At 45.1% G+C, this 71,767-nt stretch overlaps 1 protein-coding gene and 1 long non-coding RNA gene across 2 annotated transcripts; one reads left to right on the top strand and one right to left on the bottom strand.

Moving 5' to 3' along the window:
* Positions 1 to 14,953: 14,953 nt before the first annotated feature.
* LOC143660284 (uncharacterized) lies at positions 14,954 to 19,528 on the top strand. The gene is made up of 3 exons (XR_013163915.1): positions 14,954 to 15,738; positions 18,147 to 18,274; positions 19,327 to 19,528. It is a non-coding gene; the product is annotated as an uncharacterized LOC143660284 (long non-coding RNA).
* Positions 19,529 to 32,803: 13,275 nt separating this feature from the next.
* Positions 32,804 to 56,994, bottom strand: C16H16orf78 (chromosome 16 C16orf78 homolog). Its single transcript, XM_077132356.1, has 5 exons — positions 56,703 to 56,994; positions 55,955 to 56,053; positions 55,231 to 55,360; positions 41,808 to 42,057; positions 32,804 to 33,104 (listed from the first exon to the last, which is right to left on the bottom strand). Exons 1-5 carry the CDS (start codon positions 56,850 to 56,852, stop codon positions 32,957 to 32,959), a joined length of 777 nt encoding a protein of 258 aa, XP_076988471.1. The 5' UTR covers positions 56,853 to 56,994; the 3' UTR covers positions 32,804 to 32,956.
* Positions 56,995 to 71,767: the final 14,773 nt, after the last annotated feature.

Here is a 71,767-nt window from a genome sequence, read left to right as displayed (position 1 = left end):
TGTCACCAAACAGGGTGGGCTCTGCTGGAGAACATGCGGCCATTGATGGAGGGCTCGGGGGAATGGGAGGCGCTGGGCACGGGGTCAAGACGACCAGCACTGGGGATGGGTGGCTGCACGACCTCAGCAAATTGTGTGACGGCTCTGTACCTCAGTCTCCTCATCTGTAAAATGGGATGGTTCCTAGTTCTCCCCACACAGGGCTGTTCTAAGGACTAAATGAGTTCATCTTTGTATGATACTTAGAATAGAGCTGCATAACTGCTTAACACAATAAAGAGCACTGATGTGGATGCCAGGAAATTGGCACTAACTTGCCATTCCCAAGTGCCAGTCTCACTCTGGCGAGTGGGTGAGGTGCCAGCCCCATCGAGCGGCCTGGAATTCCCCGGCTTTCCACTCCACGGGAGGAGCAAAACAATCAGAAAGATCTCTGAAATGTGCTCCCTGCTCAGGGAAAACAGTGAGTCCCCATTTGGGGAGGAGAGGAGAATAATTTTGCCAGGGCTGGTGGGAATGCGTGATAAGCCGGGATACAAAGTCAGGACGTTGAGTGGAAATGTGAAATTACGCATCGAGGCCTGGAAACCCACACCCCCCACAGATTCTGCTCTTTTGGAAGATGGCACCTCTCCTAGCACAAAGGCAGTAGCCGAAGGGACTGAAAGGAAAGGTTTCCTGGGGTGCAAGAAAATATGAGAGTGTTAGCAGGAGGTGAGAGGGGGCACTGGGAGGAAGAGAGAGAGAGAGAGAAAGAGAGAGAGATTGAGTGGACACCTGGGAGAGAAGTAGAGACTGGGACAGAGAAAGGGAAACAGTGATCACAAGGGACACAGAAAGTGAGAGCTGCTGAGAAACAGCTTCGCTGAGAGAGACAGAGACAGATAAACAGAAAGTAACTGGGGAATAAAAGAGGAGGAAAGAAAATTAGAGACAGAGACAGGTCGGAGAGAGAAGGCCAAGGGTGATAAGCCCCAATCGATCCATTTGCTTCCTACCATTTGTCTGAAATAAAGCACATGCCGTCTTCCAAGGTGTATTTGGAAAAAGTTCCCTTTTTTTTTTTAAGGCTGCTGCTTCCAGCATCCCACACCCCAGCATGCGTGTGCACAAGTGTGCGCACACACACACACATACACACACACGGGATCATTTTTCCGCTGGGTTTAATGTTCTCTTTTTTCCCTTCTGTATTTGAGTCTGGAGATCTTGTGTAAAGTTTTCATTTTAAGTTTGATTACAACCGACAAGAACATCGGTCCTGGATTCTTCCGTTTGCCTCTGGTTTGAGATTTCATCTCTGAGACTGCCCTCCTCGGCTGGGGCACGGTGGTGCTGGTTCAGCTTCTGCTGCCCATGTGCCCTTCCATTTCCAATTCCTGGAATCATGGCAGCAGATGGAGCCCAAGGCTGGTCCCATGGGCAGTCCAGGACCTGGAGTGTCACAGCGAGGCCTGGCCAGGTAAGGTCCAGTTGAGACTGTACTATCCATGAACTCAAGGCTTGGACTTAACCCTTTTCTCCAGTTTTCTTGAGATGGAGTCCCCTTTCTTAGAAGATCTGGGGGAAATCAGGTCACAGTGGCGATTGCCAGCATGGCTGAGTCCTCGCTGCCTGCTCAGTGCTCTGTGTACCCCACTTCCCTTGTCCTCACCGCAGGCCCATGAAGTGGGTGCTGTTACTATTTCAGGGCTATAGAGGCAGAGAGTGAGGCTCAGACCTGGGGTCACTGGCCCAAAGCACCATGCTCTGATTCTAAACTCTGCACTCCTACCCAGGTTGGTTGTGATAACTTTCGTCTCCATTGTGGGTTTCTCTTCTCTTTGAGTTCTGCAGAAAGACTTGGGAGCTCCAGAGTCACCAAATGGACAGCATAGTCTCCATGTCTTCCTTGTTCTGACTGCAGGTTGTTTTTTAAAAACGTGCTTTTTCAAAGTAGGTCAGGATGCTCTGTCCATTGGAAAGATGGGGAGACTGAGGTCAGCCTCCAAGTAGAAGGAAAATGTTGAGAAAGAGCTTCTATGTCTATGTCTAAACCTCTGGGAGGGCCCTAGTCCTGTGTGATGGCCTTTCTGTGCTGCAGGAATCTTCCCTGCCCCAAAACATTTCTTTTAAAAGGAATGTGTGTCTAAGAATCTCAGCTGGGACACGCTGAGGCTGGACCTTGGCCCCCAGGCCAGCCACAGGCTTCCATAGTGGTGGCGGTGTCTGGTGTCTGTGTTTGGGCTGAACTTGAACCATTTCCTCTTCCTTGTGGACTATGGGCTCCATAGGAACAGGAGCCATGTCTGTCTCGGGGCTTTGCACGCGTTGGCCTCTGTGGGCACATCCCCTCCCCACCCCCAGGCCTTGCCTAGTTCACTCCCATTCATCTTTCCCATTGCAGATGATGACACTGTGTCCCGAAAGAGGAGCCCTAATATACACTGGGCCCCTGGAATAAGTTTCCCTATCATCCTCTTCTTTTCTTTTACACTCTTCTAAGCTTTAAATTACACATGTGTATGATTGTTTGTTTAGAATTTGGTCCTCCTGCAAAAGTATAGCTCCACGAGGTTGGAGTGCATGGGTGTGTCCTCATCACGGAAACTTCTGCTTGGGCCTGCCACAGGGGATGCTCAGAAACTAGAGACCCTCCTCCAGAACTGAGCCGCCGATGAGTGGAGCTGAGTGGCATAGAGGTGGGGAAGTACCAATGGGGAACCATGTCCCATGGGGACAGTGAGTGCAGGAGCACCGGCAGTTCAGGAAGACACTGCAACAGATTTCTGGATGTGGCACCATTTTTAAGGGAGAAGATAAAGATATTTGGTGTATTAACTGTAACCATTCGATCCGCCATCTTTTCTGTCTTATCCCTAGAGCTCATTCTGGGACCATGCTCAACCCCTGTCTAGCTCCAGGTTGTTCACCTTTGAACAGCCTCCTGGTGAAAGACACCCTCCAATCCTATGACTCCGATCATGAAATCCAGCTTTTCACCATGCTTGCAAGGCCTTCCATGATCCAACCCTGTCCCCAACCCCTCAACCCCCATCTGTAGCCCTCTCACCACTTCACCCTAGCCTTCCTTACGAGCCTGCTTTCTGCTCCTCATATGCACAGTTTGTTCTGGTCTCAGGACCTCTGCATTGCTGCTTTTCTGTCCTGGGCCTTTGCTTGGCCACTCCTTCTTCTTCTTGCAGTCTCAGCTCACGTATTACCTCCTCAAAAGGTTCTCTGACCCTCAAAGTAGAGTAGCCATCTCACCCAGCACACACAGTCCTGTCGCCCTGCTTATTGCCCATACACTTGCTCCTGGCTGGTGCTGCTGTCCATCCCTTAGGAGAATGGAAACCCCCTTCCGGCAGGGTTCTCCATGCTGCTGCAGCACCAGCAGGACCTGGAATATACCTTGCACATATTAGATGCTCCAAAAACATGTGTAGGATAAGAATAAGTGAATGGATGACAAATAAGATCTCATTCTAAAGTGGCCAGGTAGGATATTGGAGTGGGCTTTGCCTCAGGCAGGTAGGATGAACTCCCAGGGGAATCTCATCACCACCTGCTTCTGGCATCCTAAGGGTCCCCCGTCTTTCTCTTGGTACCCCTTTTCAAACTTCTCTTGTCTGGATCCCCTGTAAGAGGTGAGTCCCCAAGAGAAGGAGGTCAGGGCTGGGACTGATTTAACCCCAAGACCCCAGTGTCCTTATGGTCAGGCGCAGAGCAGATGGAAGTCTGCAGTGTGGGTCAGGCCACCAAGCTAGTTGGTGACATTTTCCCGAGAAGAGCACTTTGGGGACCCACTGCTCAGCAGCCTGTTCATAGGCCTCTTACTGGGGGAACTGATGTGACCTGCTCAGAGTAAGCTCCTTTGTAAGGGTCCTGGAGCCCCAAATGGGCAGTGGGCCTGGGCTTGCGAAGACCTCAACAGTGAGACTTCCAGTCACTCTAAACACGCACTCCATGGAGGGAACAACCTGCGGATTACAATGCAATTCCTGCCTCTGAGGAACAGTTAAAAAATAAAGCGACAAAAGTGAAATAGACAGAAGCATGAGTTTGCAGAAGAAAGGACTGGAAGTATAGACACCTACGTGCTCACAGTGTTTTCCTTGGGTAAGAAGTGATTTTTTGTTAGTTTTGTTTTGCTTATCTACATATTATAAAGTTGTGTTAGTTTCTTGGCTTTCTTCTTGTTTTAATAACAGCATGGCTTGTGGTACAGGATATGTGTGCCCCCTGCTAACAGATTGGGCAAACCAAGTTGGGCTGTGAACCATGAGTTCAGAGGAGAGGGGAGTCAGAGGGTGGCAAGCTGGGAAGGCTTCGAGGAGGAGGTGGACTTCAGCTGGGCTTTGAAGGAGAAGGATTTGCATAGAGTGGAGGATGAAGAAGCAAGATGGAGCCAAGCCAAGCCATGGAGAATGACTATACCCGGGACAGCAGAGTCTCCCACTAAATGTGAGCTACTCTGAGAAAGAACATGGTTTTATTGGACATTGAATCCTTCATGCAAGGCACAGAGTAGGGCTGATAAAATATCTTGCACAGACGAATGAAAAATCACAACAAATACAGCTGATTTCAGTTGAACAGCTGGTTAGCACCAGGTCACGACTCAGATCAATGGATTCAGCCATCTCCTGACCCAGTTTGGGAGTAAAGGAGAGGTCTATGCATTGGGGGCTGGCACTGGACAGTGCACACACCTGGCTTTGACAGAACTGATTGGATCCTTTGGCATCCAGCCCGGGTTGAACCCCTAATGCTAAAACAATCATTTCGGCTAGGAAAGATAAAGAAATGGCCAAGTCAATTTACAGTGCCATGTAGACTGAATAACTAGTTCATGGGTCCCTCTTTTTGCCTTTTGACTGGCTGTCTAAGGTTAATGGGACAGGGATGCAAAATCCTCCCCAGGACAGGGTTGCAAATATCAGAAACAACTGGTCTTAGATATAGAGACTAAAAAAGAAAGCAGTTGATCAAGAGTATAAAATGCAGCCAGCCAAGATAGCTGGGGTGATGAAGACTGAAAAACCTCTTCCGGTTTGACAATCAGCAGGTCTCTACTGTCCTCCTTGCGAGCGGGCTGGGTGGAGCACTGTCCCTACCACAGTGGGGACAGGGGAGCAGCAAGGCAAAGACAGCAAGTGTCAGCTGCTCTTTGGAGAAGTTTGCAATGTGGAAAAGGAGAGGTCAGGTGGGGCAGCAGCTGGGAAGCAATGCTGAGCAGAGAAAGGAATTTCAATGACTCTCTTCCGCCTTCTGTGTTTTCTCCAAAAGCAGATGGCAAAAATGATCACAAAATATTCACCATCCTATATCCATGCCTGTCCAAAGTGCCTTATAGTTCTTTCCGTCAAGAGGTAGAGACTTCTTCCATTTCTTGAATCCAGACTGGTCTTGTGACTTACTTTCAGTGTTCAGTGAGCCAGTATCAGATATGACACAGGTCCTCAGAAAGTGATTCCACATTGGGCTTGCCCCCTCACTGATCCTGGAACCCCAAGACTGGCTGCAAACAAGCCTGGACTAACCTGCTGGAGGAAGAAAGGCCTATGGTCTGGTTACCCCTTCCACACTCCCCTTTGCCCCTGCTGACAGCCAGCCATGTCCCTTAAGAAGAGCTGGCTGCAGTCCTGCCACTGACCGCTGATATGAGGGGGACCCAGCCACAACCAGGAGACCTGCCTACCTGAGACCAGCCCAAAGTGCCAACCCAGAGAAGCATAAGCTAAATAAACGATATGTGCTGGTTTGAAGTTATTAATTATAGCTTCAAACCAGCACACATGGTTTTTTTTATGTACACCAGAAAAGCGATGTTCTTCTAATCCCATCTTGTGGGGGCAGACCTATTGTTGGGTGAGACTTCTTAATTAGCGTGTTTCCAAGGAGATGTGACCCTGCCCATTCAAGGTGGGTCTTAAACCTTGCCTGGAGCCCTTTATAAGAGAGAGCTGAGAACCGACACAGAGGACAGAGAGATGTAACCAAGAGACACAGATGTTTGGAGATGCTAAATGAAGAGAAGAAACCCAGTGTCTATGCTGAAGAAGCTAAGTGAAGACGACTTACAGATTCTTAGAGAGAAAGCCACTAGAAATGGGAGCTAAGAGAGCCATTTGAAACCAGAAGGCGGGAGAGAAGGGCAGCAGACGCTGCCATACATCTTCCCATGTGACAGAGAAACCCCAGATGCCATCGGCCTTTCTTTGGAGTTAAGGTATCTTTCTCTGGATGCTTTAGTTTGGACATTTTTATGCCCTCAGGATTGAAAACTTATAACTTAATAAATCATCTTTATAAAATCCAATCCATTTCTGGTATAGTGCATTGCAGCAGCTTTAGCAAACAAACATGGTGGTTGCTTTAAGACATGAAGTTTTTGAAAAAGCTAGGTGATACACTTGGATGTAATTTAGATGTTTAGAGATGAACAGATTATCTATGGTTTGTCCTAGAGGCTTGAGTTCCTGAGACGTTCCTCTGGGGGTGTTTATGATCATAACTGCTTTAGAAAAGGAACTGTGTCTTGTTTATTTCTGTTTCTTCAACCCCCGACACAGGGTGCAGCATGCAGTAGGTGCTTAGTAAGTGTTTGTTGAAAGGCTGAGTGAATGAATTCCATTGACAAAAAACTACCAGAGCTTTCAGCTGAGCTTTGGGAGTTGGGTAGGGGTAATGCCTGGTGTGGGGCTCCACTGGTCACCCCCAACATCTCCAACCGCATATTTAACTTCTGTTACCACCTCTCTGTGAGGGGTCCAAGCTGGCATGCTGTCACGTTGAAGAGACGATGGACATGAATATTTCATCTTCTCTTCTTGTCAACATCTGCGATACTGCTTTCCACAAATCAATTTTCCTTGAGGGCTCTGTCCAGGGCAAGGCATGCCTTTCTGTAGTTAGTCTTTGATTTGGTCTCTGGCCCACCTTTATGAACAGCCTGACTCTCAATGACCCTTCAGAGCGTGGACATTTCTGACGGTAAGCAGGCAGCTTCCTGTCTTGGGCGACTTCTCATCAACTTCGGCGCTTTTACATTAAAATAATCATTTTTACTGGGATGGCTGGGGCTGAACATTAGCTGTTAATTGCACCCATCTTTTCGCCCTCTTCTTGGAGATTGGTTCTGGGCTTACTTAGCACATGCATGCCAGGGTCTCTAAGAGCAGAAAGCGGGGCTCTCCTAACTGGAGCAGAGAGCCAATTGATGCATTTCTCTTGTTAAATTTACTGGCTTTATTGAAAGGTCTTCGGGGAGCTGCTTGCTCATTAAATACACCAAATACAAAATCTCTCTTAATACAGTATTATCTTGGTAATATAGAAGACCTCCCCAACGTGAGCTCGGAGAGATGGAATTGTCAAAGCCTTTAGGAAGCCACGTTGGCAGAGGTGGCGATGCCCCCCGTGAGCTGCCAGTTTGCATTTCTGCAATTTGGGGTGTCTTACTCTGTCTAGTCCTATATAGCCCATGCTGTACCCCCATATTGCTTCACCCTATTATTAAGGTCCAGGCCAAAGTGTGGCAGAAAGAATGACAGCTCCCAGAGCTGTAGAAAATTTAATGTCAGATTTATCTCTTCAATGACTTTTAGAATTGAGTGGTGGGAATGATTTAGAAACACAAAATCCTTTAGCTAGATGTGAGTTCTGGTCTCATAGAGTGGCAGGAGCATTAATTTGGGGTGTGAGAGGGGAAGGGGACAGTGACTGGTTCTTCCCACCCAGACGCTTCCAGGTCCAGCCTTAGAGAGGACGGCGGCTGTGCTCCCAGAGTTAGACCCTGGCCACGCTTGCCGCGGCGGGGTGGTGCTTGGGTGCGTCCCCGGGGTGGAGCAGTGCAAGGAGCACTGTGTGAGGGACCCTGAGACCCGGCCACGGCCCCCAACAGGCCCTTCCCTGATGTGAGATGTTGACCCAGTCATTTCACAAGTTCTGACCATCAGTTCTTTGTGAGCAAAATACGGTTAACAATGCCTTTCCCTCTTTACAAGTTTGGTTTGCAAAAATAAAAAAAAGTTGCATCACTTTCCTAAAAGGATATGGGTCAGCTATCAGCACAGGAAGACTCGGATAATTTTAACAGAACAGAAATAGAAGGGAAAGCCCAGAGTGAAGGGGAGGAAAGGAAGCCTGCACATGCTTCGTCAGGGGAAGAGCAGCTAGCACCTTGGGCTGTCATGAGAAAGACAGGGAAATGCTGGCCTAACCAGGGTGACGGGGCTTCTTTGTTGCCAGGGTAGGCACGTTTGCCTGCCCAATTTCAGCTCCTTTCGGGCTTCCTCCTTCCTTCCCAAACCCAAGCTTGTTAGGTTCTCGTGCCACCTGTGGAGGGGGCTGCTGATGGTGTGAGCCACTGTGTATGACTCATTCCCAGGCAGGTGGGGTGAGCAGGTGTCCTAAGATGGCCAACAATCTTGGGGTTGATCCTCGGTTGCTCTCCTCCCTTCACCCCCAACATTCTGCTCGTCCACATGCCCTGTAGGATTTGGTGGTGAGGACAAACGGGTTTGAAATGGCTTCTAAGGGGAGTGCAGTCCATTGGGGGTGAGATGGGGGGTTGTATGAGCCAGGGTTCTCCAGGGAAGAGAACTGGCAGGATATATTTATATATATGTAGGTAAATGTTGCATGCAGTTTAGCATAGGAACAACCATGGGGATTGGCAAGTCCGGATTCCATAGCGCAGGCTGCAAGTTGGGTACTCTGATGATGTTTCGATGTATTCCCCCAGGAGAAGCTGGCTGGCTGAAGTGGAGAGCGAAATTCTCCTTTCTGACTGCTGGAATCAACAGTTCTCTCTTTAGGCTGTCAATGGATTTGGTTAGACTTCTCTCATCGCTGAAGGCAATCTCTGATGGTCATAGATGTAATCAGCCATCGATGGAATAAAAAACGAATGATGTACATCCATGAAATACCCTCAACAGTAACAATCAGGCCAGTGCTTGTCTGACCAAACAACTGGACACCACAACCTGTCTCAGTTGACACATGAACTCAACCGCCTCAGCGGACATCACCTTGCTGTTCCTGATTGCTGGCTGCCTCCCTGAAAGGAGACTAGACAGCTCTGGGCACTGGGACTTGGCCTGTGGTTGGCAGTGCCCCACCCTGGAGGAGGGTTACGCTTCCACGTCCCATCCAGAACGTGCTTTGCCGACGGAGAGCGGGCGGAAACGAGGGGAACAGAAGTGTGAGGGCCTTTGCGTGGTTCCACATCGCTGTGAGATGGGTGTGTCCATGGTGAAGTGCTTCAACCTGGTTCCCAAAAGGAAGCTGACACATAGAATGGAGTCACAGATGATACAGAACAGGAACACGAAGTAAATCCTTGTTGTTATAAGTCAGTGGGATTTGGGGGTGGTTTTTTGTCTCAGCATAACCTAGCAAAAGCTGACCAATACACATTGAGGCCAGAATTTCATGATGCAAACAGATTTAAATAAAAACGTGTGACACTGTAGCTCTGTTCCAAGTGCTCTGAATGGAAGGTCCCTGAGGCTGAGACCAGGGGTCAATGGGCAGTGATGGACTGAAGCTGGGACAGGAGCTGGGGAGTAAGGAGTACAGGGAAGAGTGTCCCAGGCAGAGGGAACAGCATATGCCGAGGCCCTCAGTTGGAAAGGATCAGGGTGCATTTTAGGAATAGGAAGCAGATGGAGTGGGAGTGGGGTGTGGAATGAAGCAGGAGGGGAAGGCAGGGGCTATGGGCCCTGCTGAGGATCTGAGTCTTTATCTTAAGAGCAAGGACAGTGGTGAAGAGCTGGGAGTAGAATTGGGGTGTGATGAGATGCCAAGTTTTTAAAAGCTCACTAAAGCTGCAGAGTGGAGAATGGGCTCAGGGTGGGGCTAGGAATTAGAGGCAGAACAGAAGCGGGAGGCCAGATGGGAGGTGCAGGAAGGTCTAGGGGAGAGTTTCGGGGCTCGGGCTCTGCTGGGTCTCAGTCTCAGCACTGAGCGCTGTTCGCCCTGAGCAGTGAGTTGGGGCTGCGGGAGAGCTTTCAGGTTGGCCTTGAGGGATGCTTTGAGAACACTGCCGGCAGGCCTGATAACATCTGCCCTGTAAGAGCCCTGCCGGGGAGAAACCCAGATGCGTCAACTCCTTCTCCCCACGTGGACCTCACCTCCCTTGTGAGTCTTCTCCTCCCCCAGCTGACCCTCCCCATCATGCCCCCTGGCCACACTAATTGCTATTTTCCGGACCTCGACATTGATGTCTTTCAAAACCGTAGCATCCCGGATTAACGCAGCCTTTCTGGCGGTCAAAAGGCCAACGGTGTTCCCTCACCATCATCAGTCTTTGTGCCTATGGCAAACCCAGTGATGAAAAGCTTCCTCGAGTTCATGGAACGTTAGGAAGAAAACCCCGGTTGCATATGCACCCCCATGGCCAGGCCAGTCTTGCCCCTGCCTTGCAGGCGCCCCTCGGGGTAGGCCCACTCAGTGGCCAGTCCTAGCCATTGCCAATAGTGCTGATGGGAGGCAGCAGCCTGGGCTCCGGTCTTCTCTCTGCTGCTGAATTGCTGTGTGGCTCGAATGTCCTCCTAAGCCCTCCGAGTCTCTGTCTTCTCCCCGAGTCGAGTGGACTCCCTGTCCACACCCTCCCACCTGCCTCCCAAGATTATCAGGAGCCCACGGAGTGCAGCAGTTACAGTGCGTGCCTGACTCCCCCACATCCTTGCTGTATGACCACTTGGAACCTCGGTTTCTCATCTATGAAATGGACTTATGATGCACATTCCTTGAAGGCTGTTGTGTAAACTAGGAACACCCTTGAATGTCTAGAAGGCATCTGAAATGTAACCTGTCCCAAATGAAACTCTTGAAATGCCTACTCTGCCTCCATCTCAGACCTTCTCCGTTCAAAACCTTCCAGTGGTTTCCAATCCTGCTTAGCTCCTCCTCATCACAGCTTATAAGACCTCCCATGATGGTGTCCTCTCTCCTCTCCTATGACCTTCCCTCCTCCCCATCATATGTCCTTTCCTTCAGCCACATGTTCCTGGAGCTCACTAAACTCATTCCTGCACAGGGTCTTTGCACCTGCTGTGCCTTCTGCCTAGAGCACTTTCCGTGAGTGTGGCTTACACTGAGCCCCTTCTCAGCAATTAGAGCTGGGTTCAGTCCTCTCAGACAAATCTACTCAGTACGGCTCCCTCCTCTCTCTGCCCCGTACCCTTCTTCATTTGTCTTAATGCTCTTTCTTGCTCTCTGAAATGGCAGCATTTATTTATTTACTTGGATGTGCTCTTCCTCCCAGGGCTAGATGCTGTCTCTTGCTTCCTGATGTGCCAGGTGCCTGCCACTGGGCCTTGCACACAGTGTCTGAAAACATCTGTGGACATGAAAAGGCATTTTGGAGAGAATCAAGAAGAATTGAGCAAGAAGTGGGTATCAGATGATAATAAGAAAATGCTGCTGGTTTGATTGAGTGTGATAGACGTGCTGGGGTTTGGTGAGAAATAAAGAGGCCTTAACTGCCAGATACATGCTGAAGTATTTATGGTTACATACTTGTTTGGGATTTACTTTTAAAGCAAACTGCAGTTTACAAAAAAGTGGGGTGAGGGTGGAAGGACATGAACCAAGGATACCCCAATGTTGTTCAGTGTTGAAGTTAGGAAAATGGGTCCATTTGAGTTAATTATATTATTCTCCAACATTTCCATGATGGAGAGTTAAGACACACATGGGTTGAACGATGAGTGAATGAATGAGCCTAGCATCAATTCCCACTTACTAATGTTGGTTCTTAATGTTATCATTGACCATAGAAGAAGCTGCAAGGGACACTGGAACATGCTGGCCTTGAGGAGGGGTCATTGATCATGCTACTCTAGATATTCTTGAAAAGCCACCATTTGACATCCACTGTTCCCTTGAGGGCCTGGCAGGGCAGGGATGACCATACCACGTACCTGCCACCTGCTGACCCACCCACTGGAAGGAGTGGGTGCGCCCTGCTGCTTGTGAGCGTAGAAAGCTCAAGAAAAGGGTGTTTGCCTGGCTAGTGAGAGCTGCTGCCCACCCTACCCCCAAGAGGCACTGTGGCTATCAGTGGCATGGGGGTGGCGGGCTCCAGGCGCTACTGCACTGAATGGGCCCTGTCCTGGGCAGGGGGTGGTCTTGGAGGAACATGTTCCTGCAGTGCCCAGTGATGGGGGTCTGGGGGTTACTGCAACCCCGGGTGTTGCCTGCCCACCGAGAATGTCTGCTGCTATTGGGGATTGAATCCCAATACCCTAAAGACATGTTCAATAGCCTGAGACTAGGTGTGAACCTGTTTGTAAATAGGACCTTTGAAGATAATTTTAGCTAATATGAGCCCAAACTGAATTAGGGTGGGCCTTCATCCAATACGGTTGAAGCCCTCGTAAGCAGAGGAAACTTGGATGTAGTTAGTAGAAGCCAGAGAAGGAGAGAGAGAGATTGCCATGAGATGGAGACCGAATGACAGGGTCTCCATCTGGCAAGCCGATGCCAGTACATTACAGACTCTGGGAGAAAGCCTGGCCCTGCCAACACTTTGATTTTGGACTTCCAGCCTCCACACTGTGAGCCAATACATTCCTGCTGTTAAGCCAGCCAGTGTGTGGTGTTTGTCATGGCAGCCTGGGCAAACTAAGACAAGCATCCTGGGTGAGTGTGCATTTTGCTTGCTCAGACGGGCAGAGGGAGCTCCCACAGGCTCACAGTGGGCACAGAGGTAGCAAGGAGAGAGGACTGGGCACAGGTTTCCTGCCGCTCGGAGCCTTAGTCCATGTTGCACAACTCCAGAGGGCAGGGGTCATGATGCAATGGACGCTTCTACAGGGTAACTGGGGATGGCCAGCTGCTGCACTGCCCCCTTAACTCAGAGTACCCTCCTCGTTGTAGCAGGAGGAAATGATGGGTGCAATCCGGGTTTGGAGACCAACAGCTCAGGGTTGGGATGCCAGTTCTGCCACCTGTTAGCTCTGCAACCCAGGGCAAGACACTTTACTCTGTTTCCTAGCCTGGAAACTGGGACTAAAGACCAGAGCTAAGGTCCACTCAATAGGGTATCGTGTGGATTAAGTGAGGTCATCTCTGTGCAAGGCTGAGCTTGGTGCTGGCCCATCCTTGGAGACTCAACAGTTCTTTGGCTATTATTCCTTATTGCTGGCTCCAAGTGGGCCTTTCATGATATTTGTTAAAGGATCAGATTTGTTTGGCCTGTAGAGCTCTGTCCCCCTAGAGCCACAGAGAGCTGGTTTCTACTGCAAGACTTAGGGTGCTATTACCAGGAGATGCAGAGGCCACCATTCCCAGCTGGCATGCCCATCCAGCCTGCCTGGCTATGGGCTGCCCTTGGCATGAGGGCCAGCAGTGGGTCTGCTGAGAGACCCAAGAGAGATATTCTTTTGTAACAGAACTATGTTTTGAGGGCTTCATCTATGCCAGGCACTGAGCTAAGCATTTTACATGCTTGACCTTATTTAATTCTCTTGACAACGCTATAAACTAGGTATTTTTATTATCCCCATTTTCAAAATGGGGAAACTGAGGTTACTGGAAATTAAATACCTATTTCCTGGTAGAACTGGAATATGCCTCAGTGTCTGAGCTATCAGCCATTGGGTTCTCTAGCTCCTGGACTAAGTTATAGGGAGACTCTGAGCTACAAGGGCTTGGGAGGGTCAAAGCCTGAAAGCTGTGAGCTCCAGCCCCTGCCCCAACCTGTGCCCTCAGGAGCTTGGAGGAGGATCGTTTGAGATGGATAAAAAGGAAGTCCTGCCTAACCCTTTGAGGAATAATGTTCCTCAAGTTGCAGTGGCTGAAAGCACAAACTGGTTTGGGGTTAAACACCGGGTGATGTATCTCCCTGGTCCCCTCCTAAGAGAAGTCAGATGTGGTTAGGCTGGGTGGCATCCCAGGAGGATCACTAGACCAGGAGGTCAGCTGAGCTTCCAGTTCTACTCTAAAAAGCTTCCATTGCTTTGGCCAGTGATTAGTCCAGCCTTGTCCTCCAAGCCAACCCAATCAAGGGGAGGTTACTTGACCAGGAAGTGGCCTTCAGTCTTCTTTCTGCTGGGCCTGAAGCTGGAAGGAGGTAAATTTGGAGCAGCTCCTGCCAATTTGCCATCTTGAGGGGAGAAACTGTCAGGTAAAACAGGCCATAAAAGGAAGGAGTAGGAAAAGATAAGTTGGGTCCCAATGATACCATTAAGCTTCTATCAAGCTGTGTCTGAAGGCAGACCTGAAGTGGACTTATCTTTTAACAAGAACTATCAGGAGTACCCTTTTGGCTTAGCTACTTGGGGTTATGTTTTTTGGTCACTTGCAAGCAAAGAAGTGCTCACTACAACAACATATCCAACCCTTGAAAAGTTGCAAACCCATTTTCAGCGGCCATGGGGAGCCCCTGAAAGTTTCTGAGCTGAGACGTGGCCCGTGCTGAGCATCATTCCAGACAATCTGCAGAGGTGCTTTTGGTTTGAAGCCTGCTTCTCAGAGATGCACTCACTCAGGCCTGGCTTTGCTGTTCCATTTCTGCCTGTCACCTTCTTTTGTTGCGGAGGGAGACCCTCTGAGACCCACCCCTGCACTGGCTTCATTCCCATGCTCCTCGGGGAGAGAAAGAACTTCACATCCGGGAGAGAAAGAACTTCACATCAGGGAGAGAAAGAACTTCACATCCGGGAGAGAAAGAACTTCACATCAGGGAGAGAAAGAACTTCACATCCGGGAGAGAAAGAACTTCACATCCAAGTGGCAGTGGCCCTTCCCTTCCTCAGTGGCTTGCAAAGGCAAGAAACCTCATTTAGCCACCTGCACGTCCCTTTCACGGTCTCTTGTCATTATGGAAATGCTTTGATGGGGGGCCAGGCCTGGGGGAGATGCACTCCACCATCATAATTAACTTGTTAGAGACAATGGTGCCCAGCCAGGACCCCTGCGTGCTTGGTGGAGGAGTGAGTGCGGATGATAGCTCAGGCCCGGGTGGGGGGATCTGAGCATGAGCCAGGCCTGGGCCTCTGGGGCACAGTCCATCTGAACAGGGCCCCACCTCAACTGTCCTAGTGTGAAGCATGGGCCTGGCCGCTCCACACCTGTCTCAAAAGTCAGTTGGGTCCCTTCACTGTGGCTTACTTAGGAGGAGGCAGCTTCATTGCTATGGACCATTGTCAGCTCAGCTCACTTTTTGAGCCTTCTGCCTGCACAGTAAAATGGGGTTGCTAATGCTGTGGACCAGACGAGAATGCCTGTGAAAGGGGCCGCAGCACGCCAGGCCTCCATGGGCCCGCCAATCTCATCCTTATTAATGAGTGAGCGTCCACCCCAAGGAGCCCTAGAAGAACTGTGTGCAAATCCTGCCCCCGCTGGGTCCCCATCCCTGGAAAAAGCTCCGCCAAATGGGAGGGCATGGAGCTGTGCAGCCTCCTTGGGCTCCCTGCTTTCGCTGGGCTGCCCCACTGGCCACCAGGAGAGTGCTGCCCCAACCCTGCCCCTCTCAGATCCTAGAACCATGGACTCAGCTCAGTCTTAGGACTTTAGCCCCAGAAGGGGTCTCTGGGGTCACCCGGCTCCCCCTGCCTCATCCCTGCCAGAGCTAAGCTCCTGAGTCACTTCTTCTTGCCTTGGAACACGCAGATTGGAGCATCTATGATTCTGGAACATTTGGGCATGTCGGGGACTGGGGTTTAGTCTTCTGGCCACTTCAGAAGCCCTGCCATACCTCTCTCTTCCATTGCCACCTCCCCCAGAAGGCATCTGAGGGTGAGTTAAGCCCTGTCCGCCCATAGGTTCCCTGTAGGTTCTGCCCTTTGTCTGTTTCTGTCTCTGTGTCTCTCTCCCCTCAACAGAAACATGTTGGAATGCTGGCTCTAAGATATAGCACTCAAGTGGGGGGGGTGTCCGGAGGCCCTGACCCACATGAACGTGGGCTGCTCGTGTGTATGGCTTTCTCGGGCACCTTGTAGGGAGGGAAGGGTAGTGGGCAGGGAAGGATGTGGCTGCTCTCTTCTCTCTGGCCTTAAAAGCATCAAATAAGTTCCCGTCACATACTGCTCTCCCTTGTCCTCCTGCCTTGTATCCCTGTTTCCAGCCTTGTTTCTTTCTCCAGGCCAGCCCTGGGGAGCTTCAAAAAGTGCTGAATTCATCCTATCACTCCTCTGTTGATAGCTACATCTCTAAATCCTTGTCCAGCCCTTAGGTCCCACCTAGTCTGCTCTCCCTCTCCTGCCCTGTGTCGTACCCCTCTAAACCCCAGGGCCTTTGCACGTGCCATTCTCTCTGCCTGCAGCACATTTCTGCTCTCTCCAAATGTTCTTCCAGTTGCTCAGGCTGAAGGTCTTGCCCTCTGAGACCTGCCTGGCTCCCCCAATCCCAGTCTGAGTCCAGGGCCTCTTTGGCCACTGCAGCACACCCTGTGGAATTGCCTCCCCAGGATGTGATTCTGTTGAGATGTCTGCTGCTATTGTTCCCCTGTGTGCCCCCCCCCCCCCCCGCTTGCTCTACTGTGTGTCCCAGAAGTGGGTCTGTGCAGTTCTCTCTTGCATCCCTGGCTCCTACCCCAGAACTTGTGTGGCAGGGCCTCCCCCAGCGCCGGTAGGCTGCTGGGGAGCTCAGGGAGAACCCCAAGGGCAGGCCGGGACCGGGAGGTGGGGGGAGGGTCCATCGGACACACCGTGGCAGCCGAATAATGAACTCCCCACTTAGACCCCTAATGAGGCTTAATCTGGGCCTGCGGGTCAGGAGGCTGCCCGTGGAGGCCTTTCACACCCGGCCCAGACCCGCTCCCCCACCGTCCCCCGCCCAGGCCCGGGTTGCCCTCCACGGCCCCAGGTAGGCCCAGGCCGGCTGCAGGAGAGGCTGGAGGCGCGGGGAAGCCAGCGGGAGAAGGCGCGGGGCGAGCAGCGGCCTGGGTCTTCAAGGAGACGCACCAATCGGCGGGGCCCCGGAAAGCCTTCAGGTTTCCTGACGTTAAGACTTAATTGCCTTATGGACATGGAAAAAATGGAGGCGCTTCTCCAGGGAGCGGCCCCTCTCCTGCTCGCGCTCCCCCACCCCCAACCGGATAATGACAGAGCCGGTGACTGATTAAAGGGGGAGGCAGACCCCCCCTCCCCCGGGGGCCAACGACAGGTTCCGCCTGCCCGGAAAGCATGGCCCTCGCCGATTCCACCCCCCTCCCCCCGACTTCACAGAGGTGATTTTTAATTGCGTTTTCCCAGGTGTAGAAAGAGAGTTAAGATGAGGAGGGGCGGGCAGGGGAATTTCTCTTTCAGCCCCTCCTGCCGGCATCCTCCTTCTTACTGGGGCGCGCTTATCCTTCGGGGCTGGAACGCTCCGTCAGCGCGCGGACAAGGTGAGCGCGAAGAAGCAAAGCTGAAGCAAAGAAGTTGGGTCTCTGCCCGGGCCTGCTCCTACCCTCGTCTGCCCTCCCCCCGGCCGCCTCACTGGCCATCTCGGGGGCCCGCTGTCACCCCCACTTCAGAGCCTGCATCTTAGGCAGCCCTCCCCACCGTGGCAAACTCAAATCGTAGATCTTTGCACGGTTTGTTCCTTCTGTTCCCTGCCAAGGTTGCTCTCTGCCGTCTTATTTTCACACTCCAAAATTATTTATATGTGTATTTATCAACCAACAGTCCCGCTCACTGGCATGCAAGCTTCCTGCAGCCGCTTCGCTTACTGGGGGTTCCCTGGTGCCTAGCGCAGTGCCTGGCACATACATATTGGTGGAGAAATCGAATGGACCGTCCCGGAATTGACCTGCAAATGCTCTCCGGGCCTCGCCTTGCCTGGAACGGGCCTCTCCGAGGATTTTGCCGTTGACAATGGTGCCTTCTTGAAGTCACCTCCATTTCCAAGCTGGCCCGGTGGGGCCAGGATAACGAAGCGGTTTTAACATAAATAATTTGCTTCTGAGGTGTAAGATATGGGGAATATTTTTAGAAGGCCTGCCCTCCTAGGGGACGTAAATCACTTATGAAAACGGGATTTTTCAAAGTGGCCTTCAAGAGAAAAGGGAGCAGTGTGTGATGGCCAAAATGGAATTCTATGAATTAGTGCGACTCATTATTCTGGCCGGCGCCACACATACGTGCACACACTCTCACTTGCTCGCTCACTTTTCCTCCTGCCTTCCATTTCATGGTCTTAACTCGACTCTGAAATAAAACCAGGCAGCCCTCCTCCCCCGGGCCTCAGCGGCGGCCTGTCTGATTGGATGCCTCCCACAGCCCAAAGACCAGAGCTTCAAGGAGGAAGCAGCCGGGGACACGCTGAGTCCTCGCTTCTTAAAGTGCGAGCCGTAAGTTACCTTGAAATGTTTTTTTTTTTTTTTACAAAAGTATTTTAGGTTCAACAGACACTTGGGTTCCAGCTAACAACTCATTTAAGGAGAAAGTGGGGGGAAGCCGTTCAGATCAAGGCTTCTTTGACAACGTGAACCTCCTTACTTTGAATCCTTACAACGTCGATAGCATGAAAGGTATCGTAGCCACGCAGATGGGCAAGCGCACAGGTGAGAAAGGACAGATGTGAGCTACAGTGGAGACCCAGGGATCTTGGGGATGGGCTTTGTCTGGCCAATAATAAAGAATAGATATTGGAGGGGGGTTAGGAGACCCAGAAAACCAAGACACAAAAACCACTTTTGTGGCCATTGTGTTTCCACTGAAGTCTTGATCTAGGGAAGACGTGCTGTTTGGAGGACTAATAAGGCAACCAGCTCCTTTGATGAGGCACATTCTGAAAACCAAGGTCTACAGGAGTCATCCATGACGGACTCCCTGGGGTCTTTCTCCCCTTGTCTACAAAATCCTCCAACGAGACATGAATGTGTTTCCCGCCTATCATCCCTGAACCCCCAGAAAACCAACTCGGGGCTCCCTGTCTTGAAGATCCCTAGTGGCTTCCCACTTTCCACATGCTCAAATTCAAACTCCCAGTTTAACAACCAACGCCCACCACAAACTGGCTCCAGTGTTTCTTTTCTCCCCAGCCTCTATGCCTACCCAAGACCTCTACTCCCACCAGACTGATTTCTTCTCTTACCGCTCTTTAGTCTTCCCTGCTCCATGGAAGTTCCCTTTCTCAGAATATTCTCCCTTTCATTTGTCCAGGGTCTACTCATCCTGACAGACCTGACACCAGCCCTACCTCGAAACTAGCCCATTGTTATGAAACCCCATCTGTGAATTTCCACACGTTGATACTATGTGTGCTCAACCGATCTCAATGAGTGCCTGTCCACTCTCCCCAAAGGACTAGCAGCTCCCTAGGGGCAAGGTTCATTGGTACCCAGCTTATATAGGACTAAGAGACTGGGCACAGTAAAAAAGCCTTGGTCTCTTCCAACAGTGAGAAGTGGACAAGCTGCATGCTGGAGGGTTCAGAACATGTGGATATACCACCTTCTCCAGGGACTTTCCATCTCTGAGTTGGGGGAGACAAGACTCAAGAGGAAGTGCCACCATATTATTATTGCCCTCTGCCAACCATCCTACAACCTGGAGGGCCAGTCGTCCCTAGAGCAAGGCAAAACTTTCAGGTTCTCAATGTTGTCCTGACCCTTTCTTTTCTATAATAGTTCATCTATTGAATAATTAACTGTTCAGCGGCCCACTATGTGCTGGATACTGCGGATTTGGTGGAGAATAAGCCATACGCAGTCCTCACCCTCTTGGGGTTTGCAAATGGTGAATTAAGAGCCACAGAAATGACTGATTACAATCATGAGAATCTGGGGAAGGTTAGTGCAGGCTGCTATAAAAGTGTTTAGACAGACATAACATTTGCTTCTCTAGCATGTTGTCTTACATCTGGTGGGGTTGGACTGGGGCTGATATGCTCCAGGGCAGTGGGGAGCCCTGAGCTGTCTTGTTGGAATATTTGACAGGACGTTGAGTATAGGGGAGGTGATGGAAGGATTCAGTTCCCACTATGGTCCAAGGCGAGGTTGGTGCTCTCAGTGCAAGTGGGGAGAAATCTCCAGGCCTAGAATTCCATATGAACTTGTTATGAATGGTGAAGGAATCCAAGGAGAAATCAGCTGCCCCATCAACTCAGGGCATAGCCAGAGATGTCCCAACATCATCTGAGGCAAGTGCCTTTCCCTCTTTAAATTAAGGGGCTCATTTTCAATAAGCACTCAAGTCCTGTGTCAAGGGTCCTTCAAGACCTTCTAACATATCTGCTTCACTTGATCACCCTCATGGGAACCAGTCACTCCTTCAATCATTCTGTTTCACTTCCTTGATTTTTCTATTCAAGAAATCAGTGAGCTGCCTTTTATCATGGCTGCTTCTTCAAGTGTCCATCTACTCTACCTCACAGTGGATTCCTGGGGAATGAGAAGGATACTGTAGTATAGGTATCTGACATGCATGCCAACACTTTCTGATCCACACCCATAGCAGACGTTATTAATCGACCCAGGCACTCATGTGGCTGTACTGGGACATGGTTTGAAAGTACCTCCTCTGAAGGGTCTTCCTTGATTGCTCTCTAAACTAGGTCACCCCTCCAATTGATTTCTCTTGCTAAAACTGTTTTTTTTTCTATAACATTCTTTACACTTTGTTATTATGCATCTATTAAAACTTACTTTAAGGCCTGTTTCCCAAACTAACCTGTAAGCTCCATGATGCAGGTCATATCTGTTTCTACTTATCACAGAATCCCTAGGACTGAGGGAGCCTAGTTTTTCTCGCATAGGAAGAGCTCAATAAATATTTGCAGTGAGTTGACCGAATCCTTGAGTAAATGAATGATTTCAGGCCAGGCCTCCTTGTCAAAATCCTTAGTTTGAATCCTGGCTCTGCAAGTTCCTAAATCTATGAGCTTGGGCAAGACCCACACCTTTTCAGGCCTCAGTTTAGACTTCTGTAAAATGAGGATGATGCTACTCACTTTGCAGGGTTGCAGTGCGCCTTTGACCTTTTGCAGTAAGTGAGAGCGTTTTGTAAAACCAGCCGCGAATGCTGTGATAGCTGTGACTCAGGTGTGGCTTCTCTCCTTTCCTGCCCCAGCTCTGGGGGTTGCGAGCAATCCAAGACGAAGCACAGCAGAAGCAGGGATTGCGCTCTACTCTCTGCCCAGGGGTTTCAGAGGCTCTGCAGCAAAGCCTGACCCTCTGGATCTGTCCGCTCTTGTCTGGACCCTGGGGGGTGACCTCCACAGCTCTTGGGGCCCCGTGTGGGAGGAGGCGCCGTGCTCCCAGGCAGGCATGGGCTTTGCCAGCGGGAGGCGTAGATGCGACTCTGGCCTCTGACCATCAGGGATGGTGCCGGTGGCGTCGCTGTGGGCATCTCATCTCAGTTGCCTCCCGCCTCCTTCTCCTCCTCTGTCCTACCACAGGGAGGAGGCAGAAGGGCCCTGCATGCGTCCCTTGGGGATCTCAAGTCCCCCCAGAGCCTGCTTCTCAGCAGCTCGCCCACTCTGGCCAGCGAAGCCTGCCTAATGCGCCCTGGGGGAGACCGGTGCTTAGGCAAAGCAGCTTGCTCTGGCCCTGCTGACGCTGGCATCCCAGTGGCCCAGAGCTGGTGGGACTCTGGGCACAGTGGGGAGTAGGGAAGGGGTTGGCATGGAGGTGGCCACATGGGGTGATCGGGTCCTGACTGGCTGTCAACAATCCCAGAAAGGGGGTATGGGTAGGGGGCAGGGGGCTGGCAGGGACCTTGAGGACCCTCCCTTGGCTCTCAGCTGGGGCTGGAGGGGAGGGCCCAGCCGGAACCTGGCCTTTCTGTTGGAAGGGCAGGGCCATGACTTGTTCTCGCAGGAGTCAGTTAGTGGGGAATGTGGGTCATTCCAACACAGAAACCAAGCCACTCTCCCCCGGCAGCCTGTGGCCTCAAGTACTGCGGGCAGGAAGCAAAGATGAAGCCCTTTTCTAGCCTGGCACTGCTTCCTGCCTCCCTGCCTTTGCCAGGTGTGAACTTCCATTTACTCTCAGACTCCAACTCAAATGGCACCACCTCTGAGACACTTCCTGTGACTCCTCCAGGCAAGGTTGGTTGTGCCCTCCTCTGGGTTCCTGCCCACCTTGGTCCTTTGTCTGTTACTCTGTGAGTCCTCAGCTGAACGATATGTGTATCTGCTTCCGCTAGACCCTGTTGAACAACTGGTGCTCCTGCCTGCCCTCCCGCCGTGTCCGCTTCTTCCTTTAATGGCCCCTGCGGCAGCCAGTCTCCAGGCTAGCCCTGTGGTCTTGGAGCCCTGGGGCTCACACCCTTGGGTTGTCCGCCCCACACAGAGCAGGGCTGACCCGTGCCATCCACAGAGTGTTGCAGATGTGAGGGGGTGACTTCCGAGGGGAAGGACGCTAAAGCTTCTGCTGTGCTTCGTCTAAGATTGCTCGCTCTGAGGGAGCACAATGCTGTGTCAGGGGGCCACACAATGGCTCAGGTGGTGAGGAATTGGGGCCTCCCTCAATAGCCAGCCCAGCTTGCTGCCGTGTGAGGGAGCAGCCTTGAAGGAGGTCCTCCAGCCCCGGTCGAGCCTGAAGACGACCGCAGCCTTCCTTGGCTTGCCTCTTGACTGCAACCTCAGGAGAAGTCCCCAAGCCAGACCCACCCAGCCATGCTGCTCCCAAATTCCCAACCCACAGAAACTATGTGAGATAATAAATGTCTGATGTCGCACTGGAGTCATCTCTCATGCGTGTGGCCCTGTTAGGACTGTCACTCAGGGTGTGTGGGGCCCTGATCCAGGAGAGGACACTCAGATGCTCTCCCTGGAGCTTGGCTGGTATCTTGAAGGACACTAGACCAGGAAGAGGTTGGCTGATTCTGGAAGCTACTTGACATTAAATATATGCACACATGCACATGTACACACACACACATATACATGCATACATATACATACACATATATACATACATTTATACACACACATACATGCATACATATACATACGTATATATATATACATACATTTATACACACACACACATTTTCTTTTTCCTTTTGCCAAAGCTAGTGACAGTTGGATGTTGCTGGCAACCAAAAATCTGCATTGCACCCCTGTCTTTCCAGCACCCTCAACAATCACATCCCTTATGCAAGGGCCACCGTTTGCCTGGAGCAGTGCAACATATTCTGTAGGTATTCAACCACTACGCATTGCGCGAGCAAAAATCTAGAAATGTGAGAGATGTCAGGGCTCTTTATTGGGATTTTAATTTGTGTTTCGTTTGTGCTCTTAGAGAAGAATTTCAAATCCTGAGAGTTCATTATGCTTGCGGCTCTGAACGTTCCCCTCCCTTAGCCACTTTCCCAAAGGACTGTGGCTTTGTGTGCCCCTTGCCACAGGGGTTTCTGCAGCAAAGCTGGGGACAGAGGGTGTGTGCAGACAACTGCCTGCCTTGGTCTGGAAGCCTGAGCTCTTTGAGGTGCATATTGGGGGGAAGGACAAGCAGAAGTTGTGTGGGAGAAAGGGTGAAGCAGCAGGGCCAGGTGGGTGGGTCTTAGTGATGGGTGGTGGTGCCCTGGAGGAGAAAGAACACCCTCTGAGCCAGCGAGGTGCGGACTCAGCAAAGATGCGCCTCTTTCACGGACTTTTTGGATGTTGTGAGCCGTGGCCTCCAGCGACTCAGTGTCACCCATGTCACTTGGTGTCAGGTGCCGGGAATCCCATTGGGGCCCCACACACCCCTGGGGGACGTCCCAGGGCCTTGGGGTGCCGAGTGGGAGCCCACTAATGACTGCTATTACATTTCCCACCAGGGTGCTCTAGTTGGGTTTATAGTAATTTGACTGAGAAAAATGTGACATTTCATTTACACTGAAGGTCCAAAGCTATTGGAATGTATGCTCCATGGTCGCCGGAATTTTTGTTCTTGGTCTGTTTTGTTCATTATCACATTACAGAGCCTAACAAAGGGGCTGGCACATAGTGGGCACCCCACAAATATTAGTGAGTAAGTGCCCACCAAATGTCAGACTCTTTAGAAACTTCCTTTCGAGTCTACTCTCACGGCAGCCCAGGAGCTTGGTATTCTCACCCACCTTTTATTTCCCCCTTTCCGTCCCTCCCTCTTCCCTCCCCCTGCTTCCCTCCCCACTCTTCCCTCCCCCCCTCTTCCCTCCCCCTGCTTTCCTACCCCCTTCCTTCTCTCCCCCCATTGCCCCGTCCCCCATTCCCTTCCTTCCATCCTTTCTAATCCCACTCCTATTCTGAAGTGTTCTTCCACGGTCTGGTGGGAGGTGTATTGTTTGTAAGTGTGCTTTTAGTTTGCATGAGGGGTAGTGTGTTATATCTCACCCTTCCCCCCTCTTTCACACTCGCGGTGTTCTGCCACCTCCTTCCCCGGCATGGACGGCCTCCAGCACCCAGCCAGCCCTGGGATGTTTGAAGGGTGAGATGGACGTCCTCAAGTACGTCCTGTGACAGGGCTGTGGAATTGCTAGTAGCCGCGATGTCTGTGTGCGACAGTCCACGCTGCCCCCAGCGAGGCCTGAAGCCGCCTTCCTTTCTGTATCTGGGCCGACACTACCATTTCAATCTTTCTCATGTTTTCCAGTATAATGGGTACAAAATGATAACCTCATTGTAGTTTTAAATTGCATTTCTTGCCCCTATTTGGCCGAAGAATGGGAGCTGGGAGAACTGGCACGCCCCGGGGCTCTCAGCTGGTTTGTGGGTAGCTGGGATCGCGCCCACCCACTCTGGGCTCAGGCTGGAGGCTGCGGGGGGTCCAGCTGCCGCTCAGACGGGGCGGACGGCTCTGACCGCAGCGTGGTCGCACCTGGGCTGGTAGCCCCTGAGCCATCTTCCGCTGGGATCGCGCGCCACCTGGTGGCGCTGCGCGGGAACTAGCGGTGGTGGGGGGAAGGGACGGGCAGGGACGCACTATTTTTCCCTGCCTGCTCAGGCCCCCGTGGACCCCCATGGACCCAATCCCCGTCACTTCACTTCCAAGGCTTCTATTGTTTCCTTGTTAATAAATGAACCCAAAACTTTGTTATAAAACATTTGGTAAGCTTCTTTTTAAATATATTTTTTATTAACGTATGCTGCAGCTCATGAAAGGACACGAATCTTAAGGGAACAGCTCGGTGCAATTTCACAAAGTGAAGCCCCTTGAGGAACCAGCACGCAGATGCTTCCAGGTACCCCCTCCCAGCTCTGTACCACCGTCCCTCCGAGGGAACACACTGTTGTGACTTCTAACAGTAAGGATGTGGTTTGTTCTCATTTGTATCTTGCTACCTTGATGCATTCTTGTTTGTAGGATTCTTCCATAGTTTGTTCATTCTCATTTTTATGTAATATTACATCATATACACAATCATTTATCTTTTCTACTGTTGATAGATGCTTGGGTTGATTCCAGTTTGTGCCTCTATTGAATCAATCAACCATATTCATGGCAGCACATGCGTTTGGGTACACATTTGCATCCATTTCTGTTAAATCTCACTGGGGGCTCATTTGTCCACAGCATGTGGGAATGGAAATCCTGGGTCATAGAGTAGGTGTATATTCAACTTAACAGATATTGCCAAATAGTTTTCCAGAGGGGTTGCACCAATTCCCAGTCCCACCACCAACTTTCATGAGAGTTCCGGTTGCTCCGGGTTTTCCCAACACTTGGCATCGTCACTCTTTGTAGTTATTCTGGTGGGTGTATTGTGGTGTCCGCTTACATTTCTTGAAGACTAATGGAATCCGTGTGTTGTTAACTTGGCTAACCTCTTTTGTGAAATGGCTATATGTGACTTTTGCCCACTTTTCTGTTATCTCCCTTTTTCTGAGTGAAGTGAAAAATATACTCTGGATATAGGTCCTTTGGTGGATATATCGCAAATATCTTTTTCTACTAGGGCCTCTTGACTTCTTGCTCTCTTAGTGGTGTCTTTTGATGAACAGAGGTTCTCAGTTTTAATGTGATGCAATTTATTAATCTGCTGTTTCATGATTTGGGCTTTTTGTCTTCTGTTTAAGACATTTTTGCCTACCCCAAGGTCACAGAGATGGTCTTCTCTATTTCTGCTAAAGGCTTTTAACAATCTGCATCCATCTGGAATTGATTTTTGCGTATGGCAAGAGGCAGAGGGTCAATATTTTTTCCATATGGGTATTTAATTGACCAACCTGATTTATTGAAAAGATCGTCTTTTCCCCACTGCACCTTTGTCATAAAGCAGGGGGATGTACATGTGTGGCTCTGTTTCTGGTACATGTGTTAGTCTGTTTCTGTATCTGGTGATAACTCTTTTTAAAAATACAACATAATTGTACTATTCACCAGGTAATTTTAGAGTTTATAAAATACTAGTTTAATGTGCACAGCAGGTGGTGCTGTCTGGCAGTGGACTCTGGCTCCAGGTTGGCTGATGGACGCTCCTTCCTCTATGCTATCTGTGAATCTCTGGGCTCACTGGGGGCTCATTTGTCCACAGCATCAGAAGGCTGAATCAGAGCTCCTGTCCACATGTGAAAGCTCTCTGGATCTCCAGTGAGTGCCCCATGTAGCCTGAGCAGCTGGGAGCAGGGCAGCCTCTATTTTTCTTTTTTTTTCATTTTTCCAATCTATGCTGAGCCCCAGGGAAGCCTACAGCCCAGCTCTGCAGGCACATATGAGGTCTGAAAGCACTAAACTTCTGTCCTTTGAGGATGCGGCATTCAGCTCAGTGGGGCTGGGCCTGGGCCTCTTGCTAAAATTACTTTTGCAAGGGGGTTGCATATTGATGGGCAAGTCCAGAAACCAGGGCCTCCAGGCAGAGGAGAGAACCTCCCCCAGAGGCTCTGCCTCTCTGTACCAGCAGAGGGGTACTGGGAAAGGATTTGCCTGCTTGGACCATCAGCCTGGGGTGCAAGCTCTGGCAGTTTCACCTGGCAGAGAAGCTCTGTGGACAGCAGGGTGGGCTGGGTCAAGGGAGGCTCCAGTACTGTGGGTTCCTGAATCAACTCTGCCATGGACTCAGGGTGAGCATGGCAACTCTCTGCCCCTTTGGGCCTCTGACTCAGGATTGGTGTTCCCCATCTCTGGGCTTGCCTGTCTAGTCTGTCCTTCACGGAGTCACTTTTCTCACCGGAACAGCATCAAGGATGCCAACAGCTTCTCTCATCTGCCCAGTTCAGAATGGAATTCATGGCTGCTGCCTCCTGCTCTTTTGCTCTTCCCACCTCATTTTACGGTACCTTAAACACTCAGCCATTTAGTCCAAAACCCAAGGGTCATTCTTGAGTCATCTCCTTTTTGTTCATGTCCAGCCCAGTGACAGATTTTGTTGGCTCTTCCTGCAGTATATATTCCTACTTGCTTGCACCATTATCTCCCTATTTTAAGGCTTGGACATCTTTCTTGAACTACACAATAACCTCTTGTTGTAGGTGGGTTGCAAAATTGGCCATCATCCCTCATTCATCCCTGCATCCAGGCCCTTTGCAATTGACCTTGAGGTTCCTTCCTTCTGTTTCTCTCTCCACCCTTGAATCTGAGCTGTCCTTGGGATTTGCTTTGACTACCGTAAGAGGAGAATGAGGTAGCGTGCCACTTCAAAACCAAGGCCTGAAGAGGGCTGTTCTAGTTTGCTAGCTGCTGGAATGCAATATAACAGAAATGGAATGGCTTTTAAAAAGAGGAATTTAATAAGTTGCAAGTTTACAGTTCTAAGGCCGAGATAATGTCCCAGTTACAACAAGTCTATAGAAATGTCCAATCAAAGGTATCCAGGCAAAGATACCTTGGTTCAAGAAGGCTGCTGAAGTTCAGGGTCTCTCTCTCATCCGAGAAGGCACCTGGTGAACACAGTCATGGTTTCTCTCTTGGCTGGAAGGGCACATCGCGAGCAAGGCATCATCTGCTAGCTTTCTCTCCTGGCTTCCTGTTTCATGAAGCTCCCTGGGAGGTGTTTTCCTTCTTCATCTCCAAAGGTCACTGGCTTGTGGGCTCTCATGGCTATGTCATTCTTCTCTGGCTCTCTCTGAATCACTCTCATTCTCCAAAATGTTTCCTCCTTTATAGGACTCCAGAAACTTCTCAAGATCCACCCAAATGGGTGGAGACATGTCATCATCTAATCCAGTCTAACAGCCACTCTTGATTAAATCACATCTCCAGGGAGATGATCTGATTACAGTTTCAAACCTGCAGTATTGAATAGGGATTATTATACCTTTATGAAATGGGATTTTGATTAAAACATGGCTTTTCTAGGGGCCATACATCCTTTCAAACAAGCACAAGGGCCTTGCATACTTCTTTCTCATGGAACCCTGCCACATGAGTACAAGCCTAGGATAGCCTGGTGCAGGATGATATGCACAGCTCAGAGACCAGGCATCCTAGTCATGGCTCTCCTAGACCAGCTAACCCAGCAGCTGACCACAAACATGTGGGCCTGGCCTGGATCAACTGAGTCTGGCCCAGATAGAACTATTCAGCTGACCTGTGGACTCATGAGAAATAAGGTTTCCAGCTGTGCTCTAGGGTAATTTGTAACATAGCCATGGCTAACTGATACACCTCCTTAGCTGGTCTCCAGGCTTCCCCGTCCCCTCTGTGGCAGATTGAATTATGTAGCCCAGTTTACGCATGTTCTTAATTTTAATTCACATTCCTGTGGGTGTGAACCTTCTGAAGGACCTGCTGAAGATGTTAATTGTAGTTAAGGTGTGGCCCAACCCGAATGGGGGTGGGTCTTAATCTAATTTATGAGAGTCCTTAAAAAAAAAATCACAGAAATGAGAAAGGAGAGGACATTACCATGTGATTGGAAGCACAGACACAAGCCGAGGGACTCTAAGCATTGTTGGCAGCCAGCTCGTCTTCAGGGAAGAAGCCTTGTTCCACTTTTGATTTTGGATTCTTCTAACCTCAAAACTGTAAGCCAATAAATTTCCATTGTTTAAGCCAAAACCAGTCTGTAGACATTTGTGATAGCGGCTCAGGCAAACTAAGACTCCTTCTCACCTCACCATTTTTCTCCTCTCAGAAGCCAGAGTGATTTCTCCTCTACTTATCACCCTCTGGTGGTTTCCTGTTGTAATTAGTATAAACTCCACATTCCACATGGCAGCTTACAAGGCCTGGCCCCCTGCCTCTGCTAACCACGTTGAATTTATTCTCAGTCCTGCGAACATACCTGTGCTTTTGCTATTGACTGCGGGGCAGGGTCTCCCACCCCGGGGGATGGCTGCCTCCCTGCCTCAGTGTCAGCTCATACATCTCAGAGAAACCTGTGTTACCACCCCAGCTGAAGTCATCCTTCTCTCCCCTCTGCCTAGTCACATTTATTTCATCCCACCCCGTTTTGTTTTCTGTGCTTTGTCATTCGCTGGAATTCTATTTGCGGAGGTACTGTCTCCCCCAATTAAAAGTTCCATGAAAGTAAGAATAGGGTCAGTTTTGTTCCTTGCCATATGTCTAGTAGCTATAACAGTTCCTGGCACATGGTATGTGCTCAATAAATATTTTTAAAATGAATAAATAACCCAAACGGGAAAAAAGTAACTTTTGTGGCATAGTGTACAAATCCTCTGTGCACGCCGTCTCTTGATGTTGCCCTCCCTGCCAGTACTCCATCTAGTCAGACTGAACAGGCTCCCAGAATGCCATGTGGTCCCACATGTCCCCTCTGCCTGCCTGCATTCTCCTACAGAAGTCCTGGCGATTCCTATTCATCCCTAAAAAGTTTTCTGTTGGAAGTCTCTTCTTTGGAAAAGCCTCTGTCTGTCTGTCTCTCTCTTTCCCACTCCCAGCCCGAGGCAGGGGTCCTCCTCCCCCAGTGCCTCCATGGAAATTGATTTCCCATCAAAGTCCCCGTTAGGCTGTGTTTTGACTAACTGGACACTCCTGTCTTTGGGCCTGTAAGCCCCATGCAGGTAGGACCAGGTCTTTTTCACTGTAGGATGTGGCACTTGCTGGGAGCTCAATAGATATGCTATAGGTGAGGGAATGGATAAAAGAATGCTCCAAAGCTAATGGACTTGTAGATCCACTCTCTCCCCGACTGCCCATGGTTCTAAACCTTTGAAAGCTCAGGGATAAGGTGGGCCAAGGGAAGATTTGGAGGAGTTGGAGGCAAGTTGCAGGGAATATAGTGGAGTATTGGGACCACACACGTCCTTCTGCTATCCGTCACCCTGAATTCTCCACCAGGCGAAGAGAGCTCCGAATTCAATGCCAGGATACCAGTATGTCCCGGGGCTCCTCTGTGATGTCTGAAGGGCTCTGCTTCCCTCTCCCTGAACACTTTTATGCACACAGGGCTTCTAGTGAGTCATGGAGGAATAGTTGACACATGATTCCGGTCCTGCAGAAAAAGATCCACAGGTCTTGGTGGACCACAAAGAGAATACTGTAAGCAATCAAGTACTGTGGGTGGGGAGAGAGAAAATGAATGAATAAAATCTATATCTTTTCATGAAATCAGTTATTGTTACAAAAAAGGAATTCCATCTTATTGGTCATCAGCCCCAAGCCTTTTTATAAAGGCTGGACTGGATGCATTCTTGGCCATCGCCTTTTAAAAATGAATGTGATAAAGTTGGAGACAAAAATCCAAATGAATTTTATGACAAAACTATGTGAAAAAAACTCAAGTCTGAAGATGAAAAAGTTAAATGGGCACTGTCATGACATGGCTATTGTTAATATATTTGACATTTAACTTTTGGGGACAATTTTATTGATTTAATGTGTTCCTCATTGTTCTAGTTTGCTAGCTGTTGGAATGCAATACACCAGAGACAGATTGGCTTTCAATAAAAGGGGATTTATTTAGTTAATGTATAGTTCTTCAGAGGAAAGGCAGCTAACTTTCAACTGAGGTTCTTTTTTATGTGGAAAGGCACAGGGCAATCTCTGCTGGCCTTTTCTCCAGGCCTCTAGGTTCCAACAACTTTCCCTGGGATGATTCCTTACTGCATCTCCAAAGGCCTGGGCTGAGCTGCAAGTGCTGAGATGAGGTATGCTGAGCTGCTTGGGCTATGCTACATTGACCTCTCTCATTTAAGCACCAGCCAATTAAATCAAACATCATTCATTGCAGCAGGCACGCCTCCTAGCCGAGTACAGATGTAATCAGCAACAGATGAGGTTCATGTACCATTGGCTCATGTCAGGCAGCAACAGAACTAGCCAAGTTGACACCTGAACCAAGTTGGCACCTGAACCTAACTACCACCTCCACCTCTCTGAAAATGAATAGTACTAAAAATAAGAAGGCTGACTTCTCCCTTTCCAAAGTAGCTTGAATAAGAGGAAAGAGCTGAAATTGCAGCAAGAGAGAGGTAGATTAGACATGCAGAAAGACTTCTTGAAGGTAAGGACACTTAAAACAGGGTGGAGGTTGGCACTAAATCATCCTGCCTGTGTATCGTATAGGCTTTATAGATGACTTTAGGTTGCCTATTTTGATTTTGAATGAGGTGATGTTGATAAAGCCCCTAACACTTGGCAATGTTGAGAAAATATGCTTCCTTCTCCTTTCTGAAGAGCCAACTCACCCCAAAGATCAGGTATTTACTGAAGAGAGGGGGTATCACTTCGTTTGCAACCGGCTTCTTGGGAGGAACCCAGGGAAACTCTGTTGTTGACCTAATAGTGCTTATGTCAACACTGCAGGGGCTACTGGGCTCTGGCTCATGTTTCTCTGATCTTCTGCCCCTCCCAGTGGCCCTTCCATTGTAATTGCACATTTATAGTCAGCTGGGGATGGAGCTGGTTTGGGGCTTGGCGCCTCAAGGTCATACTCTGACCCTGTGGAGAAAGACTTTACCTCTATGGGGTCACTCTAGAGCCCCGAGGTAGGGCATCGCCATTTAAAATGTATCTGGAGGGAAAATCCCTTCCATTTTAGTATATGGGAGGCAGAATGTTTTAAGCTGGCCAGCTGGGCCCACCTAGGACAATGGTTGCCCTGGCTCTTGGGAGCTCAGAGACCCTTGGACTTGGGATTTATCATGAGGACACTTAGATTTGGTATCAGCAGCTTTGCAACTGGGTTTGACTCAACATTGAAGTGCCTACTTTTGAGGATCCTATCTGGGAAAGCAGACACCGAGAAGTCTTCTCCTTGTCCACCCCAGGGATGGAGGAAACAGCTCACATTTTTATCTTAGGTGTCAGTGACTGCGCTTTGTGTTCCACATGCAAGCTCTGATTTCCTTTTGCAGCACCCCTGCTCAGCAGGGACTGTTATTAGTCACATTTTACAGATTTGGAAATGAAGGCACGGAAGCAGTACAATATAATTTGCCTAACTCTACAAGGCTAATAAGTAGGGAAGTTGGGATTCAAACTTACTTGAAATACTCTCAGGGACTTAGGCTCGAATTTGCAACCTCAGTGAGTAGTTGTAGTATGATATGGAGACGATGGCTCTGAACAGTCCTGCAGAATGTGCTGGCGTCTCGGTTATGCAAGAAGGCAGCATGGGAGACTAAGATGCACACACTGGCTTAGTGGTGCCATTTCTTGTCTGGGAGACTCTGCGAAAGTCCCTTGCCTTCTGTGGCTTCTTTTATTCAAGGGAATAATGAGTCCTGGACTCACTGATATGAAGGCATCTACCAGATCCCCCTTGAACACCTCCGCTCCCTACTCACAGGAGGAATAGCTACACACAAAGCAAAGGCCTGCACAGGGGATGTGCCAGATCTGCAGGGTGGGTGGGGGTGTTCTCAACTCTTTGACCTTCCTCTAAGGGACGCCAGAGTCCTTACGTTCCTTCTGGCCACCCTGAGTCCCTCTTCTCTCACTCTTTCTATGAGACCCTATCCATTAGTGTCTTCTTCGGGCTCAGATGGGGAGATAAGCAGCAGTTTCTCCTAAGTTGGTTCTAACTTGGATGGCGATGACAAACTCAACATCAGCACCATGATCTATGTAGTCAAGGCTTGTTTTCTGATTGCTAGTGTCCTAAAAGGGAGGCACTAAATCAAGAAGGACCAGGAGTAGTGCCAGAAAATGGTGCCTGGTAGGTCATGGGGCCAGTGACAGATGGAGCCTGAAGGGAGACAATGGGAAAGGAGCAATTTAGAGGGCTATGCTGGGGCTCCGGGTGAACACCTTCTTAGCATCTATCTCTCCTTCAACCATGTGGGGGTGGATGTCCACGTTCATTCCTGCATCCTTGCACAGCTTCAGCAGGGTCCGAATGTTGTTCTTGGACAGCCTCAGATATCTGTGCAAGAGAAGGCCCAAGTCAGTTGAAGGTGGGGTCACTGCAGGCTCTGGTTTCATTGAAAAGAGCTTAGATTTTTAGCAGCAGCCAATTTGGAGCCTCCAAAAGGGACTGCTTCCCCAGACATTTCTGGAGCTGACAGAGGGAACTTATGAAACAGTGGACCTCTTACAGAGTTGATGGCAGTTCAGATGGGTATAACTCTTTTGGAAATCAACTTGGCAATATAGGTGCTGTATTAGTCAGGGTTCTCTAGAGAAACAGAACAGACGGGAGCTATCTGTAAATATGAGATTTATAAAGGTGCAACCATGGGAATGGAATTATCCCAAATCCACAGGGCCAGGCTGTGGCTCTGATGAAGGGTATGGACAAACTCTGCAGGAGAGTATCGCTGGCTGAAGAAGCAGTGAAAAAGTCTACTTTCTTCCTTCAAAAGTCATGAACTGATTGGATTATCTCATTGGTGGGAGGCCCGCCTTAGTTGATCACAGGTGCAATCAGCCACAGATGCAATCAACTCACTGATGGTTTAATACACCAGCCTTCAGGTTTATCAACCAGCCGTGAAATATCCTTGTAACAATGGTCAGGCCAGTGCTTGCCTGACCAGACAACTGGGCATCATCACTTGACAAAGTTGACACCAGAACCTAACCATCACAATCCACTGCTTGTCAACTTGGCAGCTATACACATCATCTAGACACACGCTTAATTTACAAATAGAACAGAGTAATAGACATATGTGTCACCTAACAATATCCAACTGTCCTGCGTACAACCGGAAATACACTACATCTCTCTAGAATGGGGTGCAAGTCCTTACATAACATTCACTCTTAAACTTCATATCCTATGACTTGAGTACTATAACATGGGGCAGGCCACGGTTGCTCAGCAGGCAGAGTTCTCATCTGCCATGCCAGAGACCCGGGTTCGATTCCTGGTGCCTGTCCATGCAAAAAGAAAAAAAAAATACTATGAAGTGAAAAATACTACTTATGTCATATGATAAGAGGAAAACAAGATATTTGCTTATGTACACAGGCAAACATACTTATAATAAAATAGGGAGGAAATATTCATACAATCACAGCCCTCATTTCTTTAACTGGTCACATGGCCATAGTTCATATTTATTACTACCTTCTTCTGCTACCCATTCCATGTTCTCTTTATGCTCAGCAAGCACTTCAGCTGGCCATGATTCTCTGCCAGGTAGGGTGACCCAAACCTTCATTCCTGAAGTATTTGGGCATTGGCAGTCCTGCTTGGATTGGGTTGTTGCAGTTTTCATTGACTTTAATCACAAGGCATGGTAGTACTAAGAGACCCTAGGAGATCTCCTGTATTCTAGAAAAACTCTTCTTTACCTCCATTGTGTAGTTGCAGTCCTATTTCCCCTGGATAGTCAGGATCAGTTACCCCAGACAGAACAGTAATCCCTTTTCATGCATATTGATTCAGTGGCATGAGAATCCCAAAGTGGCCAGGTGGCAGTCCTAACTTCCAGTTCAATGGAATCATTACCAGTGTCTCCTGGTAAGAGTACTCCTCCTTTTGGAACTAAGACCTGTAGACCAACAGAACTTAAGGTTTCAGGGACAGGAAGCAAAAATATTCCTAGTGCACCATTAGGGGTGATGTTGAGTGGTGCCACTCCTATTTCTACCTCTTGATTCTTGGACCTGTGAATCTCGGCTATAGGAGAAACAGCACCATAGAGTGGATGCTGTTCAGAGCATTCATAGCCTCTGGGAGAGCATTGCCCCAGCCCTGCAAGGTATTGCCATCTAGTTGGCACCATAATTGAGTTTTCAAAAGGTCATTCCACCATCCTATCAACCCAGCAGCTTCTGGATGATGGGGAACATGGTAAGACCAGAGAATTCCATGAGCATGCACCCATTTCCACATTTCATTTGCTGTGAATTGGATTCCTTGATCAGAAGCAAAGCTGTGTAGAATACCATGACGGTAGCTAAGGCAGTCCAGAAGTCCATAGATGGTAGTTTTTGCAGAAGCATTGCATGCAGGGAAGGCAAACCCATATCCAGAGTATGTGTCTATTCCAGTCAGAACAAATCACTGCCTCTTCCGTGATGGAAGTGGTCCAATATAATCAATCTGCCACTAGGTAGTGTTGATCACCTCAGGGAATGGTGTCGTATTGGGGACTGAGTTGGGTCTTTGCTGCTGGCAGATTGGGCACTCAGCAGTGGCCATAGCCAGGATGGCCTTGGTGAATGGAAGTCCATGTTGCTGAGCCCATGCATAAGCTCCATCCCTACTATCATGTCCATTTTGTTCATGAACCCACTGGGCAATGGTAGGAGTGTCTGAGAAAAGAGGACATGTCATCTTATCCACTTGATTATTAAAACCTCCCTCTGCTGAAGTCACCCTATGGTGTACATTCACATGGGACACAAAAAACTTCATGTTCTTTGCTCACTCAGAAAGGTCTATCCACATCTTCCCAATTTTCCAATCATGCTCCTTCCAAGTCCTTGACCATTCAGACAAACCATTAGCAATATCCTGTGAGTCAGTATACAAATACACCTCTGGCTAGTTCTCCTTTCAAACAAAATGAACAACCAGATGCACTACTTGAAGTTCCACCCACTCGGAGGATTTCCCCTGTTGCTGTCCTTTAAAGATACCCCAGATAGGGGTTATAGTGCTGCAGCTGTCCACTTCCAGGTGGTCCCTGTGTATTGGGCAGAACCATCTGTAAACCAGGCCGGAAATTTCTCTTCCTCAGTCAACTGACTATAAGGAACTCTCCAAGAAGCCACAGTTCTGGTCTGGGAAAGAGAAGGTAATTTGGCAGGAGTGGGGGCCATGGGTCTTTGGGCCACTTTCTCATGTAACTTACTTGTGCCTTCAGGACCTGCTCGAGCACTATGCCATTTCTGTTCTATGATGGAGTCCAGCTGTACACACCTAACTTTATGGCATGGTGGGTCAGACAACATCCAGCTCATGATATGCAACTAAGGTTTCATGGTAACTTGGTGGCCCATGGTTAAGCATTCAGTTTCTACTAAGGCCCAGTAGCAGGCTAAAAATTGTTTCTCAAAAAGAGAGTAGTTATCTGCAGCAGATGGTAAGGCTTTGCTCCAAATTCCTAAGGATTTGCATTGTGATTCTTCTATAGGGGCCTGCCAAATGTTCCAGACAGCATCACTATTAGCCACAGACACTTCCAGTACCATTATATCTGCTGGATCAAGGACCAAGTAGCAGAGCAGCTTGCACAGCAGACTGGACATGTCACAGAGCCTCCTCTTGTTCCAGTTCTCACTCAAAACTAGCAGCTTCCCTGGTTCCTCAGTAAATGGGCTGGAGTAGCACACCCAAATAAGGAATATGTTGTCTCCAAAATCCAAAGAAGTCAAAGAAACCAATTAGGTGTTGTGTCTCTTTTTTGTTGTAGGAGGGGCCAGAGGTGAACAGCTTATTCTTCACCTTAGAAGGGATATCTCAACATGCCCCACACCACTGAACACATAGAAGTACAGGGTTGTAAGTCCCCTGTATTTTTGTTGGATTTATCTCCCATCTCTGACATGCAGTTGCCTTGCCAATTAGTCTAGAGTAGTTGCTCCTTCTTGCTCACTATGTCCAATCAACATGATATCATCAATATGATGGGCCAGTGTGATGTCTTGTGGGAGGGAGAAACAATCAAGGTCCCTGTGAGCAAGACTGTGACATAGGGCTGGAGAATTGGTATACCTCTGAGGCAGGACAGTGAAGGTATACTGCTGACCTTGTCAGCTGAAGGCAAACTGTTTCTGGTGATCATTATTGACAGCTATTGAAGAAAAAACATTTTCCAGACCAATAGCTCATACCAGGTACCAGGCAATGTGTTGATTTGCTCAAACAATGGTACCACATCTGGAAAAGCAGCTACAATTAGCTTACCACCTGGTGAAGTTTATGATAATCCACTTTCACCCTCCACTTTCACCTATCTCTTTTCTGCACAGGCCAAATAGAAGAGTTGAATGGGGATGTGGTGGGAATCACCACTCCTGCATTCTTCAAGTCCTTAAGAGTGGCACTAATCTCTGCAATCCCTTCAGGAATAGAGTATTGCTTCTGATTCACTATTTTGCTAGATAGGGGCAGTTCTAATGTCTTCCACTTGGCTTTCCTACCATAACAGCCATCGCTCCATGAGTCAGAGAATCAATGTGGGGATTCTGCCAGTTGCTGAATAGGTTGATTCCAGCTTATGCATGTTGAAACTGGGGAAATGACCATAGAATGGGTCCAGGTACCCACTGTACTCATTGTGAGATAGAGCTGAGCTAAAACTCCATCGATCACCTAACCTCCATAAGCCCTGATATATACTCTGACTGGTGGACCAGAGTGATGTTCTGGGTCTGCTGAAACTCTTCTGAACAGTATATGATAATCCCTGAACTATCTGACCATTTCTTTTTCCCAAATGCACAGTCATCAGGTCTCCTTGGGGAAGGCTAAGAGGAAAGTTAACAGTGTAATTTTTGGGCAGAGTTAAAGGGTTCTTCTCCAGGGGTATCTGACCATCCCTCTTTGAAGTGGCTCTGGGCTTGTAAACTGTCTCAAGTCAAGGAATTGATTAAGAGACTCTGACTCTCTGTTCTTGTAATTCAAGTAAGACTTCTGTTCACTTGATCTTTTGCTTATACAGCTCAAACAAGAATTTAGTAGACTACCCCATCTAGTTTACTTCAAGGTGCCCTATGATCTACTAGCCAATGCCACAAATCTCTGTGAGTCAGATTATTTTGACTGCTGCTTTGAGTCTGCTGTCCATTATGGTGGCCACACCCACCTTGTCTATGCCAATTAACTGACACCACAAGGCTTCTGACAACACAGGATCCAATCATCCCCATTATGTTTAAGGATTCCAGCTCAGTGACAGCAGTTCCCATAGTAATATCTGACCTACAGAGAAGGGTGACTGCAGAGCTCTTCAGGGATGATGAAGCTAGTCTCACAAATTTATTTCTCAAGGTTCTGTGTCCTCTGGACATTCCTGGGGTGTGTGAGCATGTCTTCCATGATAAATCCACTCTATATTCCAGTCTCTGTAAACCTCTGGATCCCCTCATCTACATTATACCAGGGCAGTTCTGGCATTTTGACTTCAGGTAATGTCAGCCACCTTTTGATCCCACCATCCAAGCAAACTGACAATGCCATTTCTAACCACTTGAGCTACAACATTTAATGCAGAATCTTTGCTTAATTGGTGCATATCAATAAATTCAGCTTGATCCAACTTTATATTCCTTCCATCATTATCTCACACCCTTAATATTCATTCCCACATGTACTTCCCTCATTTCTGACTATATGGATTGGAAAACTCATGCAGTTCTTTCGGAATGTAGCATACCTCCTCATGGGTCACACTTTGTACCTCACTTTTTGGGGTCTGTTGGGACTTTAGCTTAGTAACAGGTCTTGAAGAAAAGAGGGGCGGTTAGGGTGGGTCATGAAAAAAAAAAGTGTCCTTCAAATCAATTACCTCAGGGCATTCTGTTGCAATTTCATCTGGTGAAATGGGATTAGTTGCTCCAGACAAAGGAGTGAAGGCTGTTTCCCCAGGGGAGGTGGTTACAGGGTTAGCAGGTATGAACAGTTAATCTAGTTAGGTGGAGGTTGGATGGAAGATCCCTCTGTGCAGCCTGGAGGCCAGGAAACTGTTTCTTCAAGGGAAGCTGAAGTTTGGAAGCTCTTTCCTCAGGGCTGCCCATTACAGGTCTATCTAGCAAAGGCTCAGCAGATTCCAGGGATCCTATCTCCCCATTGCCATCATCATCAAGACATATATCCCCATCCCACATTTCAGGATCCCATTCTTTTCTAATAAAGCCCTTACTTTAACAGCAGACACCCTGTAAGTTTGGGATTTTAGTTTGTGTTGTAAATCTGCTACTTGCCCAATAAGGCTCTCTGTCTGGTTTTAAAAAATCTCGAGTCTGCAACCACAGGAAATAAGAGTTTCTTTCAAGGCAAGCATGGAAACTTTTACATCATTCATATGGTGCTTAAGTCTCAAATGTGAAGCCTTCAGCTCATCCCTTTCCCTCATCATTGTATCCAGCATATCTAACAACAACCGGCCAACATCATCATACCTCTTAATTCCACAAAACTCCATAAAGGTATCAAAAACACTCTCACCCAGAGTCTTGCATGGTATAAGTGTACAATTAACAGAATCTAATGGTGGTATTTTGAGTATCTCTTTTGCCATCTCACCCCATGGACTGTCAGGGCTATCTTAACTATTGGAAATAGAGTCATTAGTGCCTCTGAGTCTAATCAGAGTAGAAAACCAATTGTAAAAACCCATTTTTAAGATTCTGTTTATCAAGAACCATTCTTGATACCAAGCTGTGTTAATCAGGGTTCTCTAGTGAAACACAGCAAACAGGAGCTATCCGTAAATATGAGATTTATAAAGGTGTCTCACACATCCATGGGAATGGAAGAATAAAACCTGCAGGGCAGACCGTGAAGCTGGCAGCTCCAATGAAGGATCTGGACGAACTCCACAGGAGAGGCTCACTGGCTGAAGAAGCAATGAAAAAGTCTCTCTTCTTCCTTAAAAGTCTTGAACTGATTTGATTATCTCATTGGTGGGAGATATGCCTTAGTTGGTCACAGATGTGATCAGCCACAGATGCACTCAACTGACTGATGACATAATATACCAGCCTTTCAGTTTATCAACCAGCCACGAAATATCTTTGTCCTGACCAGACAACTGGGCATCATCACTTGATCAAGTTGACACCAGAACCTAACCATCATAGATACCAAGCACAAATCACCACCATCACCTGCCCTTGCCAAAAAAACCCAGACTCAGTGTTATTGAATTAATACCTTGGCACAAGTTCTTATCAACTTATCCCAAGGAGAGAAGTCAATAGAAAGAAAAAGCTGTATACATGAGGGGTGTTCCTTCTGGGTTATGAGCAACAGGAAAATGGGGAAATTATATCAACAGAGGAATGGCTAAGCAAATAATGGAATATCCCATTTTGAAGATTCTTCTGCCATAATTAAAATGGCATTAGGAAGGGGAAGGTGAAGCAAGGCTGTGACATTAGGCTGAGCAGAGAGGAACATAATCAGAATGCAAAATTTCATGTGTTTCTGTCATCACTGCCATGATGCATAATTTAAGCACACCAAAGGCTGGAGGATATATGAGGGTGGAAATAGTGGCCAAGCAAATTTGTATGAGTAGAGGTGGATATCTTCTTTTAATAATATTCATATAAAATTAGGCCATTGATTAAAAATATTAGCTCAAGTCCTATAATGGAACTGATCCCTTTAGTGTGCTCCAGAGAGTGTCCTTGTCACCATAACCAGAGAGCTCCTATCTCACCATCAAATCTGTCCCAGGTTGCCTGCTGGTGAGTTACTTTGCTATAGATGGTGTGGGGAGAGGTTGCATGTTGTTGGATCTATTGTTTTCCCCCTATAGGGAATACCCTCTTTTCTCCTTTAGGGTCTGACCACAGCTCTCTGTTCTCATGGCCAGCACAGGCCCCAATTGCCAGTCCCCATACCTGGAATGCCTTCCCTGACAGCTTCAGCCACAGATTGTCTCACACAGGTATAGGCAGGCACTCACTAGGATTCCATTCTGGACAACTTTATCCTTCTCTCGGATAATTTTCTAGGGGTTTCATAGATGCCAGCTCTCCAAACACTCTGTTCCCCCTCCCTGGGGGCTAAGGGCCCTGTCTAAATCTCTTTTCTTCCCCAAGTGGAGCCCCAGTAGCCAATCTGTTGGCCAAAATTATTTAAAACCACCCTGACAACCTGAAAGCCATAGCCAGAGTCCTCCTATCCAGGGAACCAGCCAGCAAGAGCCCATCATCCAGGGACTCAGCCAGTCAGTTTATCATCCCACCCAGCTATCCCTCAGTGAGCATGGCAGGACTTTGTCATAGGGCTATATTCAGATGCCAGGCTTTTGAGGCCATTGGGACTTACTGCTTTGAGTTTACTGCTGCCCCTCTCCAAGGATGACTACATTATTTTGTTATCCCCTTTCCTCATCCGTTCAAGCTTCTGAACTTTATTGTTATATCTTTACAACAAAGGCTAACCCTGGGAAAGGGAAAGGGATGACTGGATTTTTAGGGTAAGCAAGCTGTCTGGCATTGCTGAAAAGCCATGGGTCCTAATAAATAAGCCAGAACAAGCGAGGGGGAGGCTATCTAATAAGAGGCGTAAACATCAAGTGGTTTAAGTCTTTGTCCATGGCCTTTTTGGGGGTCTAAAACCCCAACCTATAGCCGTCCAGGGGTGAGGGTGGTTATTATTCCAGGCATCTCAACACCATAGGCCCCCAAACAACCCATTCTTTCCTTTTCGAATAAAATTCATAGTTTGTATTGTGAAACAAGCTGAATTACCAGAAGAGTTGTGTAAGTCCCCACAAGTATGGTACAAAATGGCGGCATCAACATAAACTGCCCATTCAGAGGATGGTCTCACAGTTGGCGAGGCTGCTCAGACACCGCAGTGGCTCCAGCCTTGGAGCAGGGTACTCAAGGGCTGGGCTCAGCCATGCCGAACCCATCCTCCCTGATTCCAGGCTCAGTGACAAAAGCTTGTTCTCCCAGGACACTCCATCCCCACCCACATGGGGCTTCTCACCGGCAGCTCAACACCTCCTCCGGCTTCAGCATTCTGGCAGTCTCTATCTTGGGCTCAGTGCCTTTCTCCATGAGGCTTTTCAGCTTGCGCTCGTATGTGGTGTCCGGCATCTTGACCACCCAGTCTCTTGAGAGGGTGGACTTCCGGTTGGGGAAGAGGCTTTCCAATATTGAGGGTTCAAAACTGTTTTGTCGACGGTAGGAGTTTGACCTCTGGGATTCTAGGGCAATCACATCCTTGATGTCTACATCTGAAATTAAACAGATATCATTGGGAGCTAGGTCTTGTTTGAGGTGAAAAATAGGGAAGGCTGAAAGGGGATAAGCTAAAAGAATGCATGGGCTTCAAACAATACCTGATCTGAGATATGAAGCCTTTTCAAGGCCTTGCACATCCTGCTTCTTAGCATTTGCTTAGTCCTTCCTTGTCTTTTCCTCTCTCCTTTCTCCCTGCTTCCCTAATTCCCTTCCACTTCCTGATTCTCTGTCTTTCTCCTTTCTTTCATCTCCTTGCTTAATCTTTCCTCCCCTCTTTCCACAGAGGATGTTCATCTATAGGAAATTAGATGGAGCAGGTTGGGAAGGTTTCAGAGGAGATGCACTTTGAGGTGTTCATTTTATTTAAAAGATATTTTTATTGACAAATCTTCACACACATACAGTCCATAGATGGTGTACAGTCAATGACCCAAAATATCATCACATAGCTGTGTATTCCTTACCATGATCACTTTTTAGAACATTTGCATCACTCCAGAAAAAAGAAATAAAAAGAAAAAACTCACACATACCATACCCCGTTCACCTACCTCTCATTAACCACTAGTATTTCCATCTACCCAATTTATTTCACCCCTTATTGCCCCTATTATTTATTTATCTTTTTTCTATATGTTTTTACTCATCTGTCCATTCCCTGGATAAAAGGAGCACCAGACACAAGTGGTTTTTTTGTGTGTGGTCCAGGTATCGAACTCAAGTCTCCTGCATAGAAAGCGAACATTGTACCACTGAGCCACCCAAGCACCCCAGCACAAGGTTTTCACAATCACACAGTCTTTATACAATCATATATCTTTATACAATCGTCTTCAAGAATTAAGCTGTGGAACACAGTTCAACAGCTTCATGTACTTTCCTCCAGCTACTCCAATATGCCATAAACTAAAAAGAAAAAGGGGTATCTGTATAATGCATAAGAATAACCTGCAGGATAACTTCACAACTCTGTTTAAACTCTCTCAGCCACTGAAACTTCAGTTTGTCTTGTTTCTCTTTTCCCCTTTCTGGTCAAGAAGACTCTCTCGATCCTCTGAGGCTGGGTCCTGGCTCATTCCTGGGAGTCTAGTTCCACATTGCTGGGGAGCTTTACACCACTGGGAATCATGCCCCATGTGGGGGGGAAGGCAGTGAGTTTACCTGTCAAGTTGGCTTAGAGCAAGAGGCCACATCTGAGCAACAAAAGTGGTTCTCTGGGGGTGACTTTTAGACATAATTTTAAGTAGGCGTAGCCTATCTTTTGCAAGAATAAGCTTCATAGGGCGAACCCCAAGATCAAGGGCTAGGCCTATTGATTTGGTTGTCCCAACTGCTTGTGAGAACATGAGAAATTCTCCATATAGGAAGGTTGACTATTTCCTCCTTTCTCCCCAGTGCCTCAAGGGGACTTCGCAAATATTTCTTTCTTTTTTTTTTTTTTTTAGCAAATGACCCCTTTATTATTATTATTATTATTATTATTATTAATTAATTAACGGAAAAAAAGAAATTAACCCAACATTTAGAAATCATACCTTTCTACATATGCAATCAGTAATTCTTAACATCATCACATAGATGCATGATCATCATTTCTTAGTACATTTGCATCGGTTTAGAAGAACTAGCAACACAACAGAAAAAGATATAGAATGTTAATACAGAGAAAAGAAATAAAAGTAATAATAATAGTAAAAACAAACAAACAAAAAAAACCCTATAGCTCAGATGCAGCTTCATTCAGTGTTTTAACATGATTACTTTACAATTAGGTAGTATTGTGCTGTCCATTTTTGAGTTTTTGTATCTAGTCCTGTTGCACCGTCTGTATCCCTTCAGCTCCAATTACCCATTATCTTACCCTGTTTCTAACTCCTGCTGGACTCTGTTACCAGTGACATATTCCAAGTTTATTCTCGAATGTCGGTTCACATCAATGGGACCATACAGTATTTGTCCTTTAGTTTTTGGCTAGACTCACTCAGCATAATGTTCTCTAGGTCCGCAAATATTTCTTTATTCACTGCCCAAATTGTTGTGGGATATATCGGGGCATCACACTAACCTGGATAAACCAACAAGATCTCATGCTCTATTCAAGATGTCATGTACTTATGGTGTTCAACTAAACTGTCCATACAAGTTAAGTTAGGTAATGTGCTACCCAAGGTAAAAATTTTGCATCAAATAAATATCTCTCCCTTTGATCTCAGACACAAGTTGAAATTTTAAAATATGGATGATATCATCCTTTACACTAGAAAAAGTCTAGTCCCTTTTTCAAGTTTTTAAACAGTTTCCATTTGGGGTGCTGCTGACTTCCATAGAGTCAAAGCTCTAACTGAGTCTCAGGTATTACATAAATACCTGAAGTTTCTGGGACTAACCAGTTATCAACAAACAGCTCAGAGTTTCAGAATTTAGAAATAGTTACAACTCCGGAATATATGTGACTACTGGAAGAGCTTACAATCTAGGACCTTTTACAATAGGCCCTAACCTGATAACCCATGCTCTCAACTCCAATTCACTGAGTTTTATATTATAGTTAGTCCATATGAGAGAGCCATGATAATATTTTTTTATTTCTGACATACTATCCTTAAGTTTCATTCACCTAGTTGCCTGCCTCACAAGTTCACTCCTTTTTGTGGCTGCTCAGTAGTCCATTGTATATATATACCACAGTTCCCCCTTCCATTCCTCAGTTTTTGTACCCTTAGGCCACCTCCATCCATTGTGAATTGTAAACACTGCCACCATAAACTCCAGTGTGTAAATATCCATTCCTGTCCTCACACTCAGTTCTCCAGGTATATTCTGAGCAATAGGATTGCAGGATCATATGGCAACCCCACCCCTAGCCTCCTGTGGAACCACCACACAGCCCTCCAAAGGGCTGCCCCTCTCAATTTCCCTACCGACAGTGAATAGGTACATCTCTTTCTCTGCATTTTCTCTAGCACTTGTTTCTCTCTGTTCATTTTCAAAGTTTTATTCACACAGCATACAATCTAGCCTAAGTATACAGAAATGCCTTTGCCACCATAATCTATAATGAAGACATTTCCTTTTCTTCCACAAAGAGTCCATACCCCTCCCCTATGTCCCCTGCCTGTTGACATTTAGTTTTGGCATAATGCCTTTGTTACATTCAGTGGAAGCATATTACAATGCTACTGTTGACTATAGACCCTAGCTTGCATGGATTGTACTTTTTCCTGTATACCATCCATTTTAAACACCTTGCGATATTGACATTCATTTTGTTCTCCCTCATGCAAAACTGTTTTTTATTTTTATGTTTAATCACCATCATTGTCCACTCTAGGCATTCCTAATTTATTCCTTCTCAGTCTTTATCCTCGATCTTTCCTTCTGCTTTCATAAGTGCCCCCAGCCCTTCTCCCTCAACCGTGTTCATATTCAGCTTCATTCAGTGTACTCATATTATTGTGCTACAATCAAGTAGTATTGTGCCATCCAAAAATTCATTTCTGAATTTTTACAATCAGTCCTGTTGCATGGGCTGGGTTTTAAAGGACAAATAGTTTGCCACACAGAAAAGGGAGAGGAGAATGGGATGCAGAAGGAACAGCATGTGCAGGCAGAAGGAACAGCATGTGCAGGCAGAAGGAACAGCATGTGCAGGCAGAAGGAACAGCATGCACAGGCAGAAAGCTATAGCCTGCACGAAGCTGCAAATATATGAAATGAAATGGTGAGTGTTTGATGCAACCTAAATATGGGGCTTTTATTGAATGAAATACGATGGGTCTAGAGTAGGAGATCTGACTTTTTTCTTCTGGTTAAACTTTCTCCTAAGTATTGTACGGATTGTTCCTTTTAAGAATGGGATATTTTCTGCCTAATTCCTTTTCTAGCTGATTATGATTAATATAGGGAAAATCTATTGTTTAAAAAAATATATATTTGTCTACCATGCCAACAATACTACATTTTATTATCTTTTAAATAGAATTTCTTATTTTGCAGGCATGAAGTTTATCATCAAGGGGAAATGAAAATATCCTTCTAATATTTATAAAAATGATATACTCCTTACATATTACATTGGATAGACCTTCCAAAACAATGTCAATGATGATGAAAACAATCATTCTGCATTTTGTCCCTGATCTTAATTTAAATGATTTAATATTTTACCACTTAGAATAATATTTGTGTAATTTTGGTATATGTTCTTATAATATTTTAGCAATTTTAGTCCTGATTTATATGGAATTTTATTATATAATTTCTTGATTAAGTATGAACATTAAGTATAATTCTTTTCTGTCATTTACTGTTATGATCATATAGCTTTTCTTTAATTTTTTTAATGTGATAAAATATGTTGTTAAATGTCCTGATATAAAACCATGACTAACCTGCCAGAATATATCCCACTTGGTCAATGTGCATTTTATACATTGATAGAATATATCTGCTAAAACTTGTTTTGATCTTTTTTTGTATTTATAACCATGTGAGATTGGCTTATGGTTTTGGTACAATATTTTAATATTAAGGTTATGCTGCTTATTAAATCAATGCAGGAATGTCCATTTTTATATGATCTACAATAGCTGAAGCAGCACTGGGATTACTGCCCTTTAAAGATTACTTACAACCCAGTGAAACCATTTTGCTTGATGCCTTTTTTAGTGGGAAACTGTCAATCACCTTTTCAATCTTCGCTATGGTGTGATGGTTAGTTGTAGTGTCAACTTGACTAAGTGATGATACCCTGTTATCTGGTTAGGCAAACAGTGACCTAACCATTTCTGCAAAGGTATTTCGTGGCTGGTTTATAAACTAGAAGACTGGTTTATTGAATCATCAGTCAATTGATTGCATCTGTGGCTGATGACACCTGTGATTAACTAAGGGCATGTCTCCACAAACAAGATGATCCAATTGGTTGTAGACTTTTAAGCAAGAAGAGAGACTTTTTCAGTAGCAGAGAAACTTACCCTACCTATAGGTATACCTAAGAGTTACATCCAGAGGACATCTTTTGTGGCTCAGATGGGGCCTCTCTCTCTCTCTCTAAACCCAACTCTGCAAGAAATAATTGCTGTGCTCCCTATGTGGGACATGATATCCAAGGGTGAAAGTCTCCCTAGCAGCATGGGAGATGATTCCCAAGGATGAGTCTGGCCCTGGCACCATGGGATCAACAATGCCATCCTGACCAAAAAGGAGAAAATAAATGTAATAAATAAGGTATCAGTGGCTGAGAGAGTTCAAATAGAGTCAAGAGGCTACTCTGGAGGTCATTCTTATGCAACCTTCGGGTAGACATTGCTACCTATTATAGCTTGCCAACCCTCAACCAAAACCATTCTGGCCAATCCTAAATAACACTCAGGCTTTATATAAGATTCTGCAAACTTTCCATGCACTAGGGTAACTTTCCAGAAAACAACAACCTCCAAATGGGTCTCTGGACAAAGTAAGTCCTGAAATGCAGAGCAGCTAGCCTCTCCAGAACATCAAGTTGTTCCATTCCCCTATCCCATATTATTGACAGCCTCTTCCAAGATGAAAAAGTTAGAATGGGCATAGCCCAAATACCTCTAAAGAATGGAAGAAAGATCAAAGGTAGCAGTAGAGTTATACAGAGAAGGTGGAGTTTAACAAATGAGAATGATTGCTGAATCATTGTATTGATATTTCTTTCAGTCTCCAGTTTCTTAGAGAAGCTGGAAGTAAAAACCTAAAATTGTGTAATTGTAACCCATACCAAACTCTGAAATCTTTTCTTCAAATAATTGTTGTGATGTGCCTTGAAATTTATTGCTTTTTTATATATGATTTTTTCACAGAAAAGAAAGCTGTCGAGTACTCTTAGTGGTTTTTAGGTGTCGTTCCACTTCCAGGTTGATGCCAATCTGATTCTTTTTCCTTTGTAAGTAAATTATTCTTTCTCTCTGTAATCTTTCAAAATGACATCAAGAATTTTGCAAAGATATGCCTGGGGTAATGAGTCTAGATACTATAAAATTGTGAAAATGGAGGAACAGTGGCCTGGAGAGGGGATGTGACTTGCTCAAGCTTTCACAATATGTTAGTGGTCGAACTGGGCCTCTTTATGCCCAGTATGGTAGTCTAGCCTGGTACCTGGGTGACAGCATCAGGAAGCCTGAGCATTCCTTGCTTGTGCAATGGTAAAAATTGCTGCTATGTTCCAGCAGAATCATGAGCTGCACATCCTCTTTGACACAAATATAAATAGTCATGACTCTTATACATAGTAATTAATATTTGTTGAATGACTTATATACCAGTCAGTATGCAAGGGGCTCTCTAGAACCACTATTGGTCTCATAATCATAACATATGTATTTAACAGATGAGCAAGTTGAGGATAAGAAAGATGAGCAGTGTTCCCAAGATCCCATTTCTAAGTAGTGGTAGATCCAGGATGCAAAGCCAGGTTCTCAGAGCCAGAGAAACTTGGAGCCTTGGACAAAATAACCCACATTCCTACATCTGCAGCTGAACTTAAATTTCTTGTGGGCCAGGTTTGGGTCTCTAGGACCTGTTTCTGTACTCATGGATGAAAGGGCCCTCTAGTCCTCTATGGTAGGAATGCACCCTTGGCCTGGCATCTACAGAATGCTCTAGGCATTGATGCTCAGGAGGGGAAAGCCAAACAAACTCACATTTCCCAGTCTTGCTGCTTAGACATTGACATGATTTGCTTCAAAAATGTGTTCAGACTGTTTTTCCCAGAAACTTGTACTTGCCTCTAGCCAGTGACCTTTCCAAATTCATATCCAACTTAGTAACTTCTTTCTTAAAAATTTCAGAGGCTTCCTGTTGCATTCAAACAGGTTTGTGTTTCAGAAAGGCCACTCGAAGACTTGTGTTTTCAGCCAAGATAGAGTAACATGGATTGGATTCACCTTTCCACCTTAAACAAAAAAAACTGTGCATGTTTTATAGGCACCAGAGGACAGTGCTCCCTGGGAGATGGTAAACAAAGGAGCTTTGTGATTGCCTCAGCTTATCGCTGAAGGATGTTTGTGTGTTGCAGCACAGGAAGGGGGAAAGCTAGACAGAGCCCAGCAGTCTCCCTGAGTTGGGTAAAGAAAACAGATAGTTTGGGTAGGTCAATTGGATGAGTAACAGCAAGAGAGCTGCACAGAAAGCTCCAGCGAGTACGCCAGATATTTCTCTCAGCTGAGTACCAATCAGCACAGGCAGATGAGGAAACTACCTAAGGCTGGGGAAGGAGCCATTGGAAAGGAACAGGTGGAACCATTCCTGGAGCTAACACAGGGCTGGAAATATTTCACATTCCCAAGTCAAAGATGAGAAACCTCACATTTCACTGGGTACCAGGAAGAATATTAAGAAGGTTATTACCTCAGAAACAGGGACAGATTATCCCTCCACTAAATACTGCTCTGGTCATGCCTAACAAAGTTCAAGCAAGCTTCAAAATGATTAAGCTGTTTCTAAATGACTGCATCCCATAACAAGACTCCAAAATAATAACAGAAATAAAAAAAGGTAGCACCCACCAAGATAAAGTGTCTTCTGCCCAGTAAAAAAATTACCAGGCATTCAAAGAAGCAGAAAATATGACCTGTATTGAGGAGAGGAATCGATTAATATAAACAGCCCCAGAAATGACACAGATGATAGAATTGGTAGAGAAGGTTATGAAATTTCATAACTATTATAAATATACTTCCTATGTTCAACAAGCCATGAACCTATTGAAGGGAGACATAGAAAATGAAAAATGATACAAACTGAACTTCTAAAGATGAGAATTATGTCTGAAAATGTAATTTTTTGTTAATATAAAAATATCCCAGGCAGGATTAACCTCAAAATAAAACAAAGAGAAATAAAAAACTGGAACAAAATCAATAATGAGTTGTGGAAACTTAAATATATGAAATTGGAGTTCCTGAAAGAGAAGGGAGAGAGGAGAGGACTAGAAAAAAGAAGAAGGGATAATGGCCAAAGTTTTCCAAATTTAGTGACAGCTACAAGCATGTAGATGCAAGAAGCTCAATGAATCCCAAACATAAGAAACATGACGAAAACTACATCAAGGCAAATCATAACCAAATTGCTTAAGAACAGTAATAAAGAGAAAATTTTCAAAGAAGCCAGAAAAAAACGTATTACAGAAGATAAGGATGAAAATGCAGGTAAGATAATAGTGGAGCAGCATCACTAAAGCCCATAGAGAAAGAAAAGCATCTCAATCCAGAACTCTATACCCAGCAAAATATCTTTCAAAAATAAAGGCCAGGGCAGTGCAATGGTGGCTCAGTGGCAGAATTCTCACCTGCCATGCCAGAGACCCGGGTTTGAGTCCTGCAGCCTGCCCATGCCAAAAAAACCAAAAAAGGTCAAAGACTTCTTCAGACATAGAAAAGCTGAAAGAATTTATCAGCACCATATCACAAGAAATGTTAAAGGAAGACCTTCAGGCAAGAGGCAAATGACACTAATGGAAATCCACATTTCCATAAAAGAGTGAGGAGAAATGAAAATGTCTTAAAATGTGGTTAAATATAAAAGTAACTTTAAAAGATAACTGCTTAAAGCAAAATTATTTAAAAGATAATTGTTTAAAGCAAAATATACACTATTGGGAGACTTGTAACATTTGTAGACGTATAATGCATGACAACAATTGCACGGAGGCTGGAAGGGGAGAAATGGAAATCTACTGTGTGAATTTCTTATGCCCTAAGTGAAGTGATATAATATTATTTGAAGGTAGGCTGTGATAAGTTAAAGATATACACTGTAAACCCTAAAACAACCACTAAAATACCGCAGCAAAGAATTACAGCTAAAAAGCTAACAAAGGAGATGAAATGGAATCACGAAAAGCACACAATCCAAAAGAATGTAGAAAAAAGAGGAAAAGGGGAACAACAACAACAAAAAAAGATGGAACAAATTGAAAAGAAAATTCAGGGTAAATAGTCTAAACGCTCCAATTATCAGGCAGAAATTGCCAGATTGGATGGAAAAGCAACCTACTAATAATTCTATGCTTCCTACAGGAAACATACTTTAAATAACAAATAACTTACAAAAGGTGCTGGAAGCTTTTATAGTGGAAGGGGGTCAGGGATAAACTGAACTAAATGGCAGTGGGTGTAGAGAAGAAGAGAAAGAGACGGAAGATCTCAAGCAGGTGGAGGCTACGTGACTAGTCGTGGACGTGAAGGGTGAAAGGTGGGAGAAGACAGGGTGGGCTTGCTGGCTTCTGACTTGGGCCATCGTGCCTGGATGGTGCCACCCCTGAGATGACAGATACAAAGAAAAGGCATGATGTATGTAAAGAGGTTGTGGGGCTCCTGGGCTCCCTCTGAGAACTGAGTATGTAGATGTTGCTCAGGAGAGAGGTCTCTGGAGATTTCGATTTAGGGAATCATTAGACAGTGGTGAGAACCATGAGTTTGGTAAGTCAGCCAGGAAGAGTATAAAACAGGTTGAGGGTGAAGCCCTGGAAGGAGAGACCTGTGGCATGGACGCTAGTGGTCAGTGGGGAGTTCAGAGGGGGGAGTTTAGATATGGGAAGGAGGAAATAAAGGAAGGCTGACTAGTAACAAGAAAGAAACAAGCCAGGTTAATAAAGTTTTGGGGAAATAGATGTGGGCCAGAGAAGCCTTAGGAGGAAATAGACAAAGCAGGGGAAAGAAGGCTGCCAAACTGGAGTACTTCGTATCCTATCTGCAAAGAAGGGAGGTGAACAGAGACCACAGCTACAGGTTAAATAAGTGGTTTCTCTTGCTGATTTGGGTCTGGGTTGGGCCCACCTGGAGACTATGCTGGGAGGGGAACAAAGGGGCCAGCCACATTTGAGGGGATTCTCAGAGTGAGGGGCCTGCAAGGGAGTGGTGAAGGAGGTAGGAGGAAATTGAGAACTCAAGGGAGGGGAGACCATCAAGGAAAAAGGAGAGGCCCAGGGTGTCAATGTGGCAGGCTTTTGGCCTGGGAGGTGGCCAAATGGCATTTTGCAGTTCAAGGAGCATGACGGGGAGTTTTTGTGAAAATGACTGCGCTTTTGAGAGACAAAGGTGAAATGATTTGCTTTGAAAAGCAAAAAATAGTGCACATTGGAGTTGTTACTTCTGTTTCTATTAGTTTTGGGGAGTCCAGAGCTAGAACCATTACATGTCATTCATGCAAACACTCTCAGGGCCTGGGGTCTAGTCTAGACCTGCTCCCTGCAGGCACATCCTGGAGACATACCCCCTCACCCCCCTGCTGCCTGATCCAGAGCGGTGGACGGTGGTCTATTAGGAGGTGGTGTACTCAACTGGGTAAAAAACCAGGCTGTGTCTTCAGATCCCTGCAGCTCAAACCCTGTCCCTTAGCTGCCGTGTTACCCGAGATAGATTCTATCCTGGGTTTACTCGATTTTCTCATCTGTTAAAGGAGGGTGCAGTGTTTACTTTCTAGGGTTTATGTGGATATTAAGAGTTCTCCCAGCACTTTGTAATTGCTTGACAAGTGTTGTTTGTTGTTGTTGTCGCTGCATAAATATTATTACCACCACTCCCAAATACCAGTCTGAATCTTTAGGTGAATGCAGATTTTGGTAAAACACAAAAGAACCGGAGTTGGCTGCAACTACTTGGATGGCTGTGGCACTTTCCTCTAAGATTTTTTTCCGGGTGGGCCACAGTGGCTCAGCAGGCAAGAATGCTTGCCTGCCATGCCAGAGGACCCGGGTTTGATTCCTGCTGCCTGCCCATGTAAAAAAAAAAAAAGATTGTTTTCCCTGGGTTGTCACATTCCAGGCCTGGGGGCCCTGGATTATTCTCCACAAATCCCTGCTTGCCAGGTTGCAGGGAACTGCCAGCTTTCGAGAGTAGAAAGGGCTCACTCTGAAAGCAAGAAGCCTGGGACACTCAGGGGGTCTGGCCCTTGACGAGGACACCAGTGATTCAGGGACTGAGTGCGGGTGAACTCTCTTCCTTGCACCACACTTCTTATCTCCTCTTGGACCCCTGCCTTAGCCCTTAACTGGCCCCGTGCCCTTCCTAGGGGCTGCTTTGTCATCTATTTAACTCCAGATTCTGCCCACCCTTTTTAGGCCTCTTGCCAGCCTACACAGGAAGCTCCCCTTGCTGTGCCCGGGCCCAGCCCTGACTCTGCCCTGGGGACCCCACCTGGATTGCACACGTGGTTCTGGGATGCCTCTGTGTACCTGCTGCGCATGGGCTGGCCCAATTGCTGCCCCCAGTGGCCGTTCGTTGTGTTACACTGGGATTAAAAACGACTACTCTCCAACAGTGTGGGTTCGCTTGGGGGTGGGCAGGGAGGGGGCTGCAGAGGACCAAGGAGGTTGTGAATCTGCCTGTCCTGCTGGCATCTGTGTGCTGGTAGGAGAATTAACTCTTAGGGAAGGAACTGCCTTTGTTTGGGAAAATGTCTCGATAGACTATTTTGAGTGTGGAAGGAGATAGCGGAACAAATGTACCAAAGAGAGGCACTGAGGGTGCAGATTTCAGGGAGTCCCTCACTCTGGGCACCTTGTTTGCCTCACCCAGTTCTGGAGCTGAATAAGAACATCATTCCCCTGCAGGGAAATGCAGCCAGGAAAAAGCTCCTGGTGTCAGAAGAGCAAAAGCCTTTGAAGAACAAAGTATCTCAATTGCCTTCTAATTTGTTGGATGTATGCTCCTGTGATGTAGAGCTTTCCTTCTCTTGCCTCAGCACCTTCAGTACACCTTGCTTATGTACAAAGTTCTCATGGGAGAGGTTTGGAAAGATCAAGGAAGCAGGGCTGCATGCTGTGTCTGGGTTGGCATGGGGCAGGAGAAGAGACCATCCATTGGAGGCAAGACTGATGGACACTCAGGGTCCAGCTGGGCCGCGGGGAGGGACCAGCCAGGGCACTGGGTGCCACAGAAAACCCAGGAAAGGTTACAGGACTTCCCATGGCACATAAGCCAATCTAATTTTATTGTTTAAATAAACTTTTTACTTTGGAATCATTTTAGATTTATAGAAAAGTTGTAAAAATACTGTAGAGAGCGTCCAGATACTCTGTACCCAAATTCCCCTAATATTAACATCTTACATAACCCATGGTATGTTTGTCAAAACTAAGAAGTTAACATTGGTACATTACAGGGTTTTTGTGGGTTTGTGTGTGTGTGTGTGCGTGTGTATTTTCCCATTAAAGTCCTTTTATTTTTCTGGAAATCAGTCCAGTATCTCACCCTGAATTTAGAGTCAATTGCATTTAAATCTGTTAATCAGATGACTGCAGTTTGATTACCATAGCTTCAGGGTATTAAATGAAAAGAAAAAAAAAAAAGGACTTTTTGTTGGGCTGAATGGGGAAAATTTTGTGTTAAGAAAACTGGCAGCTGTGGCTGGAAGCCTCTTACCCATTCTTTTGTTGGTCTCATTGGAATCCCTTCCAGATTTCTCTTTACCATCCCAAGAGGCCAGACATAATAAAGACACCTATTTTTCAAATACCTGAGACTTTTAGTAAATATTCTACTTATATTTAAAATATCAATTTGTTAACATTTATTGAGACCCTACCCTGGGGCAGGCCTGATCTCAATAAATCTCCACTACCGCATTGTAAAATATTATTCTCATTTAATAGGTGTGAAAACCTCAGAGCCTCAGCGATGGTGATTTGCCCAGTTACACAGTGAATGGTAATAGAGAAGCAGGGCCAAATTCAAACCTGTGCAGCTTGGGGACTGGGTGTCTTGTATAAGCTAAGCCGTCCCTTCCCTGTAGGTGTCCATGCCTGGGCAGGCTTTAGGTCAGCAGGCTAGGAATCTTCGGTAATTGACATTGTTGCAGAATATAATTGATGAGATCATTTGGGCCTCGTGAAGTCGGACCCCACCAAAGTGGCTTCAAGGAGGCTGGGGTGCAGTATGCTGGCTTCCTGAGAAGAGAGCCCTTAGGTGTCGATGGAGCCTTGGCTTGCCCCTGCCCTCTGCCCAAGTCACACCCAGCTTCCCAGGCTGCCCCTTCACCCCCAGTGTGACCCCTGGAATGCCCCTCCTGGAGCCAACTCCAGTACCCATGATGCACCCATGCCCCGTTGGCTGCACCTCCTGAGAGTGCTGGGAGCTCTCGCCCCCGCCCCTGGGAGGAGGCTGGCTCTGGGGTCCTCAGCCACCAGCTTTCCTTACCAGATTTCCTGGAGTTTTCCCTGGAGTGGTTGCTGGGGGTAACGCTGAGGCGTTTGCCCCTGGTCTCTATTCCATAGAGCCTTCGGTGGGTGACAGGGTCCCCCTCTTTCTTGGACTTTTTCCTTGTGGTCTTGGAGGGGAGTAGGAGAGAAGTTACCCACTGGGGAAAAGATCTGACCTGGCCTCCCCCAGCCCCAGACTGAACCTTTTCAAGGGTCTGCTGATGGGGCAGACAGAGGGGAGAAGGGGAGACGCCTGGAGCGGCAGGAGGGGCAGGGCTGTGCGCCGGGGGCTTGCAGACCAACTCCTGGCCTGTGTCCCCCCTGAGTCCCAGAGGGAGGCTACAAGCAGCTGCGGGGACCAGGGTGTGTGTTACAGAGGAGGTTCCCCAAAGGCCATGGATGTCTCAGCCTTCAAACAGCACTCCTGAGGGTTTTGGGGGAGAGAGGTGAGAGGATGAAGATGAAGCACCCGTGAAGAGAGAGACTACTTCGGGACCACAATTCTTCCCCCTGGGTGGACCAGTTTGCTGGCTGGGAGCTGGGTAAGGGATGATTCATTTGAACGTCAGTGTGGGGCAGGAGTGGCATTCAGAGCCTCAGAGTAAAAAAAAAAAAAATAGCTGGACATTGTGTGAGAGAGGAGAGGGTGCCTCTCTTAAATGTGGTGAATCTAATGGGGTGGTGGAGGTGAGGGGCTGTGCCACCTGCCTGGGAGAGAATACCTTGTGGTTCTCTCCCTGCTGTTTCAGGATGCCTTTTGTTTTCTTTTCTTCCTTTATCTTTTCTTTAGGCAGCGTCCGCCCCTGTTTGGCTTTCTGCTTCTGAAAAAACAAGGGAGAAAAGCACTTTAGATGCCCCTGGGGGCACAGGCCACTCTTTGCCCCCAAAGAGGAAGATCTGAGCTTCTGTCAAGGGAAGGTTTTCTGGGGAAGAGGCACCCTGTATCCAAACTCTGCTTTAGTCGCACTCTGGTGCTCATGTCCTCTCCCTGTCTTGGTGCCACCAGCCACACCCTGGCATCCCTGCCGTGTGGCTTCCAGAGTGACTTCCCAAATCTCAGATCTGGGCTTGTCCCTCTCCACTCTGAATCCATCCCTTGCTCCCTCCCACTTCTCACACTGTTAAGAACTTCCAGCTCCCAGATGGCCCTTGAGCTGTGACTTCCCTGGTGATCTGGAACCACAGGAAGGCTGGCCTGTCTTCCAGCAGGTCCTATCTGTTCAACCAAGACCACTCCCTCTGCCCTAGAACCCCAATCACCCCACGTCCACCTCTGTTTTCCCAGCGTCCTCTAGGCAGAATTCATCTCTCCTTTCTTCTTGCCCGAAGGGGATAGTGACAGTGAGAATTGCTCTTTGACCCTGGAGCTGTCAATGAGGAGGGAAGGGGCTGGGGACAGTGGGGAGGATCCCACCCTGCCAGCATGGACACCCCTGAAGCTGTTGCCCTCGGACTTTCTTGCATGCTTACCTGTACAGAATGCTTCTTCTTGCCTTGCCTCCGCTCCATCCACTCTAACACGCGTGCGAGGTCCGACATTTTCCTCTCCTCGACAGTCTTCCACATGGACTTCCGTTCTGTGGGCATCATGTCCTTCAGGTCTTCTGATTTCTCTACCATGGTGGAGTCTTGGCCGTGCTTTGGGTGTGGGAACGTCACTCACTCACAGTTTTGATCCTTCTGTCTCTACTTACTTGCCTGGGTGACATTCAAGGCAGGATGTGGCCTCCAGCTGCTGGGTGGTTGGCCTCTAAAGGGAGGAGACTCCTGGGGTGATTGTGAGGTCACTATTGGGCTTGCTGCTGACCCATGTGGTCAGAGTAGAGGTGGCCATTGACTACCTTCCAGTTTCCCCCACCTGGCCACTGATCCCCTTTAGGCACCATTTCCCACCTTGTCTCTGCTACCGCTTATGTTATGGCCTCTCTGGCCCCACTCTTACAGAGATTTGGCTAAAAGAAAGGTCAGCTCAGGAGCTCCCTTTCAGTTACAGGGAGTAACCTTCCGTGGCTCCCTGTTGCCTATAAAAAGTCTAAATCCCTTAATTCAGCATCCACAATATACTCTAATTAGAATGGAGTTTTATAGACTTAATTCCTTCTATATTCACCCATTCATTTATTCATTTAACACACAGCAGAAAATGACTCTGTGCCAGGCATTGTGCAGAACAAAAACACATTCCCAGACCTCCTCCCACAATAGCGGGAATGCATAATTTCCCTATGAGTGCATAATGACAATTGAAGTGCTCAGAGGCAAAATAATGCAATTCTACAAAAGTCCATCACAACAGAACTAGAGCTGGATGAGGTGGAGGTGTTGGCATGCAAGCTTGGAGCAGTAAGGTAATAAGTAGGCTTCAGTGGGGCTCTGGGCCAGAGAAGGATAAACATATGCAAGGGTCTTGTGGCAGGAAGGAGGCACAGCACACCTGAGGAACAATAGAAGGCCAGGTCGGGTGGAGTACCAGTGGTGAGAAATGATTCTGGAGAGGTTGGCAGGAGCCAGACCTTGCAGGACCTTGGGGCCCAGGGAGTTTGAGCAAAGGGAAGACAATCAAGGGAGTCAAACAGGGGGAAGAGAGTCAACTTTTATTAAAGGAAACAAAATATACAGAAATGTGCCCAAAATCACAAGGGTAGATACATGTGTTACTAGTACCCCAGTATTTTCACTCATGTTCCCCATTAGTTACTACCCTTTCCCTAAGGATAAACTGACTTGTAATTCCATAGATTTGTTTCGCCTGTTTTTGAAATACATATAAGTGGAATCATTCACCATGTAATTTTTTTGTATCTGGCTTCTTTTACTTTACAATATATTTGGGAGATTCATCTGCAGGCTTACTCTGAAAACATCACCTACAACTTAAGCTCCAGTCAGCCTGTCTCGCTGCTGTTCTTAAAGACCCTTTCCTTTCCTCTTTGGGGGCTCTCATAAGTACAAGGTTTTGTCTGTGCTGTTGTCTTAGGTTAGATTGCCCTCCCCTGATTCCTCTGCCTGTAGAAGTTTTCCTCATTCTTCCTTTGTCAAGTTCCAACTCCTCTGAGAAGTCTTCCTTGGCAATTCCCATACCAAAATTTATTTCTGCTCTGTGTTCCTCCAATGCTTTGATTATGACTTTTAATTCAGCACAAGGTCAGGAGTTCTGACTTTAACTCCTGAACTCCTGGACACCAAATTCCCTTCAGAACTAGTTCCACTAGACTTTAATCTCTACGAGGGACCATGTTTTCTTCATTCATTCCCTTATCCCTGGTACCTAGAACAGTCCTTGGCACACACATGGTAGATGCTCAGTGAATATTTATTGAAGGACTGAAAGAATAAATGAATGAACATATTCTAAGTATTACCAACAGACATTTTAGAGTTTGATAGAAACTTGCTAAAGAAAACAGATTACTAAGACAGTATTGGCAGAGCACAAGAAATAAGAAACTTACATGTAGCAGGTAAAGAAATGGAATAAATTTAATTTATATCAAATCCTCTTAGAAAATGAACTGTTTTTGTTTGGGGGCAAAATAACTTCCTGAGGGCTTAAAATTGAAACCTGAGGGTGTCTAAATGGTGGTGGAACTATTGTGCATGAGATAAGGGGATATATTAGTCAACATTCACTAGAGAAACAGAACCAACAGTTGATATCTGTAAACAGTATGAGATTTTATAAGTGTCTCACACAACTGTGGGATGCACAAGTCTGAATTCTGTAGGGCAGGCTGCAAGCAGCACTTTGATAAAGGTCTTCACTGAATTCCCAAGGAGAGGCTGGCTGGCTGAAGGAGAGAGGAAAGTTCTCTCTTCTGACTGCTGAAGCTATCACCTCCCTCTTAAAAGCTGTAAACTGATTAGATTAGACGCCACCCCCCTCAGCCAACTGCAAATGTAATCAGCCATAGATTCAACCAGTGTGCTGATGATTTAAATCCATGAAATATCCTCTCAGCAGCAAATAGGTCAATGCTTGCTTGACCAGACAACTGGGCACGATCACCTGGCCAAGTTGACTTGTGAACCTGACAATCACAGGGAGTAAAGTATTACCATGTGGCTCTGAAGAGTCAAGGATGAGAAAGGAGGAGGAGCCAATCAGATGAAAAAAGGTCATGCATACTACAATGTGACTGGCCTCCAACCTCTAGAAAATTTATCAAACTTAAGAAATGTTTGTGGGTGACTGGAATTCAAATATGGATCAATGTCAGGAAGATGTGGAAGGAAAAAGGTAGGAAGCAAAGAAAAGTGTAAGCAGGTGGACCCAGGAACTCATAAAATCCAGAGAGGGCTTTGGATTTTCACATGGTGTGCTAGTTTGAAATGATGTATGTACCCTAGAAAAGCCATGTTTCAATCCTAATCCCATTTTGTAAAGGCAGCCGTTTCTTCGAATCCCTATTCAGTACTGTATGCTTGAAACTGCAATTAGATCATCTCCCTGGAGATGTGACTCAATCAAGAGCGGTTACTAAACTGAATTAAGTGATGACATGTCTCCACCCATTTGGGCGGGTCTTGATTAGTTACTGGAGTCCTATAAGAGAGGAAACATTTTGGAGAATGAGAGATTCAGAGAGAGTAGAGCAGAATGACATAGCCATGAGAAGCAGAGTCTACCAGCCAGCCATCTTTGGAGACGAAAAAGGAAAATGCCTCCCGGGGAGCTTCATGAAACAGGAAGCCAGGAGAAGAAGCTAGCAGATGACACTGTGTTCTCCATGTGCCTTTCCAGATGAAAGAGGAACCCTGACTGTGTTCGCCGTGTGCCTTCTCATTTGAGAGAGAAACCCTGAACTTCATCGGCCTTCTTGAACCAAATTATCTTTCCCTGGATGAATGCCTTTGATTGGACATTTCTATAGACTTGTTTTAACCGGGACATTTTAACAGCCTTAGAGATGCAAACTAGCTACTTATTAAATTCCCCCTTTTAAAAGCCATTCCATTTCTGGCATATTGCATTCCAGCAGCTAGCAAACTAGAACACATGGCAATGGAAGTGGAATTTGGATCAAATTTAGGTTGATGTTTGAGGAAAGTGGGGACTTCTGACTTCTGGGCTACTTGGCGACAAATTTTCCAAAGGGCTGTTTGACAAAATAAAAGCCCTGCAATGGGTATATTAATTAAACCAACAACTCCACTTTTCAGAATTCATCCTAAAAAAAGTATTAAGGATTTATAAAAATTAATCTATAAGGATATAAATCATAGTATTTATTTTTAAACTGAGAAGTTTGAAACCAAAGTGTACGACAGTAAAGAATTGGTTAAATAAATGATGGTGGGACCATATGTTTAAATTTGTGTGGCCATTAAAATATTTTTAGAAGAATGTTTGGTCATAGGAAAGAGTCCTCAGATTAGGTAAGAAAATGGGTTATCACACACACACATCCCTATTTTCATAAAATGAAAAGTGGATGTGAACCTTCTGCTTCTAAATAACATGGAGGAACAGCCGGCCAAAACTACACTCCTGATTGAAATAACTAAAAATATGGTTGAAATACATGAAACAACAGTTTTTGAAACACTGAACACCCAGCAGTCAAGGACGCTTCATGAGAACAGACAAACCAGGTGAGCTCTCTGACTGCCTCAGATCCTGCTTTAAGACAGTTCACCCCTGAGCTTTGACACAAGAAGGGGAGCCACAGATGAAGCCTGGGGCTGAAGGTCTGGGGAGACAAAAGTGGTTGAAGTTCACAGGTAAGAGTCCTGGAGAGAAGACAGCTTCACAGGGAGAGAAAGAAGTCCGGAGGTCTTGAGAGGGCTTCCCTTGAATAGCTAGATGAATAGTGTGTGTGCAGGAAGTACCTGAGGTCTGGGAAAGAACCCCCAGGGTCGAGGATAGAGGGAAAGCAGCCAGCACCCACACAGGTCAGGAATTGTGCCTGTTCCCACCAGGTAGACCAGGAGACCTCACGATTCATGGTGCATTGGGTAAAGTATGCCAAGGGGTCTTAGTAGTGGGGAGTGATTAGCCCTACATAAAATGCTTCTCCTGTCCTGCATAACAAACCCCAATATACAGGACCTGAAATGTGAATTATCTCTCAATAAAGGTTTTATTAGAAAGAAAAAAAAGACCCCAAAGGATCACAGTTTCCAAGTAATCTAACTGCATCCCAGAATAAAGCTCAAGAGTATTTATAGGAAAAGAAAAACATCCGGCACCTAAAATAGTGAAATTCACAATGTCTGGCCCCCAATAAAAAATCACCAAGCATGCAAAAGAGCAGGAAAATATGATCCATAATTAAGAAAATCAATCAATAAAAACTGATCCAGACTGACATGGATGCTAGAATTAGCAAAGACATTAGAACAGTCATTATAACTGTACTCTTTTGGCTTAGAAGCTGGAGAAAATATTTAGCATGATATGTTGAGAATGTAAGATATAAAAAAGACCGGAAAGGAATTTACAGAGAGGAAAATTACAATATCTGAACTGAAAAATACACTGGATAACATTAATGGCAGATTGGACATCGCAGAAGAATATAGATTAGTGAACTGAAGACATTGAACTGAATGAAAATAAAAACAAATCATATATTAAAATTTCTTTCTTGAGCCAGTTTTGGTAAGTTGTGCCGTTGCAGGAATTTTCCCATTTCTTCGGTACTAATTTTGATACATCTTTTCCCTTTTTTTCCTCAGGCATTCTAGCTAAAGTTTCATCAATTTTATTGATATTTAGAAAAAACCCATTTTGCTTTATTGATTTTTCTTTATTTTCTAGTTCATTGTTTGAAACTCTAAAAATGTTTCAGTCTGGGTTATTGATTTCAGGCATTTCTGATATAGGCTTTTAGAACTACAAGTTTCCCTGTAACTACAGCTTTGGCTGCATCTTATAAATTTTGTTTTCATTTTCATTCCATTCAAAATATTTTCCAACATACTTGTGATATCATCTTGATTAATGAGTTATTTAGGAATGTGTTGTTTAATTTCCAAATTATGTTTACTTATATATACAAATATACAAATTTACAAATCTGTATATACTTACTTACTTACATACTTCAAATGTACAAATATTTGAAGATTTCCCATATCTACTTCTGTTGTTCATTTTACATTTAGTTCTGTTGGGGTTAGAGAACTTAATTTGTATGATTTCAAATTATTGAGACTTGTTTTATGCCCTAGCAAATGCTTTATCCTGGAAAATACTCCTTGTGTATGGAAAGGAATGTGTATTATGTAGTTGTTAGATGGAAAGTTCTATATATGACAGTCATGTGGAGTTGGTTGACAGTGTGGTTCAAATCTTCCATATCCTTACTCATTTTCCTTCCCATGGTATTAATTATTGATAATAATTACTGAAATACTCAACTATAATTATAGAACTATCTATTTCTACTTTCAAATGTTTTTACTTCATTAATTTGGGGCCCTGTTGTAATGCAGGTGAACATTTGTAGTTATGTCTTCCTGAATTGATTTTTTATTGTTAAGAAATGTGAAAATGCTTATTTTGCATAATATTAATATAGCTACTCCAACTCTTTTATCCTTGAATGATACGTCTTTTTGTATCAATGACCTATTTGTGTCATTGAAACAAAGGTATGGTTCCTTTAGAATCATATAGTATGATCTTGCATTTTTAGTACAACCTCACAATCTCTGCCTTTTTATTGGGGCTTTTAGATTTTTTACATTTAATGCAATTATTGATATGGTTGAGTTGACACTCATTATTTTGCTATTTGTTTTCCATATATGTTCTGTCATTTTTCTTCTTCTCTTCCTCTTTGACTGCCTAAAAGAAGGCAGCTAAATACTTATTTTCTGTGTGATATTTTAATTCTATTGATTTTTCAACTATATTTTTGAGTTCTTTTCTTAATGATTGCTCTAGGAACTACAATATGCAACTTAATTTACCATAATCTAATTCATATTAATACTAACTTAATTTGAGTGAAATGCAGAAACCTTGCTCTAATGTTGCTGCATTACTTACCCTTCTTTGCTGTACTATTGTCATATGTATTACATCCATATGTTGTACAAACAACACTATGGTTTTATAATTATTGTTTTATAAAAACTTGTGTGGTTTAAAGAATTTAAAAGAAGAAATGAATAAAATATATTTATAGAGTCTTTTATATTAACCCACATAGTTACAATTTCCAGTATATATGGTCTTAATTTTTCATGTGGATTTGAGTAACCTTCTGGTGTCACTTGCTTTCAGGCTGAAGAACTTGTTTTAGTATTTCTTGTAAGGCAGATCTCGCAATGAATACTTTGTCTGTTTATATTGGAATGTCTTCATTTTACCTTCTTCTTTTTTGAAGAAAGATTGGATAATACGATCTTGTTTATCAGTTTTTCTTTCAGCACTTTGCATGTGTTATTTCATTTCCTTCTGCCCTAGTTATTTTGTATGAGAAGTCAGCTATTAATCATACTGCTATAGCCCTCTATGTAACAAATCATTTTCTCCTTATATTTTCAATTTTTTTCTTTGTCTTTGTCTTTTAACTGTTTATCATGTGTCTAGGTGCTCATCTCTTTGCATTTATCCTACTTGAGGTTTGTTGGACATCTTGGATATGTATTTTATATTTTTCTTCAGATTTGGGAGGTTGGGGGTCATTGCTTCTTCCAATGTATTTTTTTTGCCCTTTTCTTTTTCTTTTCTCCTCCTGAGACTTCTGTTATATATCTTTTAGCATGCTTGATGTTATTTCACTGTTCTTTGTAGCTGTGTTCATTTTTCTTCATTTTTTTTCTGTCTTTCATATTGTATAATTTCCATTCATTTATTTCAAGTTCACTGATTATTTCCTCTACCATCTATAATCTGCTGCTGAGTCTCTCTAGAAAATTTTTCATTTTACCTATTGTATTTTTCAACTTTAGAATTTCCACTTGTTTCATTTTCATAATTTCTATCTCCTTGTTTGAATCTCTTCATTGATTAATTTTTGCCATATTTTCCTTTACATTTTAAAACATGGTTTCCTTTAACTCTTTGAACACATTTATAATAGCTACTTCGAAGTCTTTGTTAAATCCAGCATTAGAACACTTAGAGACAGCTTGCATTGACTGTTATTTTCTTGAGTGTGTTACGCTTTCCTGTTTAATTGCATATCTTATAATTTTCTGTTGAAAACTGAACATTAAAAATATTGTAATAACTTTGGATTCTGAATTTTACCCCCTGAAGGTCGTCGTTGCTATTTTTCATTTATTTTGTTTTGTTTGTTTAGTTGCTTACCTGGGCTAAGTCTATGAATCTCTCTTCTTATGTTTCTTGTCAGACATTTTATATGATTGCTTTTATTTTATTTTATTTATTTATTTTTTTGGTGCATGGTGTGGGAATCGAACTCAGGTCTCCAGCATGGCAGGCGAGAATTATGCCACTGAACCACCATCACACCGCCCTGCTTTCATTTTTAAGTCTAACTTCCTAGAGGTCTTCTCTGTGCCTGTGTAGCTGATTGGATAGAGGTTGCCCTCAAATGCCTCAAGCCAGTAAGCCTTCCATCCTCTGCTGAAGAATTGGTATATGAATAGAGAAGCTGTAGCAGTCAGCTATTACCACATAACATGTTATACCAAAGCTTAGTGGTTTCAAACATCATTTTTCTTTTTTTTACATGGGCAGGCACCGGGAATCGAACCTGGGTCCTCTGGCATCCGCAGGCAAGCATTCCTGCCACCGTGGCCCACCCTCAAACAACATTTAAAAAAAATTTTTTAATTTATTTTGTATTATCACACCAAAACAGCATACAAACATAAACGTTCTTAACATATAATCACTCCATGTACGGTGTACAATCAATGGCTCACAATATCACCACATATTAGTATATTAATCACCATGATCATTTTTTAGAACATTTACATCACTCCAGGAAAAGAAATAAAAAGAAAAGAGAAAAAATCACACATACCATACCCCTTAGCCCTCCTCCTCATTGACCACTAGTATTTCCATCTACTCAATAGATTTTATCCTTTGTTCCCCCTATTTTTTTCTATACCCTTTACCACTCCCTTTAATTGTTCACTAGTATTTCAATCTACTCAATTTATTTTAACATTTGTTCCCCTTATCATTTTTTAAAAACTCTTTTTATTGTATAGTATAGCATATGTACAAAGCAAAGAAATAAAAAAGCAATTAAAAAAAGTGGTTACAGGATAGATCTTAGAGTTTGTCATGGGCTACCATACAAGCCTTTCATATTTTTCCTTCTAGCTGCTCCAGAATATAGGAGGTTAGAGGGCTTAAATACTTTTTTTCTCATCACAATAGACTTTTTTCCTTCTTTTTTTGTGAACAATAATATATACACAGAAAAGCTATACATTGCCAAGCACAGCACCACAATTAGTTGTAGAACATATTTCAGACTTTGACATGGGTTACAATTTCACAATTTTAGGTTTTTACTTCTGGCTGCTCTAAAATGCTGGAGACTAAAAGAGATATCAATTTTATGATTCAGCATTCATGTTCATTTGTTAAGTCCTATCTTCTATGTATAATTCCACCATCACCTTTGATCTTTCCATACCTCTCACTGGAGTTGTTTGGGCTATGGCAATTCTGAATTTTTTATATTGGAAGGGTCTGTCACTGATATGGGGTAGGGAGATAGAACTATCTGATGTTTTGGAGAGGCTGGGCTAGGTGTCAGGACTTACCTGGACCAGGGACCCATCTGGAGGTTGTAGGTTTCTGGCAAGTTACTCTAGTGCCTGGAACCCTTGTGGAATCTCATAAATTGCCCTATGTGTTCTTTAGGATTGGCTAGAATGGTCCCATTGGCAGATTATGATAGGTAGCAAGGTCTACTTGAGGCTTGTGTAGGAGCAACCTCCAGAGTAGCTTCTTGACTCTATTTGAACTCTCTGTGTCACTGATACCTTATTAATGACACTTTTCCCCCCCCTTTTGGTCAGGATGTAGTTGTTGATCCCATGGTGCCAGGCCTGGGTTCATTCCTGGGAGTCCTCTCCCACGTCGCCAGGGAGACTTTCACCCCTGGATGTCATGTCCCACGTAGAGGGGAGGGCAATGATTTCACTTGTAGATTTGGGCTTAGAGAGACTGAGGCCACAACTGAGCAACAGCAGAGCTCCTCCAAAAGTAACTCTTAGGCATACTTATAGGTAGTCTAAGCTTTTATGCTACCTATATAAGCTTCATAAGAGTAAGCCTCATGATCAGAGATCAGGAGATTCTCTGATGATAAGGTTTAATAGTTTCATAGTCTTTCTCCCCTCTCTCAGGGGACTTTGCCAATACTGTTTGATTTTCTGATTAATATACTCTAGGATGTTTCCAGGCATTACAATCATCTATACAGGATTAAAGGACTTCTTTCTTATTCTGTGTTCTCTGTGTTTCAGTTCAAATGAGCTATAGAGATAAGTTGCATTGGATTATGCACTACAGAAAATTTCAATTCCAGTTCAAATAAAACTTTTTTCCATCGGTCTCAAAGAAGATGTGTGGTTCCAAAATATAGACACTGTCTTCCTTACCCCTATGTTCTGAATTACTTTAATCCCAACCCGTTTGGCTTCATTCTTATCTCTAAATATCAGGATATATATATATCTTCCTTGCTGCACAATCAGGATATATATATATATATAACAGCCTCTCAGAATCCAGAAATAATAATCACCACTGTGGACTTAATGTGTCTACTCTAAAAGCTTACAAATTAGGCCCCTGTTTTCTTACAAGCATTTTCTAAAGGTGACCATACCATTTTTTTTTTTGCTATTTTGTTTCACCAAATGTCCCACATGTTCATTCACATCATTACATTCCTCACGACATTGTTCCTTTTTGTAGCAGCACAGCCTTCATTCATAAGTATGTACCATCATTAGCCAATCTACTTCTCTGTCAGTGCATCCTTCTGCCACCTCCATTCATTGGGCATAATGCAGAGGGCTCAAAGTTCACGGTCCATCAACATTCTCAATTTTAGATAATTTCATTATTCCCAAGAGACAGAAAACAAATAAACACACCCTCACCAAATAAGAAATCTAAACTTCCTCTTAACTCTTGTCCCTCACCCCATTATTTACCTCTGCTGTTGCTGTGGTAGTGCTGATGGTTTCCTTTTGAACATAGCTCATAGCATGCAATAGCAGTTTTCCCCCTGTACCCTGGACTTAAACTTTATACATGAATCATATCTTTGAAGTAATTCTTATAAGAACTCGTTCATGTCTCTACTGTGAGTTAGTGGGACACGTAGGTTTACACAACCCCTTTCAATCTTGTTCATCTTCAATATAGTAGTATTACTTCTAGACCACAAGAGAATCACCTTTGCACCTATCTATTCCCTTACACTGAAGTTCAACCTCATTAGCTAATGGTTCATCCATCTCTAGCTTCTATATATCTCTAAGTCCCCTGTATTCTGTATTATAAGTCTCTGATTATACCTTCATGCTGGTCATAAAAGTGGAATCATACAGTATCTGTCCTTTTGTGTCCAGCTAATTTCACTCAGCATTCTGTCCTCAAGGCTCATCCATCTTGTCATGTGCTTCAGGACATCATTTTGTCTTACTGCTGCATAATATTCCATCATATGTATATACCACATTTTGTTGATCTACTCGTCTGTTGATGGGCATTTGGTTTGTTTCCATCTTTTGGTGATTGTGAATAATGTTGCTATGAACATCAGTGTGCAAATGTCTGTTTGTGTCGTTGCTTTCAGCTCTTCTGGGTAAATACCAAGTAGTGCTATTGCTAGGTCATAGGGCAGCCCGATATTTAGTTTCCTAAGGAACCGCCAAACAGTCTTCCTTGCTGCACAATTGTATATTCCCACCAGCAGTGCTGCATAAGTGTCCCAGTTTCTCCACATCCTCTCTAACATTTATAGTTTCCTGATTGTTTAATAGCAGCCATTCTCATATGAGTGAGGTGGTATCTCATTGTAGTGTTGATCTGCATTTCCCTTATAGCCAGTGAAAATGAGCATCTCTTCATGTGCTTTTGAGCCATCTGTATTTGCTCTTCAGAAAAATGCCTATTCATATCTTTAGCCCATGTTATAATTGGATTATTTGTTCTTTTGTTGTTGAGTTGTATGATTTCTTTGTATATACAGGAAATCAAACCTTTGTCTGATATATGATTTCCAAATATTTTCTCCCATTGAATTGGCTGCCTCTTCACTTTTTTGACAAAATCTTTTGAGGTGCAGAAGTATTTGATTTTAAGAAGTTCCTATTTATCTATTTTTTCTTTTGTTGCTTGTGCTTTGGGTGTAAAGTTTAAGAAGCTACCTCCTATTGCTAGGTCTTGAAGATGTTTCCCTACATTTTCTTCTAGAAGCTTTATGGTGCTAGTTCTTATATTTAGCTAGTTCTTATATGTTTAATCCACTTTGAGTTCATTTTTGTGTAGGGTATAAGTTAGGGGTCCTCTTTTATTCTCTTGGCTATTGATATCCAGTTTTTCCATGCCCGATTATTGAAAAGACTGTTTTGTCCCAGTTCAGAGGATTTGGGGGCCTTTTCAAAAATCAGTTGACAATAGATTTGGTGGTCTATTTCTGCACTCTCAATTTGACTTCATTGATCAATGCTTCTGTCTTTGTGCCAGTACCATGCTGTTTTGACCACTGTGGCCTTATAATATGTTTTAAAGTCAGGTAGCGTTAATCCTCCCAATTCGTTCTTTTTTAGGATGTTTTTAGCTATTCTGGGTGTGCTGGTTTGAAAGGATGTATGTACCCTAGAAAAGCCTGTTTTAATCCTAATCCCATTTTGTAAAGGCAGCTGTTTCTTCTAATCCCTATTCAGTACAGTGTGTGTGAATCTGCAATTAGATCATCCCCCTGGAGATGTGACTCAATCAAGAGTGGTTCTTAAGCAGGACTAGGTGATGACATGTCTCTACCCATTTGGGTAGGTCTTGATTAGTCTACTGGAATCCTATAAAAGAGGAAATATTTTGGAGAATGTGAGAGGTTCTGGAGAGCAGAACAATGTAGCCATGAGAAGCAGAGTCCACCAGCCAGAGATCTTTGAAGATGAAGAAGGAAAATGCCTCCTGGGGAGCTACATGAAACAGGAAGCCAGGAGAGAAAGCTAGCAGATGATGCTGTGTTTGCCATGTGACTTTCCAGATGAGAGAGAAACCCTGACTGTGTTTGCCATGTGACTTCTCACTTGAGAGAGAAACCCTGAACTTCATCGGCCTTCTTGAACCAAGGTGTCTTTCCATAGATGCCTTAGATTGGACATTTCTATAGACTTGTTTTAATTGGGACATTTTCTTGGCCTTAGAACTGTAAACTTGCAACTTATTAAATTCCCCTTTTAAAAACCATTCCATTTCTGGTGTATTGCATGCTGGCAGCTAGCAAACTAGAAAACGGGGTCTCTTTCTCTTCTAGATGAATTTGGTAATTAGCTTTTCTAAATCTTCAAAGTAGGTTATTAGAATTTTGATTGGTACTGTGTTGAATCTGTAGATCAATTTGGGGAGAATTGACATCTTAACTATATTTAGCCTTCCTATCCATGAGCAGGAAATGTCTTCCCACCTATTTAGATCTCCTTTGATTTCTTTTAGCAATGCTGTGTGGTTTTCTGTGTATAAGTCCTTTACATCCCTCATTAAGTTCATTCCTAAGTATTCGATTCTTTTAGTTGCAATTTTGAATGGAATTTTTTCCTTAACTGACTCCTCAGCTAGCTCATTGCTTGTGTATAGAAATATTATTAATTTCTGCACATTAATTTATATCTTGCCACCTTGCGGAATTTATTTATTAACTCAAATAACTTTGCTGTAGATTCCTCAGGATCTTTCAAATGTAGTATTGCATCATCTGCAAATAATGAGAGTTTTACTTCTTCCTTTCCAATTTGGATGCCTTTTATTTATTTGTACTGCCTGATTGCTCTAGCTAGAACTTCTAGCACAATTTTGAATAATAATAGTGACAGTGGGCATCCTTGTCTTGTACCTGATCTTCGGGGAAAGGATTTCAGTCTCTCTCCACTAAGCACGATGCTGACTATCGGCTTTTCATATATTCCCTTCATTATATTGAGGTAGTTACCTTTGATTCTTATCTTTTGGAGTGTTTTTATCAGAAAAGGATGCTGAATTTTGTTGAATGCTTTTTCAGCATCGAGGTGACCATGTGATTTTTCCCATTTGATTTATTAATGTGCTGTACTACATTAATTGATTCCTTGGGTTGAACCATCCTTGCATTCCTGGTATAAACCTCACTTGGTCATGGTGTATAATTCTTTTAATGTGCTGTTGGATTCTATTTGCTAATATTTTATTGAGAATTTTTGCATCTATGTTCATTAGGGAGATTGGCCTGTAGTTTTCCTTTCTTATAGCATCTTTACCTGGTTTTGCTATTAAAATGATATTAGCTTCAGAAAAGGAGTTAGGTAGAGTTCCTTTTCCCTCAATTTTTGGGAAAAGTTTGAGCAGGATTGGTGTTAGTTCTTTCTGGAATATTTGATAAAATTCCACTGTGAAGCCATCTGGCCCTGGGCTTTTCTTTGTAGAAAGATTTTTGATGATTGATTGAATCTCTTTACTTGTGATTGGTTTGTTGAGGTCTTCTATTTCTTCCTGAGTCAGTGTAGCTTGTTTGTGTGTCTCCAGGAATTTGTCCATTTCACCTAAGTTGTCTAGTTTGTTGATGTATAGTTGTTCATAGTATCCTCTTATGATTTCTTTTATTTCTTCAGGGTCTGTGGTAACGCACACCTTCTCATTTCTGATTTTATTTATTTACATCCTCTCACTTTTTTTCTTTGTCAGTCTTGCTAGTGACCTATCAATTTTATTGTTTTTCTCAAAGAACCAACTTTTGGTTTTATTGATTCTTTTTATTGTTCTCCCATTCATTTATCTTTGCTTTAATCTTTGTTATTTCTCTTCTCCTATTTGCTTTGGGGTTAGTTTGCTATTCTTTCTCAAGTTCCTCCAGGTTTGCTGTTAAGTCCTTTATTTTTACTCTTTCTTGTTTTTTAATATAGGCATTTAAGGCAATAAATTTCCCTCTCAGCACAGCCTTTGCCACATCCCATAAGTTCTGATAAGTTGTATTCTCATTTTCATTCATTTCCAGATAGCTACTGATTTCTCTAGCAATTTCTTCTTTGACCTGCTAGTTGTTTAAGAGTGTGTTATTTAATCTCCATATATTTGTGAATGTTCTCATTCTTTGGTGGTTATTGAGATACATCTTCACCCACTGTGATCAGAGGAAGTGCTTTGAATAATTTCAATATTTTTACATTTATAAAGACTTGTTTTGTGCTCCAGCATGTGATCTATCCTGGAGAATGTTCCATGGGCACTAGAGAAGAATGTATAACCTTGTACTTTGGGGTGCAATGACCTATATATGTCTATTAGGTCTAATTCATTTATCAAGTATTTAACTTCTCTATTTCCTTATTGATCTTCTGTCTGGCTGTTCTATCTGTAGAGGAGAGTGGTATAT

Source organism: Tamandua tetradactyla, chromosome 16, assembly GCF_023851605.1.
Source record: "Tamandua tetradactyla isolate mTamTet1 chromosome 16, mTamTet1.pri, whole genome shotgun sequence".
NCBI lineage: Eukaryota > Metazoa > Chordata > Mammalia > Pilosa > Myrmecophagidae > Tamandua > Tamandua tetradactyla.
Note: the sequence above shows the minus strand (reverse complement) of the source record. Positions and strands in the feature narration are given on the sequence as shown.

Bases quoted from the DNA above. Each gene is read 5' to 3' on its own strand.
- C16H16orf78 (XM_077132356.1), bottom strand. From the start codon at position 56,852: ATGGTAGAGAAATCAGAAGACCTGAAGGACATGATGCCCACAGAACGG. The intron at 56,054-56,702 runs GTAAGCATGCAA...TTGTTTTTTCAG, and splicing joins AGAAGAAGCATTCTGTACAG to AAGCAGAAAGCCAAACAGGG. The intron at 55,361-55,954 runs GTATTCTCTCCC...CTCCCCTCCAAG, and splicing joins AGCAGGGAGAGAACCACAAG to ACCACAAGGAAAAAGTCCAA.